Source organism: Emydura macquarii, unplaced genomic scaffold, assembly GCF_026122565.2.
Source record: "Emydura macquarii macquarii isolate MOO-44397 ecotype Brisbane River unplaced genomic scaffold, CSIRO-AGI_Emac_v2 contig_2473, whole genome shotgun sequence".
Lineage (NCBI taxonomy): Eukaryota > Metazoa > Chordata > Testudines > Chelidae > Emydura > Emydura macquarii.
In genome coordinates this window covers 9277208-9349296 of record NW_027132610.1, presented here as the reverse complement: position 1 = coordinate 9349296, position 72089 = coordinate 9277208, and the positions used below count along the sequence as shown (strand labels likewise).

The following is a 72089-nucleotide window of genomic DNA, read 5'->3' as shown; positions in this document are numbered from 1 at the left end:
AGAGGTTTGGTCAGACTCGTACCTGGGTCTCCCATACCCCATGTGAGTGCCCTAACCAACAGGCTAGTAGGAATTCTGGGGTAGGACTCTCAATCTTTTCTATTGGATCTGTTTCACTTTATGCCAATTAAATCTGAAAAATTTTCATGGGACAGGTAAGCTGTTTCCCACTCAGCTCTTATGTCCAAGGTATGTCAATTCAGACAGACAATCTGTGGAAGGGGCATAGAAGGGGGCATGTCACACTTACGGCCAAGCTATTTGCATACTTCTGTCAGAATAAAAGGTATCACATATACAACTCCTAACAGCAATAGTTTTCCACATTAGCTGAAAAACCACAACAGATAGCCTCAGACATTTAGTCAATAGAGAGCTCTCTGCATATGATTTTGTGTACCTTTCAACCCAAATCTAAATTAAATTTCCAGTTCAAGGGTATCATTGATTTTTGACCACCTTGGGGGACTTTTGGGGTCCATAAACCAATGAACTGATGTCATTCTTTTTAAAAAGTTCTGTTTTTACAGATATAGATATGTGAGAAATACTTTTAGTGTAATCCAAAAACAATCCATTACAAATTACAAATGAGGCCCTGATTCTCCTACCACTGGGCGTGATAACAGGAGAAGCTGAAAATATTTTCCATTGCATTTATTTTTAAATTTTTGAGTCCGCTACCATGAAAAAGCATTTATTCCTGGCTTTGCACACTTGCAATATTAAAACCATAAAAGGCTACATAAAATATAAATTCATAAGAACGGTCATACTGGGTCAGACCAATGGTCCATCCAGCCCAGTATCCTGTTTTCCAACAGTGGCCAACACCAGGTGCTTCAGAGGGAATGAATAGAACAGGTAATCATCAAGTGATCCATCCCATTGGCTATTCCCAGCATCTGGCAAAACAACAATCCCTGCCTATCCTGGTTAATAGCCATTGATGAACCTGTCCTTCATGAATTTATCTAGTTCTTTTCTGAACCTCGTTACAGTCTTGGCCTTCACACAGTCAACCTATGGAACTACTTGCCAGACGATTTGGTGTTGTGTGAAGAAATACTTCCTTTTGTTCATTTAAAACCCGCTGCCTATTAATTTCATTTGGTAACCCCTAAATTTAAATCAAATTAAACCAAAAATAGTGGTTTCACCCAAAAATATAATAGAAAAAAATAATTTGTATAACTAAAGTCCAAAAATATTTCCCTTACCCCTCTTTCCATAAAAACCCAAGACTACGGACAGGTTTTACACTAGGTTAGATGATATATGCTCAGATGCCATACTAACATACAGCTTGTAGTTATCAGGACATTGAATATAGAATCATAGTAATGCAAGGCTGGAGGAACATCAAGAGGTCATCTATCCATCCCCTTCACGTTGAGGTAGGATTATGTACCCTTGACCACCCCTGACAGATGTTTGTCTAACCTGTTCTTAAAAAACCTCACTGATGGGGATTCTACAACCTCTCTTGCTTAACTATCCTTTTACTTAGAAAGTTTTCTAATATCTAATATAAATCTCCCTTGCTGCCAATTAAGCTGATTACTTCTTGGTCTTCCCTTAGTGCATATGGAGAACAACTGATCACCAGCCTCTTCTTAACCTTCTACATATTTGAAGACTTATGTCCCCACACATTCTTCTCTTCTCTAGAAGAGCCATGCCCAATTATTTCAGCCTTTTCTCCTGGGTATTTTTTGTTCCTAAACCTCTTGTCATTTTTGTTGGTCTCCTCTGGACTTTCTCCAATTTCTCCACCTCTTTCTTAAAATCTACAACCCAAAACTGGACATATATCTTAATATGGACCTTAATGCTCCACCACTGTTATTTTTATTTAACTTTTCAGAACACTATCTAGGGAGAACAGAAATTGATTATATAAAATGTAAGACAGGATAATTATTTCTATTACAGTGTCTGTTACACGACTCAGTGTGTTGCGCATTTTAATTCACTAAGAAAAAATGGCCTTACAAATCTAAGGTTATGAAAACACACAAAGAGTGGAGGAAGAGGAATACAAACAGAACTAGGTATAAATTTTATATGAACTATATTAATTCCCTCAGTCATTTCACTGGTACAGTATCTTGTTTATTTCTTTATATATATATAGCTATCCAACTATGTGCAAACAAAAACTATTTATGTAACTTTAAGCACATCATAAAGGCAATACATTTTTGTCAGTGACTAATTCTTCTGTGTTTTACATCACACAGCTACTTTTCTGGAACAAAAATACTTGTCTTTCCTTTTTACCCTAAAAGTTATAAATATGGCTCTCCACTGGAGTTGTGTGTTATATAATAGAGGATTTTTAATATTTTCTTTATCTGGAAGGTAGAAATGACAGTTCAACAGGATTATATCAGCACAATCTAAATAACAATTTTGATAATGCAGTTGATTCCTTACAACATGGTGCCAGTTAAGAGATTTTATAAAGACTCACTAGGGTAATACTAAACTGGATGAGAAACCATGGGCCCTCATTATGATCTCAGTTATGTCAGAGCAAATCCAGAGTAATTTAATTGACGCCAGTGGTTCTAGATTTACACCACTGTAATGGAGATCAGACTCAGGCCCAATAACTTCCACTTGAAGACCGCCTTTCATTTTTTCTTGTAAAATTTCAGTATTATTCATATTAACAGTTATTAACTTTCTAAAATATATCAATTTATTTTATGATTTATTGCTTTTAAACCATCTATTAGACACTAAAGAGCCAAATAGTGTATTTTAAACTGCTAGGTATACAGCTAGCATACAGTTTGAAATGGTTTCCTCATTAAAAAAATTAAAATAATTCACTTAAAAAAATCCATTCACTGAGATGATTCATGCCACAAAAGAAAGGTTTTAACATGATCAATGTGCCAAGTCCTTGACCCCAGCATAAGCAAGGGCCAAGCATACAGATTAAGTGCTGGGTATCTCCATGGAGAACAGGGAATAATCCTTCCCAGAATATCACTTGATGACCTCTCCGTAGGAGATTTAGCCACTGGATTCATATAGAGCAGAACAAGGTAAGGAGAGGATGTGGCTATCTCAGCCCCTAACATCCCCTTTGTCCTTCTGCAAAGGGGCACTGCAAAGAATTGCTCCATGACCGCCGTAAGTGATGGACTGCGTACCAAACAGACTTTCACACCTGGCATACTGAAATCCCAGACGTTCTGTTGAATTTACCACCCCTCCACCACAAACACACAAAAGGAGTAGAGGATTTTATCCTGTGTTGCTAGAATTTTATTTAAATTTTAAAACTGAAAGAGACAAACTTCAAATTAAATGTGGCTGTGTAATAGGTGTTCAAGATGAAGCAGTCTGGATCTATTCTCATCCTGGGAGCTGTCGCAAGGTAGTTTCATAGCAGATGCACCCCACAGGAATAATGATCGTCCAAAAACAAGCAAGCCAGCAGGTCCTTACTTGTCAGCCTGCTTTCCATTCCTCTTCTCCCCTTCTTTCCTGCCTGGCAAGTAATATACCTGCCAACCCACTCTCTCTTCACACCTTCTGTGGGTTCCCCCCTTTCATTTTATTTCATTTTCATCTTCTTCCTAATATGACTGTGTGCACTGTTGTAGTAGCAGTGCTGGTCCCAGGCTATTAGACTCTCTCGGCAACCGATGTTGGTTCAATAAAAGACACTACTTCACCCATCTTGTCTCACTAATATGATTAGCGGTTAGATAATATATATTCATCTGCCAATTAGATAGGATATGCATCATTTGAAACCCCACACACAAACCCCTACCTCAAATTCTCCATCTCTTCAGCCAGCATGGGAATGGTTGGCAAAAGAGGAAGGAAAAAAAAGATGGCTTCAAGCCACCTTTGAACTCCCTGGATTCTCCGCCCAGTCTGTAAATTAGGGGAGTGTGATGGGGTCTAGAAGCCCCACACTGGTGAACTGAGGGTTGAAGAGCCACTCTGGGCCCAGAAGACCATGCACAGCCGCACCTGCATGCACACGTTGGAGGCTGGGCTCAAAAGGGAGCAGCTCAACTCAGTCTGGGCAGACAGAGCAGAGGAGCAGTTGCGCACTGCAAGCTACAGCAGAGGAGCCACCGGGGGCTCTATGCAGCCAAGATCAGCAGCCCCCCCCCCTCGCCGAGCCAACATAGGCCCTTCACTCCATGGAGGCAGTGAACAATGGGCTGTGGCTGACAGAGGAATACCTTCCCAAACGCAATCAGAGGGAACTTCAGAGGGTATACAGAAACTGATCAATGTGCACCATTCAGAGGAACTGAAGCCAGGGTAAGGAGTGGCCCAGGGTACAGGTGTAGGGTGGCCAACTTTCTAATTTGTGAAAACTGGACACTGAGCACTGGAACCTTCTTCCACCCCTCCCCCCCCCCCCCCGCTCCGCCTCCCTCCTCATCCTCCCCCGCCACCCCCATCACTCACTGCTCTCTCCACCTCCCTGCCCCCGCCAGCTGAGCAGGACTCTAAGGGTGGAGGGGTGACTGGGGCAGGATGGAGGGAGGGAGAGCCGAGCTTCAGGGGTGGAGGGCTGACTATGGCAGGATGGGGGGACTAGCACCCCAGGGGAAAGGCACACACACAAAAAAAAAAAAAAAGGCTGAGAAGGGGGTGTCGGCAGTGAGCCTGGCCACAGGCCCCACTCCTCAAACGCCGCATGCTTAACAATCCCTCCCTCCCGGATACCAGCACCTCTTGCCACTGGAGCCAGGAAGATCCTGAGTGCTCCTCCAGTAGCAGCTGCTCTTCCCAGTTCCTGCCCTCCCAGCAGTGAAACGAAAACGGAGGACGGTTACTCAGGCAACTGGACTTTTGGTGTCCTGTCAGTAGTTCTGACCGGACATGGTCAGGTTCCCTGCCAGCCCTAAAAAGGCGTGAGGGCACCCGTCCCTAGGCCATATATTCACACTATTATTCACAGGGACCTGGTCTGGAAGCTGGAGGAGTACATTTTGTACAAGCAGCAGCTCTTACATGGTCACACACTGCCGTGGCTTGCATTCTGAGGCTGGCAAACTATTGAGCCCACGTTTCAACTAACCAGCAAGTTCTTTAGATACACTCTGTAACTTTGGACTAAGCTTTCACTAAAGGAGAATCCTTTTATAAGAGGAGGGCATATGGGCAGCATACAACAAAATGAGATTCAGCAGGGAGAAATACAAGAGAATACATTTGGGTGGGGAGAATTATTATTATAAAACATAGCTCTGGGAATTTACTCCGCACTTTACAGACGAGAGGAGACATGTTCCCTGCCATGAAAAATCTTACCATCTAAATAAGAGCACAAATTCAAGATAAGAAATGTATAGCAGCTAGTCTAATGAAGGGTCTACAGGGCATTACGGCTTTGTCTACACTTGGAGCCAGGGACATGCAGAGTACGTACCCACACAGGTTTCTAATCAACATGGCTAGCCTGCAGTGGTGCTCAGCCCTGCCTCCACTACCCCAGCTACACTACACTACTATTTTTAGCATGTTATCTTGAGGAAAGCTAGAGCGAGTATTTCTATGCGAGCTGGGCATCACACTCTCAGTTCCAACCACAGACACAACTTAAATGGGAAGAAAAGGGAAGGAGAGATCTCCTGAAGAGGTGAATTTTAAAATGGAATTGGAAGGAAGAGAGAAAGCATGTTGATGAATGAAGACACGAAGACTGTTCCAGGTGTAAAAGGCACAAGGCCAGCAAAAGAGAAGATGATGAAATGGTGGGTAAGAGCGTAAAGAACTGGTGCATAAGGAACTTGTATCCCACAAAGGGAAGTGAGAACAACGATGTAGGAGAATGCTAAATTATACAGGCTTTGTAAACAATAGAAAATTAAACACGAGAAAAATTCAGTGGGAGGGAGCAAAGCTGGAAGACTTCACCGTAGCAATGAATTAAACATATGCTCATAATAAAATAGGACGGCAAAAATCCTATGTGAATTTGGGCTGCATATGAAGGGAAATCAGATTACAGAACAGAAAATGACCGCTCCTATCCATGTAGCACTGGTGGGACCTCTCAGAACAATACACCCAGTTCTGGAAACCTGGCCTGCATATCCTCTAACTGTCCTTATTCTGCAGGTGCAATACCTACATTAATATATGCAACAGTTTCCTAAAACCATCTCTTCTACAACTCCAGCTACATACACTGCCACACAGAAAAATGCTTTGGTTTTCGAACTGTTAAAGTGTGGTTCCTTCAGTACACTGCAGGAAACTGCCCATTTTGAGGTTAATAATTTAAAGCTTTTCAGAGGCAGAACATGAAATCTCAGCCCTATAGGAAACACACAAGGCACACATTTAACACAGATTCATTCTATGCACCCATGAGGCACTTAGTCATTTAACATAACTCAGCTGAGCAGTAGTTTCTTCATTCTCCACTTTCTATTTTTAACATAGAAGGGAAAATATTGGCTCATAACCAGCTAAAAAAGTCATGCAACAAATAAGCAAGTTTGTATTATTCATCTCCTCAGATGTTAACCCTGAGATCTAGAGTAACAGTGAGAGTTAAGTACACAGTTAGGCTGAACATGTTCATTGGTGAAAATTTGGTGAAATTACGTTTTTTCATTATGGCATTTCCATGCCCATTATAGGGTTTCCATGCTTCTGGATACCTAATAAGACACTACACTGTAACTTAATACCCAGCTTAGCAAATAATAAAATGGACAAACAAGAATAAACCAATAAACCACTCAACATTCCAGAAAGATACTCTGAATATTTAAAAATGTTTTGCTTCAGTTCCAAAGATACCAGAGGTGTACAATGGTATAGATTTGTGGGAAAAGAAGTCTAGCATCAGATATATTAATCATCATCTATTCCCTATCACTGATTTGTCATCATAGTAGCTGAGTTATGTTCACTGGGATGCACTGAAGAATAAGTGGCAGTGTACTAGCCTGTATCATCATAAAGCTTCTCTCTCCCATTGCTAAGTATTTCCCTACTGATTTTCCTCATTTAATGAAGTTCCTCTAATATAGTCTCACAAACACTTGTGCTAGTATTGGGAATGGGGCATGACAGAAACATGTCCATATTCGTGTCCTCTGGGATTTCAGAATTTATAGTAATCTATCAGTTCACACATTTCACATGACACAAGTTAATTAAATAGCACAACAGGACACTTCCAAAGCAAATGCTTAGTCTCACTGAAATGCAGCCAGCCATTTTAAGAATGTCGCTAAACCAGCCATATTTAACCACACAGAAAGAATATCTATTGTTACAATATTTGTGTTTATATAATATAATCTCAAATCAGATAAAAGAAAAAATAAGCAGTCGTTGAATTTCAGGGAATATTCTGGAGCCCACAACTATCCACATTCATGATAGAAATGCACTTTTTATCTCCCACCCAGAAAAAAAAAACAACCAGTTACTGAAAAACAAATGAATCAGATTATAATTTTACAATATTCTATTGTTTGCTTTCCTCAGCTGTACAGCAAACAGATGGAAAAATTATGGTACATACACAGTATTGCCTTAAAACATTATCTCCCAGTGTATGCAAAAGTTCTCTTTGCATCTAAACGTTTCTGGTCTTGAAACTTTAATCGCATTTGGTTGCATCTGCTAAAACATTTGGCTACTGGCGGATAACGTAGCTTAGCACGGATAATGGCTTTTGTCATTTGAAAATACTGCTGGGTTTGCACATTGTTCTTTATATTCAGAATGCTCGCAGTGAAGGACATGAAACATAAAAGATAATCACAAAGTGTTTATTTTGTAACTCCAGCATACAGTAGTCCTAATAATAGTGGAAGTTTAATATTGATATGGGAAAACCTCATACTTCGGGAGAGACAACATTTTTAGTACATTAAGAAAGTTGATGCTATAGCATTGGAGAGTTATTAGTGATTCATTTATTCAGCCATCATGGGAGCCATAGCACTGTGGGCAATGATTCTACTAACTAAGCCGAGTCTCCCTGACTGGAAAAGGTGTCTGTGGGCTGCACTTGTCTAGGGGACAGAACTGAATGAACAACCCACAGTGATGTTAGGAGCAGCTATGTTGTTGGAGTTGATCATCTTTTGGAGGAGGATTAAAACAAAAATCCTGAGCAGTTTCGCAAAGAGGGATCTCTACTGACCTCAAGTAGATGATACTAACTAGAACTGTGCAAATAATCATTTTTGGTTCATAGAAACATAGGACTGGAAGGGACCTCAAGAGGTCTTCTGGTCCAGTCCTCTGCACTCAAGGCAGGACTAAGCATTATCTAAGACCATCCCTGATTGGTGTTTATCTAACCTGCTCTTAAAAATCTCTAGGGATGGAGATTCCACAACCTCCCTAGGCAATTTATTCCAGTGCTTAACCAACATAAACCACCCGTGCTGAAATTTAAACCCAGTGCTTCTTGTCCTATCTTCAGAGGTTAACAGTTCAGTGTATCAACTGAAGGGGAAAAATTTTTGCTTCACATCAATCCAAAAATAATATGTTTTGACTGTCTCAGCAAAAAAAAAAAAAAAAAAAAACAATTAGTTTTGGGACAAATTAAAGATTTTGTTCAATCCTAAATCAAAGTGTTTTTATTTTGGGCTTTCACAAAACAGAGGAGGAACTGACAATGTGTCCTTCCCCTAAGAGCCTGCTGTAGACCCTAGTTCAAGTTACTGTTCCAAATGAGGCAGAGCAGGCATTTGAACAGTGTTAGAGGTGAGTGCTCTAACTACTGAGCTGTGTGGTATCCTGCAGAAGGGGGGGGGGGGTCTCTCAATCTCTCCTGCTGAAGCTGTTCCATTTTGTATAAGCAATTAAATAGTTATTACAGCAGGGACTGAAACCCAGGTGTCCCATATCCCTTTCAGGAGAATGCCCAAAACACCAGGCTAGAGAGTCTCTCTCACTCTTTCGCTGGCCCAAAGAATATTTAAATATTTCATGCGAAGTGGAACAGCCTCAAGGGGAGAGGTTGAGAGAGACCTCTGGCAATAACTGTGCCTACAAATTTATCTTATTTGTGAGTTCAACCACAAAAAAGTGGCTAGAAGTTCACAAAGTGCCACAATAAACTACAACACCACAAGCAGAAGAGAAAAGCTGGACTGAAAGAAGGGTTTTGCTAACACCGTTGACGCTTTGGCTCATATTCTATCTAAATTAATACAAGAGACCCACCACAGAATAGCCAATAGCCTGCTTATAAGGGCACTTACCTGGATGTGGGCGACATGGGTTCAAATCCTTGTTCAAACAAACACAGGAACTGGAATGCTGGTCTCTTACATCCCAGTTGAGTGCCTTAACCTCAGGGCTATTGGTCACAAAAGGGAGCAACACCACCACCCTCATAGGGTGAGTCACTTATTGCCTCTGCTCCCCATCTGTAAATGGAGAAAATAGTCCTTTCTCTTTCTCACAGAGGTATGTGAGGTGCTCTAAGGTGATGGGGGCAGATCAGTACCACTCAGAGGTCTTAAACCTCTGACAGGATTGTGATATTATAACACAACACTGTTTAATATAAATGAAAGAAAATCAAAAAGCTTTCCCAAAATTGAAAAAAAAAAAAACCAGCACTAGACCACACTTATACTAATTGTATCCTTAAATATTCACTTACTCATAGTTACTGCTTATCAAAACAGACTTCAAAACACCGAGCGGGAAAATGCTGCATGCACAAAGCATCCTCATTTCTTTTGACGTCCGCTGAGAGTCCACAAACAACAGACGATTGTGCTTTTGCAGCAAACTTCAGAAAATAAAACTTGGCTGCACTAGGGAGTAGTTGAAGTGCCTGTTATTGCATGCAGAGGAAATAACTTTGTCCAATCAGGGAAAATATGGGCATTTGTCTTCCTTATACAGTACCCATCACTTTAATAATTGAACACTTGTCAGCCATTATTTGAACATCTCAGTCTCAAGTCATCTTCTCAGGTCACTTCACCCCTCTGAATAACTACTCCAAAACAGATTTTTTATTAAGCATCCCAGAAAGGTTTTAAAATTTAAATTGTTCGGCCCTCTTTATGGTACTAAGCAAGCATATAAAGATCAAGAGGTATACAGGATTCCGCTGACATAAGAATCCAGCCTCCTGTTATACATTAGTCAGACTGCCACCAACTTTTGAACCAAACCAAGCAATCACTTTTGATTGTTCACTCTATGTTCTTTAGATTTTACAATCCATAGATGGAAAGGACCTTATTAAAATCATCTACTCCATCTCTTTGCCAGTGCATGCGGTTCTTCATTGTGCATTTACTAGCTATTTGTCTAACTTCATATGTATCTCTGGATAACTATTCAGAACTTCCAGCTTGTGGGCATGCCTCTGTGTGTGGGTAGAGGCAAAGTGTGCAATCGGACCATTTCAGGAGAAGCATGTTCATTTCTCCACCCTGGCCCTGAAGCATCAGCGACAACCATGCTTCCTCTCCATTGTACCTCACTGGCATTGTAGATATGTAGGTCATATGGCATAGTGCCAACGTGTTACTTTCTCATTTTGTCCCTCCTGTATAGATTGTATCTATCTATACTGACCTCACAATTCACAAGACACATTGCATCAGTTGTCAGTGACACTCACTGGATCTTAATATCCATCATTTAGTGTCATTTCTAGTTTAGCTCCCATACTCCTTGATTTGGATATACATTTTTGTACATTAAATAGGTCAGCTCTTCTGTTGCAGAACACCACTTGTCTTGCTTTGAATATTGGACATAACATCAGATTCTTTAAAAATCAGATAGATGGAATAAGAAGGAAGGTACCAGAAATCAGAGAAAAAGAGCATGTCTATTTTAACTTCTTTGGTTTTTCCTCAGTGATTGTGGCTGCTATTTGAACCCTTGCACCTTCTTCTCCAGAAAGAAAACCAACTTTCCCTTTATATGTATGTTAGCCCTTGTCTTAGTTCAGAGAGAGTGAGAGAGAGAGAGAGAGACAGACAACCTCCATGTTAGAACAACTGGGACACAGAATGGCAATGTGGTCTTTCTTCAAATACGCCTTTTGGTTTGTTGGAATCTGTCATGTCATGAATGACCTTATGGCTTACAACTTTTGCTGTTCACTCAAACCCAGTGATGCTCAGCCCTAACAATGCATCTGCCTTTTCTTTGAGTGCTTGCCACTCTAAGTACAGTATCTATAATTCCTCCAAAACATGACAGTAGTCTTTTCTGCTCCTGCTTAGTACTAACAACCTGGCACAACACCAAGACAAAAAGAATACACATCACATTTTTCAATGAGACTTTTTTCCCTTGTAAGGGCCCACTTAAAAGCCGTAAGACACACAATATTTGGTGCTGACATCCAGAAACAATACATGAAATAGCATCTGCAGTCCCAACAAGCCATTTCTTTATATTACTTTTAATTGTTAATCTTAAAAAAAAAACAAAAAACAAAGACCAAAATAAAACCAGGACTAGAGCTGAAGAAAGCTTAAAATTACAGTATCAAAGCAGTCCAAGCTTCTTCAACTCTCCATCTAAATGCAGCTCAAAATAGGTTTAATTTCCTTTACAGAATGAGGTCAAAAGAAGCTTGAAACACATTTATAACATGCAAAGCGAACATCTCTTGCTCAAGAAGCACATCCCTGCTGCACAACAAAGTTACATTTGTAAAGTGGCACATACCATCAACACTTTTCTTCTGGATTAAACTTCCTGAAGATTCAGTTTAATATATTTATCAAAGTGAAATTAGACATTCTCTCTTTTGGGCAGAAAATAGCTACTTGGTTGAAAGTCTGATTCCGCTAAAACCAATGGCAAAAAGCTTCCATTGACTTAAATTTCACCTCTTGTATTTAATTTAGAGAGCCGTACTGTGTGTTTACCCCTATATGAAAAATGCCATGACATGTTAAAAGAGGGAGATTTCTTTTGGATCTTTGCTTGCAAGTTGGTTGGAAAGTGGTTATGGTCCAGGTTCTGGCAGGTTTCATGCCATCGGTCAGAGAACCAAGCAATCCTTTGCCTTAGACTAAAAAGTATGTTTCTGTTTCACTGAACGATGTTCCTCTCTGGGCACTAGTTCTTTGTTGTATGTTTGCAGGGTGCCCTTTTATCACTGGTTCTGCATTGTGTAAAGTGATATTGATTTTCCCTCCCTCCACTACATGTACTTTAAGAAAATCAATGTTTCAGTAAACATAGGAGATAAGCTGTAGCACTGGGGAGCCAGTCCTATTCGCCAGTCCACCATTGGAGATCAGGCTTAAGTTAAAGTTTAAATATGAGACCATGGATACAGAAGAGAATGGAGGAAACAAGCAAACAGATGAGTAGGAAAGCAGTGAATTTTATTTAAAAATAGAGACATCAGGAAACAATTGTCATGGCTAAGACAAAAAAGTGAAGCATTCATAGATTCCAAAGCCAGAAGGGACCATTGTGATCATCTAGTCTGATATCCTGTACACCACAGGCCATAAAACTTATCCAAAATAATGCCTGGAGTGTATCTGGATTTTAAAATGGTCAGTGATTTAGAATCCACCATGACCCTTGGGAAGTTGTTCCAATGGTTAACTACTTTCAGTTAAAAATTTAAGCCTTATTTCCAGTTTGAATTTGTCTAGCTGCAATTTCCAGCCATCAGATCATGCTAGATTGATGACTCCATTTGTTCTTCATGTAGTTACTTGAAGACTAATCAAGACACCCCTAACCTTCTCTTTAACAAAAGAAATAGACTGAGCTCCTTGAGTCTATCACTCTAAGGCGTGTTTTCTAATCCTTTAATTGTTCCTGTGGCTCTTCTCTGAACCCTCGCGAGTTTATCAACATCCTTCCTGAATTGTTGACGTCAGAACTGGGCACAGTATACCAGCAGCTGCAAACAATGCCCAATACAGAGGTAAAATAACCTTTCTATTCTGACTCGAGGTTATGCCTCCAAGGATCTCATTAACCTTTTTGGCCACAGCATCACACTGGGAGCTCGTGTTGAGCTAATCATTCACCCTGACCCCCAAATCTTTTCCAAAGTCACAGCTTCCCAGGATACAGTCTCCCATCCTGCAAACATGGCCTACATTCTTTGTTTCTAGATGCATACATTTACAAATCCTGCATGTTGGCAGGGGACTAAACTAGATGACCCTTGCAGTCCCTCCTAACTCTATGATTTAGGCATATTAAAATGCATATTATTTGCTTCCACTCAATTTACCAAGTGATCCAGATTGCTCTGTGTTTGTGACCTGCCCGCTTCATTATTTACAACTCCCCCAATTTTTGGGTCTTCTGAAAACTTATAAAATCATCATTGATAGTTTTCTTCCAGCTTATTAATAAACATGTTAATGAAGATAGGACCACAAACCCTGTGGGACCATACTAGAAACACTCCCACCTGTTCAGTGATGATTCCCTGTTTACAATTACATTTTGAGACCTATCAGTTAGCCAGTTTTAATACATTTCATGTGTGCCATGTTTATTTTATAAATTTCTTTTTTTTTTTAAATCAAAATGCCATGTGGTACCTAGTCAAATAGCTTACAGAAATCTAAGTATATTAGATCAACACTATTACTTTTATCTACCAAATTTGTAATGTCACCAAAAAAGATATTAAGTTAGAGCCTGTCAAACTATTTTCCATAAACCCTGTTGATTGGCATTAACGATATTACTCTCCTTTAATTCTTTATTAATTGAGTCCCTTATCAGCTGCTCCATTATCTTGCCTGGTATCAATGTAAGACTGACAAGCCTATAATTTACCTGGATCTCCTCATTTATCCTTTTAAAATATTGGCACATTAGCTTTCTTCCAGTCTTCTGGAACTTCCCCAGTGTTCCAAGACTTATTGAAAAAAAATCAATGAGTCCAGCTAGCTCCTCAAGCCAGCACTTTTAATACATTTGAGTGCAATTTATCTGGATCTGCTGATTTTCAAATGGCTAACTTTAGTTAGTAGCTGCTGTTTAGGATGAAATCTGTAGAACAAGACTAAAACTCTTATGGAATTTGAGAAAGTGAAATGTAAACCAAAACAACTGAATAAAAAACCCAGGGTCATAAACAATTTAATATACAACAGCAGTTGATCTGAAAGGGACTAAAAGTACACACAATGGAAATGCCAGAGACACATAGCTCCATGTATATATTACATTATTCAGTTACGTGACTGGTTGTCTTTCAGAGCTTCAGAATGGAAGCTTTGACATTAAATATGACCAAGATATTAATAGAGTCATCTGTATTTCACCAACCATGTAACAGAAGTGTCACCCTATTATTGGATCTGGGGTGAATACATTTCATTTGAAACTCTAAACTATTCAATTAGCATTAAAAGGAGTTTTTTTTCCCTCCCACATAATTCATAACTTAATAACACAGCTAAGCACAGGGATTATTAGAGGGTGTAAGAAAGCCTGGTTGAGCCATAGCACCCCCTGCTGGTTGAGTGTGGCAGTACTGGCACTCCCTGCCTCAGTTCTTTTTCCTGGAGATGGGTCTGTTCTGGAGATGTGGCTTAGCCTTCCGGCCAAATCACAAACAAATTTAATCCTTTTGAGGTAGCAAATAAGTCCCAATGGAAAAAGAGATTCTTCTGCTCTTCATGGTTTCTCTACAGCCTGATGTGTGGGCCTTGTTCCCAGACATGTTTGAGCTACCTTTGAGAGTCTTTCTGGCTCTGGGATAGAGCACTTGGCACCCAGAGTGGTTCCCCTGGAGAAATTAATTTCCTGTAGGCACTGGCTCAGGGCCTTCCACAGGAATCTGCCCATTCTCTGTGGTTCTACTTCTCAGATGGCGGTCTCTCTGCCCTTTTATGAGGCTCCAGTGTCCATTAAGCTACTACCTCACCCTCCTCAGGCTGGGAAGCAACTAATTAATTATGGCACAGGTGTGGCTGGCCAGCCCCAACAAACCTTAAAGAAAGTAGCCATCCAGTGACAGGGAGTGACCTTTTAAAAAACAAACTTTGGTGGCTAGTAAGCATCCAGTTTTTTGTGGGGCCTGTGGTAACTCTCCTCACGGTATCTATTTTTAAAGCTAATCTGTGATGTTAGACTAGCAAAATAGACTGGGCTTTACTTTACTGTACTGATGCTGCTCTGCTCTATTTACTATTTATGTCAGTAATTAGTGTCACTACCTTATCCATAAATTGGGTTGCTTGAGGGATTAAGAACAATGATCTGTTTTCTGTCTCGTTCTACACTAAAGTGTGTATACACTATAATAAGTGTGTTTGTTAGTAGTATGTTGAGAATAACTGGAGACAGAAGCTGAATACATCTTGTACATTAAAGGGCATGTTCTACATGTGGTTTGTACATAGAACTTGAACTGATATGAATGAGAATTACATATGCAGAATATGCCCTTGGAAGTTAATATGACTGCAAGATCATCCGTAGCATCAGAGTCAGATTCTAATCTCCAGTGTGTGGCATGCAAACCTGCTACTATGCTCATGCACAAAAGAACAGGACAAAGTTTTTCAAGTTACAAGGCAATGTGCCTCCTATTAGAGATCAAAATCTGACCCTAGAAGCATGCTTAGTTCTGGGGCTCTTCTAAGGGGGAAAGAAAACGTTTTATTAGGAAATGTTTAAGCAAAAAACAAAAAAGCAACGGTAAGGGTTTACAAAGCACATTAATACAATATCCAGGGATGGTATGCAGTGGGGGTTGGGAGGTGATCGGGGATCAGGGTACTACTATAACCTTTTAAACTACTCTGCCTTCTCTTTATACACAATCCTCAGCATCCAAACATTTTGAGTGTTATAAACAACTGGGTAATTAGAGTGTGAAGGAACATCTAAAGAAAGTGTTAAAACTAGCAGCATAGTAAAGTGACTATGTATAGTGTTTCTATTCTGATCTGTGGAGTCACTTAAACAGCTTTATGATTTTGTTGTTTTAACAGTGATGGAATAAAATTAGCACTTTGCATCAGATTGGGTGAAGTATGTAGCACACAGCTGGGCCTCTTGATTTGAAGGGGAATTCTGACTCCCGAAGCTTAGGCCAGGGACATAAATTTTCTGCCTATTCTTAACAGGGAACTAGATGCAGTACAGAACATGGTGATGGCAGTGTCTTTAGCCAAAAGTAGACACACTGAAGCAGCTGTGGTGCTCTGCCAAATCTGTAACACCCTCCCGCAAGGTGAAGAATGCCCAAATAAAGTGTACAACAGCTGCTTGGGAGATGATGGAGGTAAGTACAGCCAGGAAGAAAGGGGAACTTCTCTCGCCAGTCTATGACTGCCTGAGGGTCTGTAAAAATGTAAAGGACCTGAGCCTGCTAGGAGAAGAACTGCTGTGCACCTTGACTCTGTATGTGGGGAATCAAAGGGCCACCCCAGAGAAGCTGAGGTTAAGAAACTGGAGTCCCCGAGCCCCAACCTCTGAGGAGTTGGGTCAGAGAAAGGAATTTCATCATGGGGAAAAATTGAAGATCTCCCTTGCCCCACCCCTCTGATGTTAAAAGCAGTACATGGTTATGAACTCTTTCACAAGGAGCCAGCCTTCCTTGCCTTGTTTCTCCCTTTGGACAAAGAGAATACCCATGGGTGGGGAATGGGGGACCCTAAAACCACTGCTAGGGTAAAGGAACATCACACACACTTCCTAGGAACTCGATGGAGGTGGCAGTGGGAGAACCAGGTCTCAAGTTCACAGCTAAAGGTCTTGGGTGAACAACAATAAGAAGAGGCATGCAAGAGCTCAGCCCATTGGTTCTACCAGGATAAATTATACAGGATAGTTGTTAAACACTTCTGTAGGGATTTTTGAAGGCTGTGGCATGCTAGTGGAATGTTTACTACAGTATATGCATAGCTGAAATATGAAATTCTGAAAGGTGCTGGCTTAAATGCTGTCCAGAAATAAACCAGTTGTTTCCCCTAGGATGCTGGTCAAGCCCCCTAGTTATACCCACTTCTTCAGGGGGGAGCTATGGCAGATATGGCAATTTCCTGTAATGTCCTTGAAAGACCTTATTGTATTAAGTTTATCTATTATCATGGACCAGGATTGAATGTAACCTCTCTAGGAGGGAGAGGTGACAGATGTGAGACTTGGGAGTTCAAAAGACTATACTGAAAATGTGCCAGACGAGTAGGGATTTTGGGGTCAAAAAGTGTGAAGTTGATTTCTCAGGGAATCCCTAGGGAGAAGATGCAAACACCCAACACTAATTACCTGTTACTGAAGGCCAAAATAAAAAATCTGAGCTGTATAAAGAAATGGCTGATCTGCCCATTTGGAGTTCTGGGTCTAAGATGGATGAATTTGTAACCAAAAGTAAAAACCAACTGTGGGTTTTGAAGGACTGAAACCTACCATGGACCAGGCTGGAATTCGGAGTGAACTCTGATAGACTTTCTAGCACACCGGTTCTTTGTTTTGCTGTTTGTTAATATTTTCTCTGTAATGCTTTTATCTTAAGAATAAATGTGCTTGTTTAGAAGGATCTGTGTGGTAATTTATAACTGCAGGCAGGCAATACTGATCATAGCCTCTGGAGAGAAAGCAAAGCACGCTTTGTCAGGGATGGCCTAGATAATACTTAGTCCTGCCTCAGTGAAGGGGACTGGACTAGATGATCTATTGAGAGACCTTCCAATCCTACGTTTCTACGATTCTAAGCTGGCCTTTTAGGCAGTCTGTCTTGCTGGGGATATCACAGCGTAATCCAAAGAGCTGTGTAGCCTTAAAACCCCCACTCAGTAGGGAATGAGATATGGATCTCTGCCCAAGAGAGGTGATGGCTGAGAGCCAGAAACCTTTCAGTGGATGTCCTTGAGGGACCAGAGAGTGTGTTGGGAAGGTTGCGGAGGCAGGCGGGATTACAGATGCAGTTACCCTGAAACTGTGACAGGCTCATTCATTTATCTGTTTCATTTGTAGTAAATGCCATCCATTTTTGATGTTGATGGAAAGGTTTCTCCCTTAATTGCCCATTTGGGAATTTTTACCTGGCAATTTAAATACATTTGCAGTTTATCTGTTCCATTTTATTTTTGAAAAACTGGGCCAAATTCACTGGTAGCACCTAGTGGCCCTGATCGTGCCACTGGTGCCACTGAGTACAAAGGAGCCGTACATGCTTCTGTCAGTAGTGACTCAGCACAAACAGTTGCAACATTCTGCTTTACTAGATGTGTCAAACAAAAACAAAAACAAAAACCCAACAAATCTGGGATTTACAGAGTCCTGTCAACTCTGCATAATGATTGGAAGAACGGAAGTATAAAATAAATTATCAAAACTAGAAAAAAAAAATGGTCTTCTCCTAGATTTGCAAAAATTAATCTGCAATTGCAAGGTATGCAGGCACAGTCAGAAACTATAATGATGGCATGAATAAAATCCTTCCTCACAAAGATAAGCAAGTGCCTCCTCTTCCCTTTCCCTTCAGAGGCCCTTTCCTCAGCATTTCACTGGCTCCTTTTATAACTTTGCTTTAATAAGACAGCTGAGTGTCACACACCCGCGTTTGGCAGCCCTGTTACATTTCCCCCGCCCCCCACTCCAATCTCAACTGGATTGACAGATCGCCAGCTGCACTGCAGTAAGGTTAGAAACATTGCGTATAGTTCTGCCTTCTGCCATGGCACCTGATGAACAGGCTGCCAGGAATCACCTCTTTTGCGGTGTCTCTGTTGGATCAGGGCCAGAAACAGACAGCTGGAAGGAGGTGAAGTGATTCATAGATTCCAAGGCCAGAAGGGACCATTGTGATTATCTAGTCTGACCTCCTGTAGAACACAGGCCCTAGAACTTCCCGCAAGTAATTGAGAAGGTGGTGCAGCAGGACAGCCTATCGCTACCCCTACCTCCACCAGGTGAAAGGCCCCCTACCAGTCCAGTCTCAGCAAACACATAGTCCTAAATGTCCTAGCACCCTCTACCCCCCCCCCCCCCAGGATCCTGTTGGCCCACATGAATCGAGCACCTCCTATATCACCAGCAACACCAACAGTAGTAATTGCCCACCAACTCAGTTACCCCTCCCCCAACCACAGCAACACCTTTTAGTAGCACCCAACAACCCCTGCCAGAACTGCCAGGTTTTCTGCAGCTTCATGTCCAATCCCCACCACTCTCATGACAGCCGGTAACAACCATAAGCATAAATTTATGGTAACCATTCAAATTATTTATTAATATGCAAATTCATTCGGAATAATTTGTATAAAATGTCACGTGAAGCGGAACAAAGTTTAGTGGGCTATACTTTAATCTCACTGTTAAAAATACATAGCAGTCCCCTCCTTAAGTGCTGAGAAAGGGATACCTAGCTATCTGTTTAACAAGGTATTGTACTTTTCATATTCAAAGTAGTGTTTCCTTTAGAAGGTATCTAAGGGACTTTAGACTGCAATATCTGAGAATATTTCCCTCACATGTTCATTTTATTACTTGTTCTCTGGCTCTTGAGAATGCATTCGCCTTACTAAAGATCTTGCTCTTTGTTCATTAGAGGCCTAGAAAATGATATCAATGACAAGAAATGGAAATTTCTTAGTTCAAATGGGTAGCTAGTAGTTTGTTTTGTAGCAGAGTAACTTCTATATCCCTGAAGCGGAATGCTAAAATGTATTATACTGTTCCACCACAAGGTGGCACAATGTGCAACATACCTTATTTAAGCTAACCTTTGCAAAACCTGTCAGTGCATTAAAGGATTTTATGATGAACACATCCGGTGTGTATCTTGCTCAGAAGTAATCTCTGTAGTCAGTCTGATACAGGAGCATGATATGGTGTCAGAAGTAAGTTAGTGCCAGAGGAAAACAGAAACAGAACAAAGAAAGAAAGAAAAGTTGCAGGATCTCATCAACATTCCACTGCCCCAGAGAACTTCAATTCTGACAAACCTTCACAGTGACAGACCGGAAGCAGTATTTTGCAAGATATCAAATTGCAAACAAGCTCCACAAAGAAACTGGAGATATTCAGGTATCTTCTTTAATGCATGCTGTGGGGAAGCAAGCAGAGCATATCTTTAAATCCCTTATTTTACTGAAGACAGTCACAAAGATGACTATGAAAGGGTTCTGGCTATGTTTGATGCATACTTTAGAGAAATGTGGTTTATGAAAGAGCATGCTTCCACCAGAGAATTCAAGAACCGGGGGAAATACTGAATGTTTTATAACAGTACTGCATACATTGGCTGAAAACTGATTTTGCAAAACATGAAAATGTCAGAAATAGATTGCTTATTGGATTAACAGATAAAAATCCTTCACAGCAGCTACAGTTGAAGACAGACTTAACCCTAGACACAGCTATTTAAATAACAAAGCAGTCTGAGCTGGTGAGACAGCAAAACTAAAAGCAACTTGCCAAACTTGAAAAACAAGAAACTAGTTTAGAAGCTGTAGAGAGACTCAGCATGACTGTTAAAAGCCATTTTCATAAGACCTCTGAGGCTAAGAGGTGCAAATTCCAGCCTATATTCACAAGGTGTGGAAAAAGTCATATCCCCAAGAGACGATATATGTCCAGCCTAAGGAAAAAGGTGTAAAAAATGCACAAAATATGGACATTTTGCAGCTGTTTGTCTGTAACATGTCAGCTTCCTGATGGCTTTGGTGCAGCAATCACTTGTGACAACACAATCTGCCTGTAAAGTGAAATTGAATATTCATGGCAAGACTATTGACTTTAAAGTTGCTCAGAAGCTGAAGTCACGATCATCTCAGAAGGCACTTATAGTCATCTTCAATCCCTCCCAGACCTGATGTCACTGGACACAGTTCTGACTAGCCCAGGAGGTATTCTGAACTGCATGGGTCAGTTCACTACAGAAACAACTTATAAAGACAAAAGCTTTGTTTCCAGAGTGGATGTCATCAAAGGATCAAAGAACAACAATTTTCTCAGCCATAGTGTGGGAGCCATAATGGGCCTAGTGAGAAAGGTGGAAGAATTTGAGGGAAGATTGAATGACACATCTAGTGACAGACAACAGACCACAATTAACTGCAGCAGAATATATTTCATTTGGAATTTCTTAAAATTTTAATCATATTTCTAGCAGACCACATTACCCACAAGTGAATGGAGAGGTTGAGAGAATTGTACGGACAGCCAACAAAATCCTACAGCTGGAAGATCCATTCCTTCCTCTTCTGAATTACAGATTGTAATGGAATGGCATGGCACCCACCTCATGAGTGCCCCTTCTGGTCAGGTGTGTCTGCAGTCTTTAACCAGTCCCAGCCCTGCCATCAGGCCATATCCCAAGGACTTCCTCCCTGGAGGCAATGGTTTCACCCTTGCTGGACCTTTCTGGCCCCAGCTCTCCAGCTGGGCCTCTTAACAGTTCAGATCTCCTTCCAGGAGTTTATCCATCTCCAATTGTATGCCACTTCCCCTGTGGTCTATAGGAGGAACCCAGGCCCACCCACTACTCTGGGTCCCAACCCAGGGACCCTAAGAATAGGGGCCATATGGCCTTAACAAAACTGCTTTCTGTTCCCTGGGCCACTTCCCCATGACCCAAGCCTTCACCAAAGCTTAATGCTTACCTCAGGCTCTTCTGTGTTCAGGACTAGCAGCCAAACAAGAGAGCTTTCTCACTCCTTCAGATCCTGCTAGCACTGAGCTGTCTGTAGTGCTGTAGTTTCCTTTGGCCAGCCAAAACTATCATCTGCACTCTTCTGAATCCAGCAAGGAACTGACTGTCTCTGGCACTGCAGCTCCTTTTTATATGGCTCTCCTGGGCCCTGATCTCTCTGCAGCCTCTCTGCAGCCTTTCTGATTGGCCAGCCATTTGCAGCTTCCCCCTGATTGGCTGCTTATTGTTCAGTCTCTCTAGGCTGCTTGGAAGACTTAGCTCCACTGCTCCCTTCCTGGGATGGGTGTGGCAGGATCCTGAGGCCTCCAGCAGGGGGCCTCTAGGCCTAGTCCACCCCATCACATATATCATAGTTTCTCAACCTCTGGCACGCGTACCCCTGGGGGTACACGAGACACAAGCAGGGGGTACGTGGCAAAAAACCCAGTGAAGGGAGGCAGGTGGAAGCTGCCGACTTCTGGGGAAGCCTGGTAGCAGCCGCCCACTTCCCGCCTGGTCCCAGTTCCCAGATGGGAGGCAGGTAGCAGCCGCTGACTTCCTGCCCAGTCCCACCTCCTAGCTGGGAGGTAGATGGCAGCCGCCCCAGTCCTGGGAAGCTGGGCAGCAGCTCAGGGCTTCTTGAGATGCCAAGCGGCAGCCGCTGGCTTGGGCAGCAGCCACTGACTTTTTGGGAAGTCAGGCAGCGGCCACCTGCATCTCACCCAGTCCCAGCTCCCAGGTGGGCCAGGCGGCAGCCTCCTGTGCCCTGTGAGCTGGACTCACAGCAGGGTGGCTGCCACCCGCGCCCTGGCTCTGAGCCGAGAGACAGCTCAACTTAGCTTGAAGATGGGCAGCAGCTGCCTTCCGCCTGCCCACATCCCCGGTCCCAGCCTGCACGGAAGCCTCCTCCACCCCAGCTCAAAGCAGGTGGTAGTCGCCCACCTCCCAGGCTAGCAGCCAGGTGGCAGCCGCCTGCAACTTGTCCAGGTGGCAGGTCCCCTTCCCGGCTCAAAGCCCAGTGCCCAGAAAGCCAGGCAGAGAGCCCAGTAGCTTGCCCAGGCCTGGAGCTGGGCTCTACACACAGGCTTACTAGCTAGAGCAGTGAAATTGACAACTAAGACAGCCCCAGATTTTCCCAGTATAAAAATCTTAAGAGGGGCCCACACTGTGAGATTTGCCCCAGACCTGCACCCCTCTAGGGATGGCCATGGGGAACACTGCTATACACTCTGGTGAGCCACTAGTGCCTGCTCATACCTCACAAGTTCCTGCCTGTGTGAGGAGAACACCACGTGACCCCGCCATCAGGCCATAGTAATTAGTAGGCGTTGACCTTTGCTCTTATATGGAGGAAGGGGAGGACGAAGGAGGGGAGAAACAGCAGGGGGTTTTGTGATCTGCCACAGCCACACAGCATTGCAGAACTCAGAACTCTCCTGCTTTACGAGAAATACAGTTGTGCAGCAGTAAAGGGGGAAAAGTTTGTATTTCTCAGAATGGAAAATTGAATGTTGGGGTACTTATTAAAATTTTCAGAAGTTAGGGGGTACTTGCTTCTTAAAAGGCTGAGAAACACTGCCATATATCAACATCAATAGCAACTGCTGGATATAGCCCAGCACAACTCCTAATGGGGAGACAGCTCAGAACTACTGACCTCACTTTGGAAAATGATCTCTCTCCAAAGTGGCCACACATGAAGAGAGTCGCCCAAGAGGATAGCAAAAAAAGTCAAAAGAGCTTATGAACCCTTTTACAACAGACATCACTCAGTTAGAGACCTTCCAGATCTAGAACCTGGTAGCATGTTCATGTCAAATTGGATGGAGAAAAAGGATAGACAGCACCAGCTGTTGTATAGAAAAAGAATTCAGCACCCAGATCATATGTGATCGAGACTGAAAGCAGAGAGTTCAACAGAAACTGTTGACATCCTCATAAAGAACAAGCAACAAAAACAAACTCTACCGATGGTGGGTGCAGAACAAGACGACGACAACTCAGATTCCAAACCGACCACAGCCAGTTGTTGCAACTAACAGACAAGTTGTTACACGTTCGGATCATGTAATTAGAAAACCACTACAATTCAGAGACACTTAACAAGCTGATACATACTGAACTTCAAACACAGAGGGACAGTGTAAATATAAATGTACTGTAAATGGAACTTAAAGGGGCAGATGTAAAGGAATGCTAAACTGTATTATATTGTTCAGGCACCAGGTGGCACTGTGTGTAACAGACCTTATTTAAGTTAACCTCAGCCATACATAGCAATGCATTAAAGGATCTTGAGATGAACACGTTGGTGTGTATCTTGCTCAGAAGTAAGCCCTGTAGTTAGTCTATACCTAATACAGGAGCAGGATAGTCCTAACAAATAATTTTCACATAAGCACCAACCTATGTATCTGAACTACCTTGCGAAGATTTTCCTTTAGCTCTAGCGGTTGAGTTTCTCCTTTCAATCCAACAGTCTGCGCTTCAAGTCCCCGGAGAAGAAGATTATTTATCACAAGGGCTCCAACACACAAAGTGGGCACAGGTGTGTGCAAACCTTGGCCCTTCTTAGTTTGTGCCTGCTGGGATGGGATAGATACTAAGTATTTGTGAGCTGAAAGCTTAGCATTTTCTTTCATGTAGTAACAGGTCTATACAAGGCAGTTTTGCCCTCTAGTGGTTAGAAGTCAGGATAAAAGCTTTCAGAGCTCAGGGTCTTGGGTTTTAAATCGCTATAGGATTCAGTCCCATGTTAAAACAACGAGAGTCCTGTTGCACTTTAAAGACTAACAAATTTAATTTCTGCAGGCATAAGCTGTAACCCACTTCATCAGATGTAAAGAACAGAAATCAGATAGGAGGTATATATATACATCCAAGGGTAAGAAACAACAATGGGGAAGGTAGGTATAAGCAAAGTCCATTCAGTTAGAGTAGCTAAGGCCTGTTCACGACCATTGATTAGAAGGTGAGAATGTGTGAACAGTGACAATTACTTCTTGTAATGACAGAACCATTCCAAGTCCCTATTCAGACTCAATCTGATTGTGTCAAGTTTCATATGAGTTCCAGCTCTGCAGTTTCTCTTTGAAGTCTGTTTTTGAAGTTTTTTGTAGAAGTATGGCAACTTTCAAGTCAGCTACAGAGTGTCCTGGGAGATTGAAGTGCTCTCCATCTGGTTTATGGATATTACCATTTTTTATGTCTGATTTGTGTCCATTTATTCTTTTACGTAGTGACAATCCAGTTTGGCCAATGTACATGGCAGAGGGGCATTGCTGGCACATGATGGCATATATTACATTAGTAGATGTAAAGGTGAATGAGCTCCTTATGGTGTAGCTAATGTGGTTAGGACATGTGATGGTGTCACTAGAGTCAATGTGTGGGCAGAGCTGGCAATGGGGTTTGCTGCAGGGATATGTTAAATTAAATTTGTTAGTCTTTAAAGTGCTACAGGACTCTCATTGTTTTTGCTGTATACAGACTAACACGGCTACTCCTCTGGAACTTTAGTCCCATGTTAGCTGCCCATTCCAAGGTTAGTATGGGTGTGCGCTTGGTGGAGAGAATGTAAAAGAATAGTACTTCCTTACCTCACCGGGGTGCAGTGAGGATATATCCATAAATATATGGGAGGTGCTCAGTATTAGGGTGATGCGTACCATATAAGTACCTAGATAGATAGAAACCAATACCATAAATGCTATATAAAAGCCCATGAGAAACCGAGATTATTTGGAGGTGGTAAATGGAAGACATTAAGAAAAATTAGATAGATTATACGGAAAATATTCTGAAAGTGCAGGATTCTTCCTGACAGTAAATTTTCTAGTTATTTATCCCATCTAATTTTTAGAATACCACAGTGATGTGACTTTCACTACTTCCCTTGGAAGTTTGTTCCCCAGCCTAATACTTCTCACTGTCAAGAAGTCATTTTTCTTATAATCAGCCTACATTTTCCCCCTCTTAATTTCATCCCATTATCCTTAGTTATATCTGCTTTTGCACTCAGTGACCAAGCTTTCCTAGACAATTAAAGTATGCCTGTGGGGAGGCAGGTGACTAAGGTGTCAGAGGTTTCAGGATTTTGAGTGTGGAATAGTAAAAACCTAAATAAGAACAAACTAATATATATTCTCTTCAAGAAAAGGATAAATTATAAAGCAGGGCTACCAAATAACTTGTCATAGGTTTTCTTAGGACACATTACAATATTTCATAATTAAATACAACTACTACATTAAAAAACCATTAAAACTGCAAACTGAGAAAAGTAAAAATCCAGAGTTAAGATTATTATTTCATTCTTAACTCCCTCTTCTGTGCTTTATTATTCCAACAGACACACTATAACCTAGTCACTTTTTTCTATGAACTTTCCTATAGCATCCTTCAGAGAACACCATACTTTCACCTGTAGAGTTCAATCATTTGTCCTTCCCTGTCCTAGAAGGGATAGTGAAGAAGCCAGTCTGCAGCCACATTCATTTTGGATTCTGATCAATGTCACCATTACACTCAGTGGTTAGGTAAGTTGTGCAATGGCTTTTGCTGCTACTTACATAAAGACAACTACCCAATCCTGTAAGGCCTGGTCTGCACTAGAAAGTTTTGTTGATGCAAATTACAGCAATGATCAAAAAGCGGTGTACTTACAGCACTTATGCCCTTCCACACAGTACTCATTGTGATGCCGACGCGCATCCACACGTGGTGCTCTAGCATCGACATCAAGAGCAGTGCATTGTGGGAAGCTATCCCACTGTGAAAATTGCCACCTTATGCCTCTAGGAGTTGTGGGAAGGCAGAGAGGATCGCAGTGCATCATGGGTGCAGGCTCAATGTCCCGTGATGCATTGATTTCCATTCCCTCATTCTGTGGGTTTCCAACTGTGTTTCACTGCATTTTTCAATGGCCCCAACAGAGTTTCCTGAACACCAGCTGTCTCTGTCCGAAAGGATGAATTCTCCATTTCACTGTTACCGTCAGTATTCTGAACATGACGGCTCATTATGCAGTATAGCATGAGCTTCCAAACAGAACAGGAATCCGAGGCGCCTGACCTGCTGTGTACCATGCAAACCCAAAATGCTGGATTACTGTTTGTATTCATGGAGCAACTGCATGCAGTGTACCGCCACTTTTGAGTGTGCGAAACAAGCACTGAGTGGTGGGATCGCATCATTATGCAGGTCTGGGATGACGAGCAGTGGCTGCAGAACTTTCAAATGCACAAAGCCACCTTCATGGAACTCTGTGCTGAGCTCACCCCTACCCTGCGGCACAAGGACACATAAATGAGAGCTGCCCTCTCGGTGGAGAAGCGCGTTGTGATCACTGTGTGGAAGCTGGCAACTCCAGACTGCCACCCATTGGTTGCTAATCAGTTTGAAGTTGGGAAGTCCACCGTTGGCAATGTATTATCACAAGTGTACAGGGTCATTAATCGCATTCTGCTATGAAGGACTGTGAGTCTGGGGAATATGCATGAAATAGTGGATGGCTTCACAGAGATGGGATTCCTTAACTGTGGCGGGGCGATAGATGGCACACATATCCCAATTTTGGCCCCAGACCCATCTTGCGATGAAGTACATCAATAGAAAGGGGTACTTCTGTATGGTACTGCAGGTGCTTATGGATCACCGTGAGCATTTCACTGACATTAACACAGGGTGACCAGGGAAGGTTCATGACACACGCATCTTCAGGAACACTGGCCTGTACAGAAAGCTGCAAGCAGGGACTTTCTTTCCAGACCAAAAGATTCCTATGGAGAACGTTGAAAATCCCACTGTGATCATAGGAGACCCAGCCTACCCCTTAATGCCATGGCTCATGAAGCCTTATACAGGCAACCTGGATAGCAGCAAAGAGCACTTCAATAACAGGCTGAGCAGGTGCCGTATGACAGTTGAATGTGCATTTGGCAGATTAAAAGCTTGCTGGTGATGCCTTTATGGCAGGTTAGACCTAAATGAGGACAATATTCCCATGGTGATAGCTACCTGATGTGTGCTCCATAATATATGTGAATGTAAGGGTGAAAAGTTACCCCCAGGATGGAGCACAGAGGTAGATCACCTTGCGTCTGGATATGAGCAATCAGATGGGGCTATTAGAGGGGCACAATGGGGGGGCCATTTGAACCAGGGAAGTCTTGAAGAATTTTTTTGACAATGAGCATCAATAAGGTGTCTGTGTAAACAGCACTGTGCCATGCTATGACTGCCATCCAGCTTGAGCTGTGTATCAATGAGAGGTGTAACCTCCGTTTGCAACAAACAAAAAAGGTTGCTTATTTTTCACACAACATGTCTTTATTGAATAAAAATGATTCATTACACACACAAAACACTGTGCTAGAGGGGAGAAAGCAGTGAGGGTCGGTGAGAGCTATGACAGTTGGGTGTATGTCCAGCTATCATTCTCATAGGTGTCTGAAGAGGTGGAGTGAAGGGGGGTACCGAGACAGTCCGGGAGTTTCGTAGGAATGTGTTGGAGGAGTTTGGGGAGGGCATGGAAAGAAGTTCAATATTGGCTGCAAGGGGGAGGCGAGCACACATGGACTCTTTCTGCAGTGTAATGATTGTCTTTAGCAGCTCTGTTTGCTCCTCTATGGCTTTGATCATGAGCTCATGACCTGCTAGTACTCAGTTGTGGTTTTCCCTTCTTTCCTACCTATCAATTTTCTGATTTTCAGACACAGCGTGCCTCCATGACCTTTCTTCTCTTTTTCCAGCCTCAGAGGCCTGGAGGAGTTCTTGGAATATCTCCTCTTTGCTTCTCCAAGGTCATTTTCTTATCAGCCACAGGTGCTCCGCAGGTGTGGGATGTTTTGGCAACAAGGGCACATCTGTAGAGGCACAATAAACAATGAACAGCAGCACGATTAAGAGTGCAGTAACAGCATTGATTCATTCTGTTACAATACACCTTTTGCTCACTGTCCAAAGGCAAGTGCACAGCTCGATGAACAACCAGGGCATGGTGAGTTGCGCCCGGGGAAGTGGAGCATGGGGTCCTAAAATTGGGGGAAAGGTGGATGGTTGTTTTGGATATCGATGCAAGTGGATAGGGACAAATTTTCAAACTGTGACAACATTTTCAACATAAGGGGGCCACAGAAGCCGATATCTCACTCCTGAGAGTAAGCAGGGATGCTAGGGTGCATCTCCTCCATGTGAGCAGCTTCAAACTGAGTCCCTATGCTGCTCGCCTGTGTGCCGCTTTGGTCCCTGCATAAGTTATTGCTGATTGGCACAGAAAACTGTCCTACAACGGGGGAAGAAACAATGCCACTCTGCCAAGGAATCTCAGGCAGAAGATTGCCAAGTACCTATAGAAAGATTCCTAGAGATTTCTTTGGAGGATTCTTGTGAAATCTCAGCGTGCATTAACACACTTCTCCACCACGCTGGGTAGCTGAACAGTGGACTGGAAAGCACATGCAAACACAGTTAGTCTTGTGCATCTCTATCCCTTCAACCACATCTATAAATTTAGAAAAGCAAAAAGACAGCTGTACCACCTGGAAACTAGCAGCATCAGCTCCAAAAAAAACACTTCCCAAAGCTGTAGGGCTGGGATTGGCTGGGACCCTCTGGGGTCAGGAAGAGATCCTGACTCCCCACATCACCAAACAACCCGGTCCCCAGGTCCACATCATCATCCAACTCCACTTCTTCATCCATGACTTCTTCATTGGCATTGAGTCCAGAGTCTGCTGCCTCTGAGCCCATGGAGGTAGCCATGGGTATCCTTGGTGGTAGAGGTGGGATCACCACTGAGGATGGCTTCCAGCTCCTTATAAAAGCAGCAGGTCTTTGGCTGTGCACCAGCACAACAGTTTGCCTCCCTAGCCTTCTGGTAGCCCTGCCGCAGCTCCTTGATTTTTGCTTGCCATTGCAGCATGTCCTGTTCATAGCCCTTCTTTACCATGGCACTAGAAATCTGGCCATAGGTATTGTAGTTCATTTGGCTAGAGCAGAGCTGGGATTGCATGGCCGACTCTCACCAAATGCCAATGAGATCTAGAAGCTTCAATGTGCTCCAAGTGGGAAAACGTTGGGTGTGTGAAGCTGCCATGGTCATCTGGGAAGATGAGATGTGAGCTCTCCACACTGACCAAGCAGGAAGTGGAAATTTAAAAATTCCAGGACTTTACAGGGGGAGGGGCGGATGGCTGCAGGGCAGCAGAGTTCAAACTGATGGTCAGAGCAGTCAGGAAGGGCATTGTGGGACCTTTCCTAATGGCCATTTACCATGACTTAACCAAACACAGTATCTACAATGACACTTTGTCTATATAAGTGGGTAAAAAATGCTCTTCGCCCCTCATTGAGGTGGTTTTATTTTGTTGAAAAATCAGGGCAGTTGTGTCAGCAGGGGATGATTGCTGTGTGTATACCATCACTGTTTTGTCAACCAAAGTCAGCTTTGGACAAAACTCTCTGGTGTAGACCAGGCGTAACTGATCAGCACACAAAACTCCACCTTAAATATGGGTTCTCTGCACATAGTGGCAGATCCTGTAACTTTCACATCCAAATGATACCATCTCCTCATTTTCACCTCCCTCTTTCAGTGCTGATCTCAGTCTGAAGACATCTGAAACTTTAAGGCTTTGGCATCCAAAGACAAAGTGTTACTTTGGTTCCATGCACACATTCATTCTTGTATTGGGGTAGTCCTTCTACAGAATCCATGTGTCTGGCAGTACAGAAAAAAGGACACAGCTGCAGAAGTTAACTGCATGAAAAAGAATCCTTGAATATTCACTAGCTTCTTTTTGATGTTCTATGTAGAATACATTGTGTTTACAGATTTCTGTGACTTTTGTATCCTTCTAAATATTCAGTGCTGCCTCATGTATCATTATTGGAACAGATGTGAATTCTGTCAGTGCATTATTAATCCAAACGATTTTATGATGAAAACTTAACAAGACTAATCAGGCAAACTCTTTCAAACCACTATAAATGGTTTCTCTTCAATAGTCTGTGTATTAATTTAAAATAATAATTCTACAGAATCCATTGCTCGAGGGATTAAACAGAACAAATAAACAATAACAGTATGGATAACTGTTGGCTGCTGAGGAATCACAGGAATGCAAGCAGTGATAAAAGGCAATCTGTAACTGCTAAAATATGAAGAAGAATGTAACGAAGTACTATACTCTGTCCTAAGTAAGTGTGTGTCTCAATGGTTACTACTTCCTTCTCACAGGTGGCTGTAATTAGCCCATATTTGAATGCTCTGATCCAGCCGGATTCCAGGAGCTGTCATTCTGCTAAAATATTCTTCAGCTGCAAATCCAGGAATTTATCACCTACCTCCTAATGCTAAATCCAAGTCAATCCTCTTTAAGACTAGAAGAGCCATTATTAGCATGTCAGCACTTTCATTTCCCTAAATGATTTCAGCTGATTTTTAGTAAGCATTGCTTCCAATTAACAAAGTATAACAAAATTAACTTACAGCAATGCTGACCAGCTTTCAGTCTCTTTAGGAAATGGACTAGAATGAGTTGTTTATTCTTTTATGTCTCCACAATTGATTTTTTTATGGTTAATTTAATTGCTTTGAAATGAAAAACCTTAATAGTGGATTAGAGTTTTATAGCTGTAACATTTCAAGTTGTTTCCCATATTTTAAAAAAATATATTATTATTAACAATACTCTTTGAACGCATACCACGTCGTGATCTGAACTCGCTAGCTCTTACAAGTTAGACAGCGTGACGTTAGATTGGTACTTGATCATGAGACCTATAGAACGGGCAGTACTTGACCCTCCACTGCCTTGCACCTGGTGTGGCTTTTTACACCTGGGTGTCAAATGCCACCATTCTGATCTGGTAGTGCTTTACATTCAGTTTTCTCAGTTGTAAGTGACTACCTAACATGCAGCTAATGGAGATCCAGGGCCCCCGAGAGCTGCCAGATAGTTACAGTGATTATGTAGGCAGTACTCCTCACTCTGAGTCAATAGTTTCGACCCAATACCTTAGCAGAGCATCTGGGTATACTAGGTGTCACCGTGTCTCAGTGGGTCTCAGCTGAGGATGCCCAATTCAGGACAGACCACTCAGAAACAGGGCAAGCTCACACCACAATGATGGTTATCCTATCATTAGATTATACCAAGCAAGTAATAAAAGTGAACTTCTGTATCACCACACTGATTAACCAGAAGTCAAAAATGCAGTCTCCTTAGGCATTCCAGCCCTTGACACTAGACTTTATGATGAGTGTTACTGAATACCAATTTAATCAAATACAGGGTCCTTCTAATGCCAAGAGATCAGCCACTTAGCCAGATCAATATATAACTCAGATCTTAGCCAGTAATCATACTGATGCCAATCCTTTAGTAACTAAAAACTAAAGGTTTAATAATAAAAGAAAAGAAGAAGCGAGTTAATAATGGTTAATAGATCATATATATACAGGTGATTTTTTCAGTATTCATAGATCAGAATCATAGCAGTGATGGAATAAACTGCTAGCTTGTAAAGTCTCTGGTAGTTTCAAAAGATTGACAGTTCCTCAGTCAATAGCTGAAAATGCTCCTTTTAGTTGTAAATCCACAGTCCAGAGAATCAGGGCAGGAAAGAGGCAGATATCTCAGGGGTCTTTTATATCCTTTGCCATGTGCATGGAATTTTACTGTCTCAAATAAAGCTTACAGCCTCTGTTTCTGGCAAGTTACTGGCCCCAAGATGGAGTCTATGATCACATGAGCATATCACATGCCCTTATATGGCTTGATGACTCATAGAGGGTGACCAATGGCCCTTTGGAGTCTGAGGCATCTACAGGAAGAGCTATGTGGGTGAAATGAGTTTCTTCTATGGCCCATTGTGAGAGCTAAGTGTCCTTGATGGACCATCAATACACAGCTGTCTGGCCTTAATGTAAATTTTACCTGGTAGGTGTTACCAAGGAATACAACACATGTGTATGATGCCAGTACATATTCATAACTTCATATTGTGATGTCGTGACTGCCTCACACCGGTAGAGCAGGGGTTAACAGAGCCCAGGGGAAGCTGTGTGGGAAGCAGCCAATAGAAGAGGTGCTACGAGCGACAGCCAATCAGGGCTCAGCAGGCCCATATAAGAAGAGCTTCAGGGCAGAGCAGATCAGATATGGCCTGGAGAGGGAAGTCTGTATCCCCCACAGGCTGAGAGACCTGTAGCACTTGAGACAGTGCTACTGCTGGAAGGGACTCGGGGAGCCAAAGGAGTTCCTGGCAGGCTGCTGAGAGCGGGTAGTGGCTGGCCCTGAGGGCAGGTGAAGAAGGTGCTAGGGCTGGGGAGAAGTAGCCCAGGGAGACAGCTGCAGGAAGAGGAACTTGGGGCACAGCAGAAGGTTGTGAACCACATGGTCCCTGGGCTGGGACCTGGAGTAGTGGGTGAGCCTGGGTCTCTCCCCCACTCGCCAATGGGCAGTGGCAGGATAAGTGACTGCAGGCACCACTGAAGAAGTGGTGGGATGAGATAGTGCAGTTACCACTGGGAAAATGTCCAGATTAACAAGGAGCCAAACCCTCCCCCAGAAGCAGGGAACACAGATTGTGACTCAACCAGAGCGCTGAGTCAGGAAGCGAATGCTGTGGTTCTGAACAGCTGCAGGAAGGGCTACAGGCCAACTGTGGTGGGAGAGTGACTGTCTGCAGATTGCAGATGTGGGCATTGGCCTGGAGCTAATCCCCAGATGGCTAGCAGGAGGCACCAGTCTGGCAGTGAGTAGAGTGCCCATTCCACATGCCCACATTCATAACTTCAGATATAAAGATGATACATGCATATAAAAAGGATAATCATACTTGGCAAATCATAATTTTTCCATTGACCTCTTACATGACATACTTCATACAAGATTTGTTGCAATTGTAGAACAGTGTTGATGTCCATTATATAAATGGTCATATTCAATCAGACTAGGTACCAGGTTTGGAACGAGGTACTGGCCACTTCCAGTCAAAGACGATTCCACAAGAGATGAGCTGTCCTAGCGCCCTCGCCCTATTTCAGTGTAGCTAGCGTCATACTGCCCAGCTAAGTGTCTTCCGCCATTTCAAATCAGGTATTTTTCACTTTCTGTCTAAGCTATTGTTATATATTTTCTGGGGTTCAGCCCAAAGGTGGCTCCATTTCTGTGGAAGAAGTGATCTCTTTGTACGGTTTGTAAAGCACTCTGATAACATTTAGGATGAAAGGCATTAAATAAATGTGAGAAATTATTTCCTTTTCATCTCACCCTAAACAAGCAAATCAGTAATATAATAATGTACTAAAACAGTGATTTTCAAGTTGGGATCCACAGACTATGCCTATGATTTCCAAAAGGGTCTGCACCTCCATTTGAAATTTTTTAGGAGTCTGCAAATGAAAAAGGTTGAAAACCACTGTACTAAAAAGAAAGATGCCTTATATATAGGACTTGACACAAAAAAAGTTTTGTAAGTAGTAAGACTCCACACAGACAATATGGGAAACATAGTAAATAAAAGGAAGAGGGGTTGAGGGGGAAGAGAGGGTTATTGGGTGTTTTTTGTTTGGTTAGTTTTTTGCTATAGGTTATGGTATTATGATTTTATTCAAGTTTGTATTCATGAAATCATGTTTACGTTAAAATGCTAAATGTGCAGACCGTGTCTATTGTGGTCTCATCTTTCTTACATTTATCATTGCATACGAAAAGTGGGATGATATTTCTGATTTTTAAAAAATTGTACTATCTTTCCAAGCAGAAAGCTATATAAATCCCTTTAACAGAAAAAAACATAACAGGGCTTTTCTGCTCTCTTTAAAGTATATATTTGGCTTTCCTGGTCTCTGTACTCTTTGCAACAGATCTTGCACTATTCTACAGACCTTCTAATGCTTCCCACAAGTTCCATTTTATGGATGAAATGTGAGCATCACACACAAACAGGCCAAACGGAGGGGGAGTGGAGGGAAGATACAGATCTGAAGAAGAGCCCAGTAGGGACTGCCAGATGTGATGACCCCCTGCAACACCACATCCCGGCACAAAGGGGTGCCTGTAGGAGACGGTGTGCACTTACAAGAGCCCAACTCTGCAGTGAGGTAGGGACAGAAACAGCCCCTATGCCTCCTCCCTGATTCTGAGTCTATTGTATCTCCTTTAACTAATGGCCTGATCCAAAGCCCATTGAAGTCAATGTCTAAGGCAGCGGTTCTCAACCTTTTTTTCCCCGAGTACCACTCCGGTCAGGTAGAGTCAGGTCGAGTACCGCTTCACCTGACTGTACCTGGCCAGAGTACTACTCGGAAAATGAGCGCAGTGAGCACTTTCAATCAATGCTCTCCACCGAAACCCTACAGCCATTTGCACATTTTCGACGGCAGCAAGGGGGCATGATTCGGCAGGGGGAGGCTTTTCTCAGCGGGCCAGAGGAGCAACGGTGGGAGGTTTTCTCGGCGGCGGGGGGGGGAATCGGCGGCGGGCAGGTTTCTCGGCCCTGGGGGGGGGGGAATCAGCAGCGGCCTTTGTCGGCGGGGGGATTGGCGGCAGCGTTTGTCGGCGGCTGCAGGGGGGGAATCGGCGGCAGCAGGGTTTCTCGGCGGCGGACCCCTGGTCTAAGGGGTTCCCCTGGCCAAGAGATTTATAGAGATGCCACAAGACAACTTGCATCCTGACACCCAACACAACCAGAATCCGAATCCACAGTATAGCAGATACAAAAAATCCTCTATGATCAGTTGAAACTGAGACCAGCATATACAGCAACAAGATCAAGAAAAGAAGGGAAAAGCTTACATTTATTTCTCCTTAAATGTATATCGCTGACATACGAACTCGAAGAAAACACTCCTAACAGGAAGGATTTACATCAAGTCCTAAGCACAGACACAGAGGGAGGGACTCAAATGGGTAGCTTCAGTGGAGGCGCTTTACAGGTGAAGCTCTTCTTCCATTTCTATCTAGACTGAATCGGAGGATGGTGAACAGGATTCTGTAGTGGCACAAATGGGTATACCACTTGGAAATCTGGCACTGGCATCTGCTTGTGTTTGGACTGATTTGGCTCTGTCTTCTTCGTCCCCGGTCTGTCTCTCGCAAAAAGACAGCTGCTCTCAGGTGCACGTGTTAGTCTACTCTAGTCATTCAAGTTAATTATGCTAGACATTTGTGTGCAATATAGAGTAATCCAAGATAGACAATGGATCCTTACTTTTAGCATCTTGATTTTATAAGCAATAACCACCAAACATGTTTTACTGTAAAGTCTCCTTTGAAACAAATACCTCTGATTTGCAGAGTTCAGGGAAACACCCAGTAATTAGTGTTTAGTGCATTGTAACCTGTATCCCTATTTTTATACAAGTAAAATTATTTCTACAATATTTCACAATGCCGTTGGTTGCTCAATATATTTTCTTAATTGTTAGTTTAGCTTTCCGCTGAGGGATGAATGGGTTACAGCAAACAAACAAAACCCCTCTCTTGAGCTAAGAGGAAAACAGGATCTAGAATCTCCATTTCTCAGTGGCATTAGGTAAATAGATTACTCATCTATAAGTAGTGATTGAAAAGCTGTAATGTGTGAATCTAATGTTCTACTGTCAAACATATATGAAAGAAAAAAGACAACCCAGTAGTTGTGGGATACACAGAGCCCACACAATGTTTGTTGGCACGGGGCTTAAAATCCTTTCCTCCATACTAGGCAACCAAGACAATACTTTAGAAGAGGTAAAGTTCGCAGAGGTGAAGAACAGATGGATTGATTGAAGTGACCTATTAGCAAGAGAGCTGCTGGGATCAATTAAGAGAAACCTAATAGAGAGTTTTCTCTTTCTATTTCCTGTTTCTCATGCTAGGTGATTTTGCTACACTCACTCCACCTTCCAGAGCTGGGCCCACTGTAGAACATGGTCTAGGTGGACGTTAAATGAGATGATTAAGCTTCCAATCATGAAAGGGACCTGCACATGCAAAAGGATCTGTTGGTGTGGTTCCCTCTGCAGGATTAGGTCCTAAGTACTCAGTCTGTTCTGAACTATGGATATCTCCTTTCTATGTGTGATTCTTTTATTGTGAAATACAATGGTCGCTATTAAAAGGTCAACATTCATAAATAATTACATACCAGTGGTATTAGAGAAACTGTAGTCACTGCCCCACATTTAGAATAGGAAATCACTGCAACATCTGAGGTACCACTGTGCATTAACCGTAAATATCACCTTTTTAAAGGCAGCCACAATGTGGACACTAACACCAACGTTTGTTTACCTCTCTCCCACCCCGTAGTCCTGTTTGACCCTGGCTGATCAGAGTAATAATAGAAAAATTAGTTGTACTTTGTAAGTTATGAGCAATTTCATAACAACCACATACATAAAAGAATTTTCATATTTGAACATTATTTCAGCTGTTTTAAATACGTTAGGACCCAAAGTTTCCATGGTAAAAGAAATCAGTGTTTCAGACTCTAAGTATTATGATGATTCACACAAAGAACATCTGCCCATTTCACTATTATTTCCTAAAAATAGTTACTATATGCCAATTTACACACAAATCCATCCCTAATAGAGGGGTTAATATGTCAGCAATATGCTTCACAACAGTCCTTTTTTAGATTTCTAATAGAATTTCTGCAGATAACCAATATTTTAACTTGTGTTTATACTACAGGACTTTCATTTTCCCTGTAGAGGGGGAGATGCCAAATTATGATAGAAACCCAGGAGGCCACAAAGTCTAAGTTATAAGTCCCCAGACACTGTATATTTAGTCCAGTAAGTAATTCTTTTTCCCTGCCAGAAGGAACATGGCTGAGTTGCTGCATCTGCAAAACCCAAAGCCCTTTGCTGATACAAATTATTTTCTATTTGGGTCCAAGCTTTATGGCAGTTTGCTTCCCACTCCCTGAAAATCCTAAATTATTCACAAGTCTCAGTATGTCCCATATGAATACATTAACTAGTCTCTTACCTTCAGAACTCATTAGCAACAGAAATGATTATTCTGATGCTATTTTATACATACTGCATTTGCTGAACCTGCTGTGCTACTCCAGATTATTATATTTCCTTTATCACTTTAGGTGATTTTTTTTGTTTTCAATATGGATAAAATATCCCACATTCTTGAAAAACAAGTTGACCTAATAAGCTAGAGGATATAATGAGCAATTTCTGCAAAATCTGCCTAGCCAGGGAGATTTACTGTTAAAATACTTTGTACCCATTTTTTCAGGATCTTTCTCCCTAAACCACCACAGACAGATTCAGTAAACAGAAAACTGTGGTTTTAATTTAACATTCAGCTAGTAAATGTTTACACCTAACTCTAACGATAACACATGTAGAATCCTAGGCTGGTTACAAAAAGAGTGAGGAGTCAGGTCATGTAACGGGCCAGATTCTCCGCTGGTGTAAACTGATGTAGTTCCACTGAAGTCAATGGAAATGATCATTTACACCAGGTAAGGATCTGCCACAAGAATTTTCTCTCAGTACTTTTACTCCATTTCTAACCCTGTGACTATCAGTCACTCTTGGATCTGAAAAAGTCTTAATAACTTTGCCCATGAATAGGAATAGAATGGAATCCTCACCCACATGAAGGGGAAGAGTCCTCGATGGCAATTGGGGCTTTCTTTGACCTCAGGGCCCAGTTATCTGTAAATGTTCTGTTGGGCTCATAGCAACCTTTGCCTTGCTGTGATCTCTCTTCCCTTTGCTGTGTTGCTTATCTCAGCTGTGTATTGCTTGGGAGGCTGAGAACAATGGCCCCATTTGAGTATTTGGTACCTGTGATGGGAAGCACACACTGTTTTATATCAGTAATGCCCCATTTTTTCTTCCACTTCTCTTGGTGAACTAGGGCAAACCCTCCTTTATCCCTGTAAAAGGTACAGGGACACTGACAAGTGCTTATGAGGGAGAGAGGAAGGATGATCCAGTGGCTAAGGCACTAGCCGGGTTCAGTTCCCTCCTCTGCTGCAGACAGGGCCAGATTAACACAGGGGCTTTAGGGGCTGCAAAAATAAACCCCCGCTCCTTCCACCCCCGTCCCTCTCCCACGTGACATGGGCCCAGTGCCCTAGCCAGGAGCCGTTCCCAGCCCCACGCAGCACCATGTGGCGGCCGCTCCCCCCCACCCACCTCCCCACCCAGCGCCGCTCCTTCCCCCCCACCCCTCTCCCACCTGACGTGGGCCCAGGGTGAGTGTGATTGCTGCTCAAAATCATCTCATGTGCCACATTTGGCACGCATATCATAGGTTGCTGACTCCTGTTCTACATGTTTAAGACTGACCACAGAACGGCTTTATGTTAATTAAAAGGCAAGTTTTGTATCGCATTAATAGCCTCGATGCCATAATCGTGATGATTTTGTTTTAAATTAGGAAAAAGACTTGTATACAGGGGCCCCACAAAATCTAATAGCCCAGGGCCCACAGGAGAGTTAATTCAGCCCTGGCTGCAGACTTGGTCAAATTTTTGTGCTTCAGTTGCCCATCTGTAAAATGGAGATAATGCACCTCATCTCACAGGAATGTTAAAAGGATAACTACACTACAGTACATGAAGCACTCAGATACTACACTAATCAGAGCCTTATAAGTAAGGCTGATACATAACCATCACTCCCAGGAACATAGGAAGATTTACAATAATTTTGACTCTTAGCAATCTAAGCTAGATCTTTGGGGTTCCTACATGTGGATTTCCTGAAAAGGATATAGGCAAATGGGAGATCTTCCCTCCACAGTGTATCTGGATTGGTGGCTGATCTGTGATTGTGAATTACTCATCAGGGAAGGAGACCTTCGCTATTTTAATAAAGTCAAGCAATTTAAATGAGAATTGTCTGGGTTATTTTAAATTGCTGCACTTCAGTCGTATCTTTAAGTTAGATCGAGGGTACCTCGCATGTATGGGCAGGCAGACTTGTTAGCATTTTTATCAGTCTAAATAAATAAACAAATACACACACGTGTTGGTGGCTGGACAGATCCCTTAGGTAAAAGTGATGCAGAGTACCTAAACAGCAGGCTTCAGGGCTTTGCTTTAGCTACATAAGCAGCCTACAGTGAGCCAAGAAAAAGAAATGAACAAAATGCAGCTTTATTACACCACCCAATAATGTGTGTGTATGAGGCTCTTGCCAAATACAAGTGTGATATATTTGCTAAAATTAGAAGATAGTTTAATTACTGTATGGCACAAAATCTCAAAATCCTCATATCGAACTGATAATGTTGTCATGGAAATAAGCTTAATTACTGCAGGGTGAGCAAAAACTTCTCAGGACAGCTATCTTTACAAGCAATTTCCACTCCTCAAAGTTTTAAGCTTTTTCCCACCCTCCTTCAATGGGACTAAACATCTCTGTTAATTTTAATGTAATTTCCAAGGACCAGCAACATTGACTATTCTGAGAATAAGCACGATTTTTACAGAGCTAATGGAAAGGAACAATGCCACTATTACAAAGAATTTTTAAAATGTAAATCAGTACGACGCATGAAACACCCCTGATAATGCTAATTAAATCAGTACATTTTAGGTCTGTATGTGCTTTTTTCTCTCTTTCTCCCACTGTGCTTTACCATCCTTGTGAAACTATGTGGATGACAGAAAAACTGGAAAACCCATGCATGCCTGCACAGAGAGTGCACTTCTTGCCCACGGAGCTAAATTTGCATCAATGTTTGGTGAATGGCTACTTTTGGAACATGTCTATATTTAGATGTGAACAAGGGCTTTCCTGAGTGAACAAATGTATTTACTATTCACTGGCTGTCATTCATTTAAATAGCATTAAGTTGCAGGAACCCAGTCAAGGAGCAGAACCAATATCATGTGACAAAGGTGACCCATCACACAACATGAGTACCAAACAGTGAATAGTCAGAGTGAACTTAGCAAACACCCAAAGGCTGAAAATATCTCAAAGTATTCCCAGAACTCAGAAGTAGTTTGCAAAATAGTCACTAACAGGAAAAGGGGGCAAATTTATTCAATAATTTATTCACAATGAATAATTCAAACAGCTCTAATAAAAAGCTAATAGCCAAAAAACATAGTGAACATAAATTATGAACCTCAAGAAGTTTCCAGACTTTTTATCTCCTATTCAGTGGGTTGGTTCTGAACTTGCTTTTATCAGACTTTACAACAGTATTATTCCATTAACTTCACCTGAATTATGCTCAATTTATACCAGTGTGAAAGGAGAATCAATCCTTTCATTCCCCCCCCCCCCCAAAAAAAATGTATTGTTCACTTCAGAAACATTAGATTTTAAATTCTGTTTTGCACCAATGTTAAAATTCCCACACTTTCCAAAATATATTTAAAAACACGAACATTTTTGCCATACATAAATGATCAAAAGTTAAATTTTATCCAATCTCAGAGCAATTCTAAAACAGAACAAAACCTCTGCAGCATAAAATTAACCCAGTACACCTTATACTTCGGTAATGTATTCCACACTGCAATTACATTTCCAATTGATTCAACCTTGAGAAACAGTGTTAATTCATCTGCTAACGTACTGATGAAGTTTTGCAATATACTTTTCTATATACAGTAAACCAATTAATAGAATTAGAGAATTTAAGGCTAGAATATCATTAGGTCATCTAGTCTGAACTCCAATATAATAGTCCGTTCAACTTCACCGTGCTGCTTCTATACTGAAACAAATAACCTGTGCTTGACTAAAGAATAATTTGTTTGGTTAAAGCAGTGGTCCCCAAACTTTTCCTGTGGCGCCCCCCCTCCCTTTCCCCTGTACACGCCCCCCCAGGGAACCAAGATGGTAGCAGGGCCATGGTCAGGGCCAAGGCTGGGACTGGAGCCAGGGCTGGGCCAGGAGCCAGGGGCCAAGGTCAAGGCCAGGGTCATGGCTGGGGGCAGGTCTGGAGCCTGGAGTGGGGGCAGAGCCATGGCTGGGACTGGGGGCGGGGCTGGGGGTGGGTCTGAGGCCAGGGGCAGAGCTGGAAGTGCAACGGGGGCCAAAGGCTGGGGGAGGGTCTGGGGCCACGGCTGGGCCTGGAGCAGAGCCGGAGCAAAGTGGGGCTGGGTGGTACTCCCACCCCAGCTCACCATGCCCCCCCCAAACGTTCCTCCATGCCCCCCTACTGGGGTGTTCCCCACAGTTTGGGGACCTCTGGGTTAAAGCGTAACTTTCAGAAAAGCATCCCGGCTTGTTCAAAGACCTCAAGAGATGGAGAATCCACCTTTGCCGTTTGTGCCAACGGTTAATCACCCTCACTGTTAAAAATCTGCATCTTATTTCCCACTGAAACTGGTCTGAGTCTGGTTTTTCAACATCCTTTTTAAAATGCGAACACCAAAATATTCCAGTATTGGTCTCAGCAATGCCATGTACAGAGGTACAATCATTTCCCAACTTCTACTCACTATTCCCATGTTTTTACATCCAAGGATTGCATTAGCCCTTTTTGCCATAGCATCGCACTGGGAGCTCATATTAAGTATTTTGTCCACTATGACCCCTAAATCCTTTCCAGAGTCACTGCTTCCCAGGATACAGTCCCCCATTCTGTAGGTCTGGCCTGCATTCCTATTACCGAGATGCATAACTTAGTATTTGTCTGTTTTAAAGCAGTTTGTTTGAATGGGCTCTGTTTACCAAGAAATACAGATCGCTCTGTATGACTGCCCTGTCCTCAAATTTACCACTCTGCTAATCTTTGTCTCAAATCTAAATAAACTCAGTATGTGTAAATATATACATAACCAGGACTTAAATTCAGCTGAAGCTGTCCAGAGCAGATCTCCAGGAAATATTTTCAAACTACTGCAGGGCTGCAAGCCAGTTTCCAGATGTCCATGGGGCTCAAGCCCCGGTGCCTCCTGCCTCCCCTGCGGGGCTCAAGCCCTATGCAGTGGTGGCGCCTCCTCCCTACCCCGTGGGACCCACAGCTGAAGCCCAGAGCTCTGAATGGCATGGGGGATGGCGCTTCAGGATATACTCTCTGAGAATTTAAGTACCTAACCTCTACATAACAGTAGACATTTTTGCTTTACACCAGCTATTTTGGAATATGCTGTTATGCAGATATGATATAAAGCTTGTTTATGCTACCAGATGAAACACTTCAATCTAATTCTGCTGGATGGCCTCACTGAAAACAAACAATGCGGCTTATTCTATCTAAACGTTCACAGAGGAAGGGTAATGTGTACTGATGCAGAAGAGAATTTCTGCTGAAATCTGAAATTAAATATCCCACATATATGCGTGATTCATGTGATACAAAGAAGCTAAACCTTTCTTCAAAAGAACTTTGTCAAGTAAAATGAGCAACACAATTGTGTCACTAACAGCAAAACCAATTTTTGCTTGAAAGTAAAGGACCTGATTGTACCCACAAGTACCTACGTGGAGGGGACTGTTCACGCAGATCTCTCTCTCATCCAGCACAGGAAACGGGGAGGCAGCATATTCATAGAATCATGGAAGATTAGAAATGGAAGGGACCTCAGGAGATCATCTAGTCCAACCCCCTACTCTCCATTTCCAGGTCCCCAAATCCAGGCAAAGAAAGGAAAGGGGTAGAGGTGCATCCTTTGATCCATAGCCGCAGTTGTGTTTTCCTGCAGCCTGCTCCCAAGTGGTGAGGATTTGGAACCTCCAATTAAGTAGGATCCTGGGGGGCAGCTGCCATCTGTGGAAGCCCTGTCGGCAGCTGGTACACCCTGCTGCTAAGGTCACAGAGCCTGTTAAGGTGGCTCTGGCCTCTAGTAGATTTCTGGGGAGCTGCAGTGTTTAGCAGCTGGCCAAGAGGCCTGTTCTATGGTAAAGCAAACCCCCACCCTATTGGCAGAACCACTGAGGAGAAAACTCCCCAAGGAAAGCCTTGCCCATTTCCTCCTTCTTTACCCTGGGGGAAGGGACAATCAAAACCCTCCCAGGGGGGTTCAATGATCACAAATTCTCTGTATGTTGGAACGAATTCGCCTTCTGTACAGTTTTTGAATAAATATTGAAATCATTCGGGTGGAGGGGGGAAACACTGGGGAGGGGACAAATCCTAGCCAACTCTTTCAGGCCTTTTGTATACATCATAAAAGAAACAAAAGGGCCTAAATACATTTTTTTCCATTAAAAGTTCCAGTTTTGTCTGCCCTCTTTGATCTGGACAGCTCTCAGAACTGGAAGGTGACTATGCTTTGTTTGGAAGCCGTGGCCAAATGCCAAGCCAGGAGCTGCAGAAAAGCTGGAGAAGAAGGAACTTCCCAGGAACTGTATTCAGAGCTCTGTGTGAAACAGGCTGTGACCGCTGGATATTACAGCTGGGTGCAGGTCTGTGTGGGACTTATGGGGGAGCAAAGCAGGAGTGGCTGGGCATAGAGCCAGCACAGAGAGGCACCAATGAAAGACATTAACTGAGCCTGGCTTGGAAACCCACAAACTCCTATTTGTTTGAATAGAGACAGGACTGGAGAAGGCAGGCAGGCAAAGATCTGCAGAGCCCTAACTCTCAACTGGACTGCCCCAGGGATCCAAACATTTAACTCTATTGTTCACTTTGAATGATAACTTTTTAAGCCTCTGTACCTCAGGTATTTGCAACCTTTTCCTTTTCTGCCAGCCCCAGTACCCAGTTGGGGAATAAAAGAGGTATTCAAATTGTAAGTGTCACTTATGGGAGAAAATTCCACCCAGCACTCTGCAGTGAAGTTGTGCGTTTAGAAGCTCCTGGCGGAGCTCTGAGGAGCAGCAGAGCCCCTGTAATTCCTGCTGGCAGGGGAAGTAGTATGCACAGAGGAATAAAATATTAAGTGCTTTTTTAAGAAAAGGCCAAAATTCCTTAACATGCATTTATATAATAGGTCTAAAATAGCTTCAGAGAGACAAGGTGGGTGAGGTCATCTTTTATTGGACCAACTTATGTTGATGAGAGAGCTAAGCTTATGAGTTTACACAAAGCTCTTCTTCAATAATTTGTTTTCAGCTGTCCCTTCCACCAGCCATTTTTGGCCATTCCTCCTTCAAATTTAAAAAAAAAGGAGAAAAAAACTCAAATACACAAAAATGAACAAGCCTGAAAACACAGGAGTTAAGATAGCGAAGGATATAAGTTCCTAGGTGATGCCACAGGATGCATTATATAAGACTGTTTACAAATCTCTGACAAAACCAAGCTTAGCCATGTAGATCATCATTCAGTAGGCCATTCTGAATTCCTGACGTTTGTCAGTTTAATCTAGACACAAGAAGATTTTTGTGTTGATTGCCCTCCCCTGTTTTCTTCTACTTGTTTTCATATACATACAAGATCTGAATGGTCTCCAGGAAAAAATACTGCAAATAGTGAACAAATAAAATATATTAAGAAGTGACAAAAACATTATATTAAGTCATCTTCTAAATAATATTCTTACTTAATGATGCATCTCAAAAATAAATGAATATAAATAAATTTTCTATTATAAAGGTAGAATTTCATCCACTCTAGTGACCCAAATCACTGAAATGGTCATCAGTAATCTATTGAGACACCAAGTGATCCATTATAGAATTCAGCTCTGACGTTCCTCTCCACAGCAATGAGTTCAGTTCATGTGACTCAATTAATCTATGTTTACTTATGTGTTTTCCCATCCATAACAGTGCCCAGTTTGTAAATCCCTTTGGGAATTAAACCTAAATAGTAAAGCCAGAACTTTCAATATGTGAGCTGACAGAATTCAGCAGTGACAGATGGACATTTATATTTCTCCATAGATATGAAAAGCAACAATATATTCAGCTCAGGTTACTATGACAAGTGTTTCTTTCATACATGGGCTGAACTCTGTAGAAAACACTGTAAATCTTGGTAATAAAATGGACTTAGTCATATAAGTAAAAGGCTTGTGGCTAACAAAATGAATGTCTTTATATTTACCAAAAAAAGTATTTTGAACACATCACACAGAATATAGAGCTGGTATAAAAGTCAGAGAACTTACTCAGAATTTTGTGTGTTACTGCTGTAACAGGGTGGCAGAATCTACAGCCTCACACAGGGATTCAGAATTCATCCACTGACCTAGCCTGTTAGCAAGTTACAAAGCTGTATGCAGCTGCTGAGTAAATCCTGCTGACTCACTGTGGCAAGTGAAGCTTGTTAACTTCAACCGGTTATAAAAAAGATGGTCATGACACACTTTACCATGAGGGAACTAGAAGTAGTAGTGTTCCTAATCCTGGTGCTATTTCCTTAAAGCCACTTCTCCTGGATTTATGTGATTAGGTGAGAACCTCTGCTTCCATTTAAAAAAAGAAGTTGCTAGTTCTCTTGGTCCTAGAGAAAATCTTGCAAATGTGAAGCAAGGGAACCCTAAAGTCTCAGCAGCCAGAAAGTAAATAAAACCCACAATGGTCTTTTGTTTGTTTATGGGTTTATTTGTTTTTTAACTCATGATTTTTGGAGCCTGATTTGTGACTTTTGCATGCTTGGTGTTGGCCATGCTACAGCAGGAAAGCACTGCAGAAAATCCAGGAACCTAAGAAGAAAGCTTAGGGGGAAGCTAGTGTCTGTTATTGAATTACCAATGAAGTCCAACCTAAGACAGTGAGTACAAAGTTGGAAAATCACCTGCTTGCAACTCCAAACTTGTGTCGCATGATCTTTTGTTTGCAGAGGGACAGACCTTGTGCCTCACAGAGGCATTCTTCATGGCCTAAAATGCTCGGAAGATGACAACCCCTGTATGGAGAATTTCACGCTACCCCTTCCGGTCAGTCAGATTCTCCCCTCCTCTGAAATCTCCTAATGGGTTAGTATGTTGTAGCATTGCAAACCCCAAATGTTCAAAAATAATCTGTCAGGTCCCAAGAAATCATGAGAATGTTTAAAAATCTCATTATTAAGCCAAAAACAAACTTATTTGGATTATATTTATTTATTTTATTTTAAAATCTTTAGGGTTCCTTTGGGTCATGTTTTCAACCTTTTTCCATAAATCAGAGCTAGAAATTTACTTTTTATTTTTGTTTAATTAAAACTGAGGTTTTTGGGTATTCACATGAGTCCAGGTGATGGGGGCTTTTTTAAGATAATCACCAAACAGTTCAGGACTCATGATAAAATTGGAAGAATAGACAACAGCACTATTGTTGTTCATTTTATTATTTGCCCATGAGAAACTAGACCACAATTCCTGGGCATCTACTGGAAAAAACTAGAATTCAACCAGCTGCTAAACAAATGATTTTCTTTTCTTTTTAAAGAAGAAGAGATTGTGTGAAATTTTATTTTTGAACTCATTTGCCTATATCCACATCTCAAACAATATCCTCTATGCAGAGCCCTATTACATGTTCCTATTTACAGATGTTTAAAGGTCCTAAAATATAGACACAAATTTAAAAGATTAATCAACCATTGCCATCAATTTAACATTAAAACAATTCAATCTCAGTAGTGGCTCTTAAAGGGTGAAGGAAATACAGTCAGTTGAACCATTTTTTTTAGATTATATCTATATAAGAAAACTTTATTTGTTTCTGATGTTTGCCATTCCAATGAAATACACTGAAATGTTGTAAGACATTAGTTCACAATTTTTTTGGTCAGAAGAGGAGACACATTTTTAGACCAAATATTTTATTCTGCTTATAGATATGGCTAGTGTATATTCACAGTATTAACTGTATATTCACAGTAAATTTGTTAAACAAATGTCATTGGAATTTTCAACAGGAATTTCAGCTTCATTTACATAAACAAACAGTAATAATTCCAAAGTTTAAAATGTTGGGGAGCCACAAATTAAGAAGCTTTTAACTATAGTTATGGCAGATCATAAGAGATGTGAAAAGGTGACCTATTTAGTCTAAAATCTGAAGGCTAAAACCCTATGAATATGCTTCTATTTCCTAAAGTTTTCTTAACAACTGTTAGCTGAAATATTCTTCTGTGTATTCTGTTCTACTCCATGCTAAGGCCTTAACTGGAGTTTTGCGTCCAGTTCTAGGTGCCCCATTTCAGGAAAGACATAGACAAATGGGAGAAAGTCCAAAGAAGAGCAACAAAAATGATTAAAGGTCTAGAAAATGACCTACGAGGAAAGATGGAAAAAATTGGGTTTGTTTTGTCTGGAGAAGAGAAGACTGAGGGGGGGACATGATAACAGTTTTTAAGTACATAAAAGGTTGTTACAAGGATGAGGGAGAAAAATTGTTCTAGTTAACCTCTGAGGATAGGACAAGAAGCAATGGGCTTAAATTGCAGCAAGGGAGGTTTATGTTGGACATTAGGAAAAACTTCCTAACTGTCAAGGTAATAAAGCACTGGAACAAATTGTCTAGGGAGGTTGTGGAATCTCAATCACTGGCAGTTTTTAAGAACAGACTGGACAAACATCCATCAGGATGGTCTAGTTATTACGTAGTCCTATCCTAAGTGCAGCAACAACAATTTCAACAGCTGTTACAGCGGTGGGTGATGCAACAACAGCTTCAGACTGCCCAGCAGAAGCAGCTATTATGCAAGCTGGCTACTCAGATCAACAACAGCTACTAGTACAGCAGCTAATGGCAGGATTACTGCCAGTTGGGGCAGCTGGAGGCTTAGCAGCAGGGAGCATGGACTCAGGATTTGCAGTTCTACCAGTTCTTGTGAAACTTACAAAGATGAGGCCAGACGATGACATGGAGACATTCTTTACCACCTGTGAACAGGTGGCAACTGCCACACAGAGGCCACTGGAAAATTGGGCCCTTGGCTTGTCCACCTGGGAATATTTTCCTGCCTGGAAGCAACAGCCATATGTTTCCACACTGATATCCAAAAAATGTAGGCGAGCTATCTTAACCAGTGAATAATCTGATGCAGCCACAGGGCCAGATCCTCAGTAGGTGGCCTGTGCTGGGCAAATCAAGTAGTGTAGCCTACTGTGATGATGCTGGCTTATGTTATATGGAAATGTGTTGAAACATAAGTAGGTCTGAAAATGTATTGCCTAAAAATGGCTTGACAATAGTCTAGCAAAGCCTGGTAAATTATGAGCAAAGTGAAACGAGACAATTCAGAGGCAAGTTAAAGATAAGTTAGGGCATGGTCAGGGCAGGTCATGTTGTAAACATGTTTTAGTTCTAACTAGTTTTTACAAGTGTTTTTAAATAAAATGTTAGTATTTTTTAAAGAATGCTATTTATATTGATAGTTATTGGTATGACATTCATGCAGATGTTAATTAAGATGATGCTTAATATTAAATGGCCAATGAAAATGTAGAAAATATTTAATGATGGTAGTGGAAGTATAGACATGGTGAAAGGCAAGCTTACTACTGGCTGAGGGATGAGAGTGGATGTTAAGACACTAGCAGGGACATTGTTGGAAATGGTACAGTTCATGGAGAACTTCATGGCCACTGAAGAGCCTATATGGATGGGAGGAAGGATGTACCCAGGGACTAAGAAATTGACCTGAATTGAATTAAGGCCTGGTTGGGGGGGGTTGCCCTCTACAGGTCAGGGATAGGTATCCAACAACACTGCCCTCCCACCCCATACTCAAGCCAACTACTCCAATTTCCACTAGGCCCCATCAGGGAGGTGCCAGAACTGGTTGAATGGTCTCAGGGCATGCCTATTCAATCCTGAGGTCTGTCAGGGACTCTCTACTTAATGAGGCAACAGGCTTGGGCAGTAACTCGGTGACCTGCTTCTCGTGTGGACTATTGGGCCTACAAAATATACCCTTATTGTGTGCTCAAATGTAAAAAGTATGTGGAAGTTCACAAGATATTAAAATAACCATGAAAAATAGGTCAAGTGGTTTATGACAATGAATGTTGTAATTAGTGCAAGAAAACCAGACAAAGAAGCTGGATTAGTTTAAATCAAAAAGGCTATGTTGATATAATCCAAGGACTGTTGAAATTTTGCTTGGTAAAAACACAAGTTAAGAACTAGAAGTTAAATAGATCAGAATTGGTGTGATGGATCTTAGGCCTAATTGGCGGGCAAAATAACGAGCAGAATGAATTATGCCACCCACTTTTTCCTTTTGGGATTTTTTAAGAGACTTTGAAAAAACATTATAAATTCAGCTCTCTCTCTCTTTCTCTCATCCGCTGTCCCACCTTGCATCCTAACTTTTCTCGTCTCATCTTCCCCTAGCTCATCCCGACTTGCCAGCATTGCAATTCATCTCGACTCAGCTAAAGAACTTCCTTCTTGCTCTTATTTAAAGAACTTTGTTTTCATCTCTGAGTGCTGAAAGTCAACACATGACATCCAGTCCTCAGCCCCCCAGTGGGGATAGATAATTATCAGCACTGCAAAGGCATGTAAGATCCTGTATTGTATTCCCTTCTCTAGTTTGTATTATTTTCTGTTCCTCTGTTTTTTTTTTTTCTTCCTATCTTACTCATTCTCTTGGCTTCTCATTGAATCCTGAAGTCAGTCATCTTGCATCCATCCAAACCTACCTTGTCTAAGGAGAAAGGATCCAACGAGATGACGGCCCTGACCAGTTTGTAACTAAATTTAACAAAAGCCATATTTTACTCATCTTTTCTATTGTCTCTCTCCTCCACCTTGTGTCGGTCTGTCTGTCAAGAACAGGTTAAGTGAATGCCTTTCATAGCAGGACAGAGTAAAATTAATCTTCTCCTTTTCATCAAAGAAAGGCTTATCTGAAAATAAGACACTGATATCTTGACTCCAGAAGGAGAAACATTTTAATAAGGTCTGACTATGTTCATTTTGCACAATCACTCAACCACAGTTTCAATATAAATGTCTGTTTTAATTTCTTGTTCATTCTTGTATTTAAATCAATAAACTTTCAATTTGTATGAAAAATGCTTTTGGGTCTTTGCGATGTAACCAAGTAAAACCAAAGGCTCTTTTAAAAATAATCCCAACCCTATCTATCACATTTTAATGTTGGACAGCGAGAGAATTTAAAAACACTTTTAACTCTTTGGGCCTTTGTTACAAATATCCCTACAACAGGACAACGAGGTCACCTCTGATCGGAAAGCCCTTTAATGGAGTGTGGGTATGTCCAGGTATGGATAGCTGAGGACCACGTCCATAAAGGAAGGCCTGCCAAACTAACGGTCCCCATGTGGATCAATGAGACAAGGTCCCAGGGCTATTGGACTTGGGGTGCAGCCAGACATTGGTGCCAACTCATCTGTTGGACCAAGGATGTCCCAGGAGAAACAATTTTCCTTCAATGTATCCATATGTATGTGAAGGCACACCTAAGTATATGGGTGCAAATAAACGTCAGGCCACACACTGAGGTGCTCTTGACAGGACTGTCCCCACCGTGGCCTATCCTGTTATTATTGGGGATACTTTCAGGAGATGATACAGGAAATGGGGAAACAAAGTAACAGGACAAATGACAGTGGTCCTTTATTGGAGGTGGTCCCAGAACTAGTCTAACTGTGTTAGGGGAACCAAAAGACTCTGGGGAAGGAGGCTTGAAAGTCACAGTTCCCCTAACAGCATCCCACAGGAAGGAGGTGACTGAAGAGTTGGTGCTACCTGATCTAGAAGCACTGGCTCTTGACACAGGTTTCATCCAGAAACAGAAGGAGGCCAGACGCTGAGCTGGGCCTATGAGCGAATGGCCTCTGTAAATGGACAGGTAGTGGAACCCCAGTGGGTCAAGAAGTGGCCACACTTTGTGCTCCATGATGAATGCTTCTATTGTATCAAACAAGATATGCTAACAGGTGAGGTGAGAATCCAACTACTGATACCTCACTTGTACCTCTGGATGGTCCAGTGCTTGGCGCATGACACTCCTTGTGTTATGCACTTGGGCTGAGAGAAAACATTCACCTGGGTATTAGCTCACTTTTATTGGCCTGGGGTCCACCAAGAAGTCAGAGATAACTATGCATCACATTCAGACTGCCAGTTGGTTGCCCCAAAGGGGATTCTGAATGCACCCTTGATCCCACTTTTGACAGGATAGGGATGGACCGGATGAGCCCCCTGGAAAGGAGTGCTGCAGGTCACCAAAACTTCCTCCTCATCATATATTATGCTATGTGCTATCTAGAGGCCATCCCACTGCACTCTCAAAAAGTCACAACGGTTGTCTCAGAACTCACTAAACTCTCTTCCTGTGTAGGGATACTTTGGGAAATATTAATGGGTCAAGGGACCAATTTTATGGCCTGACTAATGCAAGAATTATGAGCCCTATTAAAAATCAAGTTCCTAAAGATGTTTATGTACCACCCACAAATGGACATCCATGTTGACCGGTTCAGTCAAACCCTCCAGGAGATGCTGAAGCAGTTCATGGCCTCCAACCCCAAACACTGGGGCCAACTCCTTCCTCTCCTGCTTTTTGTCATAAGGGAAGCACTACAAGTCGCACCGGGTTCTCCACCTTTGAATTTCTATATGGACAACAGCCCCAAGGAATTTTAGACCACTTCCTAGAAGGCTGGGAGGAGCAAGGCCTGAAGGCAATTCTGTGTCCAACACATACTCTAGCTCTGGGAACATCTCAAGAATGGTCTCAGCAAACCCAGCCACAAACCTAGCACTAGGGAGCCAGCCTGCAGACCTTCAAACCAGGTGACAGGGTGCTATCATTACTCCCCTGCACTGAGTCTAAATTAGCCAAATGGTGGGGGCCATGGACGATCAGATTCACCTGCCAGGAAGGTGAAAAGAAACTCAGCTGCACCACATAAATCTGCTAAAACCCTGGAAGACCAGGGAATGGATGTTGATCAAACCATGACCTGCCTGAGCCCAAGGTAGGCCCTCAAGCCCTGATACCCCAAGTCCCAGAACAGGTACAAATGGGTACTGATCTCTCTCGCAAGCAGAGGGCTTAGGCATTCAAGGTGTTGAGTCTTTTCAACTGTATTTTGATGGGCACACTTAATATTCCACCACATTGAAACTACCTTGAACAATGAGTTAGAGAGACATCTCGACACCTACTCCAAAGATGTGGCATGTGGTCAGGAAGGCATTACAAGCCAGATTAGAGATGGGAGTGGTTGAAGAGTCTCAGAGTGATTGATGTTGCTCTGTCATTCTCATCCCCAAGCCAGATGGCTCAACATGTTTTTGTAAAGCTTTCCAGAAGGTGAACGCAATATAAAAATTTAATGCATATCTTATGCCATAAGTAAACAAATTGCTGGATCACTGAGGCCCTGCCAAATATATCAGCACCCTAGACTTGACAAAAGGTTATTGGACGATCCAATTGTCAGACAAATCCCAGAAAAAACAGCACTCTTGACATCCTTTGGATTCTTCCAGTTTTGTACAATAGCCTTTGGCCTGCATGGATCGATGGCAATGTTCTGGAGATTAAAGGATTTAGTTCTCAGACTACACCACTGTTATACCTCTGCATACTTAGATGACCCAGTAAACTACAGTGACGATTGAGATCACTTTGTGAGATCGGGCAGTCCCTAGCAGAAGCCAGCCTTATGGCCAATCTAGCCAAGTGTAAATTCGTTGATCATGAATTCATCTACCTTAGCTACACAGGGGTGGAGGTAGACTCAGACCATTAGTCAATAAGGTACAAGATTTATCATCCGGTGCTGTCCCTCATGCAAAGAAACTGATGAGGAGATTCCTCGGGTGGCCAGAAGTATTGATGATTTGTGCCTGACTTCATCACTATCATAGTCCCCTTACAGATCTAAAAAAAGACAGGAGACCCCAAAAAATTCAGTGGCCCAAAGCCTATGAGAAGGCCTTTCAAGAGTTAAAGAACTGGTTATGCCATGAGTATTTCCTCTTTAAATCAAGACTTTTAGTCCATTTATCCAGAGCTTAATTTGCGCTGGGGCTTGCTGGGGCTTATCCCTGGAAACTCTCTTCATATTCGGGCGAAGTCCTGGCACCTCTTCTGGCAGTGGCATTAGTAAGACATGCAATTCTACACTTGCGTGCAAGGCATGACATTACACATACAGTGCATGCAAAGTCACACTGTGCGGAGGATGCCCTTTTATTTTGCTTGAGTCCCGGAATCTTTTTTTTTTTTTTTAAACAAACTAAGCATCGCATTTATCCTGCAAATGGATGCTTCAGATGTAGCTCTGGGGGCAGTCCTGTCACAAGGCTACGTCTGAATAATGAACCTCCTGTCCTCAATCACAGTCATGTTCCCCAGAGAGAGAGCCAATATGGTGCTTGAAAAAAGCAGCTCTCACTCTCAAATGGGTGATAGATGCCTTCAAGTATGACTTGCTGGGTAATCCTTTTTTTCCTCATTACCAATCACACCCCACTGAAGTGGCTGAATTCTATGAAGGCGTTGAACCCCTGAATTATGCATTAGTGCCTATTCCTCTAACCTTGTAGTTTTCAAGTCCAGCACTGCACAGGAAATGCACACAACAATGAAGACTTCTTCTCTCAAGAAGTGGATAAGCCAGGCTCAGCGGGTAAGTCCCTGTCTTAGGGGGGTGTGGTATGTGGGAGGGCAGATGCCCTCTCTCCACAAGCCAGGCAACGGTTAAGGAACTCCTGTGCTCGCAATCAGCCCCATTGCACCTGTCAGGCTCGTCAGGCCTGGAGGAGGGCCCTTAAAAGGGAGGAACTCAGTGCAGTGGAGGCGGCACTCAGAAGTAAGCAGAACCAGGGTTCACAGCCCCCAAACTGGGGATCCTGTGGCACCAACTGACTAACTTGCAAATGCCACCTGCCCAAGCCCTCCTGAGGAAGTCATCAGGCCAGGCTGGTTTTCTTGTTGAAATTCCCCCCCAATGATTAAGCTCAATCTTTACTCACACTCAGCAGAGGAACTAAGCCTGCCTGCAGGGCCTGAGAGACTGCTTCCCTCTCCCTAGCACAAGGAATGGGGTTGGGGGAGTATTTTCCTTTTGGACTGCTTTATATCCCCCAAAGGGGATGAAACACTGAAAGGTGCAGCTGGAAGACTGTACCCTGTACCCCAGAACCAGACCATAGGGTTGCAACTGCTTGGAGAATGACATATGAGGTATTTGAGGTGCCTGCTCTCAGCCCCAGGGGGTGACCTCAAGACATTAACCTTTGACACTATGTAATAATAATATACTAGCACTTATATAGCACTTTTCATCAGTAGATCTCAGTCCATAAATGCAACTGGATGAAACTTGAAGACACCTTGAACACTGACTTGACTAAGATGGCTAAATACTGTAGTCAGTGGCATTTACAACCAAGTGTGACCAAGATAGTTTTGAGTGTGTTCCATCTTTACAATGCCAGAGCAGAACAAGAACTCAATATCTTTCTCAATGGGCATTGCCTGACATTGAATTCCCATCCTGTCTACCTCAGACTAAACCTAGATGGATCTCTCATATATCTTAACCACTTGAAGAAAACAGTGGCTAAGGTGAGGATGCATAACAATATTCTAAGCAAACTGACCATCACTTCCTGAGGAGCGAACACACTCCAATCATCCAGTTTAGCCCTCTGTTATTCTGCAGCAGAATACTGTGCTCCATTCTGGCTCTATTCATCTCATGTCAAGTTGGTTGACACACAACTACACATAACCATGCACAATACAACTAGGATGATTCGACCCACACCTGTAGCATGGCTTCCCGTGTTAAGCAACATCACTCCTTCACAAAACCATCTGATGCTATAGTCAGAATGGTTGAGAAGACCAGGGCAAACCAAAGCCTACCACTATACACAGACCTCTTTGACCATCCAAGAGAACAAATCATGGCTTCAAGACTTCAAGTTACAGATAATTCACCATGTATGCTAGTTTAAACCTGCAAATGACCCGTGCCCCATGCTTCAGAGGAAGGCAAAAAAAAAAAAACAGGGTTTTTTGCCAATCTGATGGAGGAGGGAAAATTCCTTCCTGACCCCAAATACGGCAATCACTTAGACTCTGAGCACGTGGGTAAGACTCACCAGGCAGACACTTGGGAAAGAATTCTCTGTAGTAACTCAGAGCCCTCCCCATCTAGTGTCCTGTCTCTGGCCGTTGGGGAATTTTGCTACTGGCAGTTACCAATGGGCCCCATGCCACTGTAGGCAGTCCCATCATACCATCCCCTCCATAAACTTATCAAGCTCAGTCTTTAAGCCAGTTAGATTTTTTGCTCCCACTGCTCCCCTTGGAAGGCTGTTCCAGAACTTCACTCCTCTGATGGTTAGAAACCTTCATCTAATTTCGAGCCTTAGCTTGTTGATGGCCAGTTTATATCCATTTGCTCTTGTGTCCACATTGGTGCTTAACTTAAAGAACTCCTCTCCCTCCCTGGTATTTATCCCTCTGATGTATTTATAGAGAGCCATCATATCTCCCCTCAGCCTTCTTTTGCTTAGGCTAAACAAGCCAAGCTCTTTGAATGTCCTCTCATAAGGTAGGTTTTCCATTCCTCAGCTCATCCTCGTAGGCCTTCTCTGCGCCTGTTCCAGTTTGAATTCATCTTTCTTTAACATGGGAGACCAGAACTGCACACAGTATTCTAGATGAGGTCTCACCAGTGCCTTGTATAATGGCATTAACATTTCCCTGTCTCTACTGGAAATACTTTGCCTGATGCCTCCTATGTATCACACTGATGAATCATAGTCATCCTGTGATCAAACAATACATCCAGGTCTTTCTCCTCCTCTGCCACTTCCAACTGATAAATCCCCAACTTTTAGCAAAAATTCTTGTTGTTGTTACTGCCTCAATGCATGACCATGCATTTTGCACTATTAAATTTCATCCCATTTCTATTACTGAAGTGTACTAGGTCATCCAGATCTTCTTGTATGATATTCCAGTCCTCCTTGCTGGCAATACCTCCCAACTTTGTGTCATCCCCAAACTTTATTAGCACACTCCCACTTTTTGTGCCAAGGTCTTCAATAAAAATGTTAAATAAGACTGGTCCCAAGATTGATCCCTGAGGAACTCCACTAGTAACCTCCTTCTCAGCCTTACAGTTCACCTTTCAGTGTGACCCATTGCAGTCTTCCCTGTAACCAGTTCCTTATCCACTTTTCCATTCTCATCTTAATCCCATCTTTTCCAATTTAACTAATAATTTCCCATGTGGAACTGTATCAAAAGCCTTACTGAAATCCAGGTAGATTAGATCTACTACATTTTCTTTGTCTAAAAAATCAGTTATCTTCTCAAAGAAGGAGATCCGGTTGGTCTGGCACAATCTGTCTTTTCTAAAACCATGTTGTATTTTAGCCCAGTTACCGTTCACATCTATGTCCTTAACTACTCTCTCTTTCAAAATTTGTTCCAAGGCTTTGCCTACAATTCAGGTCAAACTAACAGGCCTGTAGTTTCCTGGATCACACATCACTGACGACAGCCCTTTGACCAGATTTGGTTGTCTGAGAGATCTCTATTTTTGCTGATGAGGCTGCCACAAATTGACTTGGCAAGCTCCACACCGATAAGAAGAAGGAGAAGAAGATAAATGCTGCAATATCTGGGATCAGTAGAACTGGGCATCAGCCTTAAAGTTTCTGTTGTTTTGGTTTTTCACTGAACTTAGTGATTAAGAAAGATGTCAAGCTGACAACCTCCATTTAATTCTAGGTCCATCAGTGAAGCTTGGAAGGTTGCCCCTGTGTGGATCTGCCCCATCTCACAGGGAGAGAAGGGGGAATCTGCTCCTGTGCTGATCACTCCCATTCCACGCTGAGGAATACGCAACGGGAAGATGAATCCATCACTTCTGAGGCACTAATCTTCCCCCAGCTCCCACGTTGTGGAACCCAAAAAAGCCCTTCATAGGGTACAAGCCCCATAGTCTCAGGGTACATACATATTTCTGTGTCCCCTTCACCCAGGCAGAAATCCCAGGCACAGCCATTGGCTGAAGATTCCCTGAGGCCAAAGTAGGGACCAGGAAATCTGAACTGGAGCAGGGCCTCCATACAGATCCTGTTTAGGTTCTGGGGGGTGGGGGGGCAAGAATGCTGCTAGTTTTGCATGGGGGAAGCACACACCCCTCCCTGCACACACACACTCTGAATGATTAACAGAAAACTGAGGAGTCCTCATGGGGTTTTCCATCCCCCAAAACCCCTCCTGTGGATGGGGTCATGGGAGCCTCAGAAAACAGGTGCAGTTGCACAAGCAGCACTTGGTTGAGCTCTGTAGTATACACCACAGACTTCACCATCCGCTCCTGTCAGTTTGCCTCAACTATTGTTCTCGAAGAGGAGGTTAAAAAGCAAGTCTGACCAAAAGGGCACTCTTATCTTTGACTTGTGGGTTTCTAGCAAAACCTTAACTTTGCTTCAATGAAGAGAGGTGGTTTTGCCCACATCACTTTACCATACACACATGCACACAAAAACCCCACCACAATTAGCTACATCAGTTTCCTAATTCAAGAACTTTTTAAACACCGTACCAGAGCTCTATGTTCAATAGCCTGGGCAAGCTGCCTTCAAAATGCAGACAGCCATCAAAACATGATGCTGTTGAAAACCCTTTTACTAAACAATATAAAATTTGGAGGGAGAGACAGAACTCCACAAGACTCATGGTTCAAAAAAAGTGGCAACAATAAAAACACCTTAAGAAATTGTGCAAAGAATTAATTTTATGCGTTTTAAACAATTTCTCTTAGCAGTCCCTATGATACTTAATACAGCCTCCTTTTAAATAAGATACAGTAGCTGCTGTGATAATCTACTGCCTTGATATAAGCTCACAAGAAAAAGTCAATAAGATAAACCTTGACATTTATTTCATGCAACATCTAAAATAAACTAGCCTTTATGACATTATAGTTATTTCGTATTGTGTACTAAAGAAAAACAAATATTTTAAATGCAACGTTGGAGAGCTGAGATGATTTTTTTTTTTTTTTTTGGCCATGAAGCAAAATGTCATTAATGCCATTAAGGAACAATATCCTAATCATAAAAGGATACATGCAAGAACAAGACACACAGGTCTGCCCTTTGTTCACACCATGCACATACTGTACTTCTATGAGGTTGGATGCTTACCAGCTTTTATCAAGACAGACAACAGTTCTTCTTCAACAGTGAGTCCCCACACAGAGAAGCATGTTATTTTGCAGCAGTGGTGGGTCAGCCTGGGTTACATTTAACAGTGCTTTCATCAAATAATAATAGTAGTAAGAAGGGAGGCAATGCAGCTAACACTGAGCATCACCAATTTCATTGACCCCATTTGTTTAATAGAAACAAAATGCAGTGGACACATGTGTCCCAGGCTGTCAGAAAACATCTCCTTGCTAATTAGCATCAGAGCCACCTACCTGGGGAGGCACTGCACTGATCATGAAAAATTAATCACCGTCAATTGAAACAGAAGCACTTGCTCTCTGTGTCAAGCCTGGCACCATAAAATCAGACGAAAGATTCAACAGCATAAAGTGAACCTGGGAAAAAATGAAAGGCAGCTATTCATGAACCACAGCTTACTAGGAGTTTTGAACCGGTGAGGAGTCAAATGTTTTGTTCGCAGATTCTGTTTGCGGGAAGCGTTTTTAGTTCATTCAGCAAAGAAATCACAAGAGAATAGCAATTACGAAGAACTGCAACAGCTGAGCTTTTCAGACCATCACTCTAGTACATCCTCCTTCCCCAGCAGAATGTTCCTATAGGGAAAACCTGATATTTGCTCCACATTACTGTTCTTTCCAGTGTGGTTCAATCAACTGGATGTTTCAGAGTGGAACAATAAGATACGATAGAGAAATATTTCATTCTTACAAGGATGAGACATTACCTTACAGAAACCAACAGCTGCAGTAGATTTATTGCATATTATTCCATTGTGGTTATTTTTTCTGCAAGTTTTAATTTTGTAGCACATAGTGGTTCCTTGCTATTAGAATAATTTGCATAATCAAGTATAGACTAATTTTCAAACACACTTACAATGGAATCAAAATGCCATGCGGTAAAGCTCTAAGGGGTTTGGAATGGTATGTCAGGTTTCAGTCTTGCTATTAAATCTTAATGCTTCCTGGGGGTTGTGTAATCTTAATTCTACCCACCGTTTTTATCACAACACTAAGTATAGTGTCATTTCACTCAGAGCCAAATTTTAAAAAATGCACAGATTATTCTGATTTGCATGTCTACCAAGGTTTCTGAATCCTGTTTTCTCTGGAAATCTAGAAGCAAAATATAAGCCACTGTATGAGACAAAAGATAAAACACATCACAATGTTGTTACAAAAAGTGAAACATTAAGGAAATAGATCGACTAAAACTCTTAATTTCATTCAAAGACTCAGGATCCAGGGCTCTTGGCAGCTAGCCCAGAGATTTCAGTTTGCTTCCTGCGGGTCCATAAAAATGTTCTGGTTTTTTTTTTCTTTTTTCTTTTTCTTTTTTATTGCACTGCAGAAATAAGTTAGAAAACCATTGAATGCTTCATGGTTTTAGATAGGATTTTAAGGAGAGCATTCTTTGTAAGAGAACACGCTGTCCCACATTTATCATACTTTATAGCAGAAAATAGGTTATATATTCTCATTTCATTTTAGTCTACAATTCCAGCACCAAATACTGTAGTTGAAATATCAAGCAAACACTCAGTGTGGATATTGCACATTTTAAAATGCTACACTTGCATGCTATAACTGTGGATATGGTACATGTATGCCTTTGTTTATATTTGAGTCCACACTAAGGACTGAATACCATCCTGCATGTGGTACTACCATCATGGTCATGAATGCCATGCTTTCTTCTTTTTTTTTTTTAGTTAGTGTTGGAATGATCAATCAGCTTAGAAAAGAAAATGATCATAGTTGAGTGCAGAATACTTCAATTAATACTGTATGATGCAGGACAATTTAAAAGGTACAATTCCAAGCAGTGGTGTACCACGGGTCTCCGGCGCCCGGGGCCCAATACTTGTATTTGTGCCCCCCTAATCGGCAGCAGCAGCAGCGCCCTGGAGGGGGAGGGGGATCTTCAGGTCTGTTTCCCGCTTTCCGCCAATCCCACCCACCCCCTGCTGTGGGGGTGGCAGGTATGGCAGGGAGTGGGAGTGACAGGGGCAGATGCCCCCAGGCTGCCCGGCGGTGGGTCAGGGCCAGGGTCTCAGCAGCTCCCTCGTTGGACCGAGCAGAGGGGCTGGGAGGATGCTTGCTCCCCCTGCAGTGGGAGCCCTCGGCCACCAGCAGGCCAGGATGTCAGCGGGGGACGGCTTCTCCAAGGAGGGCCCAGTCGGCGCCCTCCACAGGCCAGTGCCCAGGGACATGGCTCCCTCCGACCTCCTGCTCTCTCGGTATGCTACTGATTCCCAGTGCCAAAGGACAATAGGAAGCTGATCATGTACCAGCTGAAGTCCATGGCAAAAAATCCCACTGACTTCAGTTTGAGCAGGATTGGGCCCTTAAGGTTCTAATGAATTTATAAATGAAAGAAGACCTGTTATTCTTTAATAATGTTAGACCTGAAGCTAAAACAATTAGGAGTCTTTTAAGAGTAACAAGTTATATACAATGTGCTCAATAGATTTCATGGTTTTAGTTTTACTTTAAAAAAAAAAAAAGCAACCTGAATTTCTCACAATGAATTCGTAAAACAGTTTTTTTCAAATTTGTACATGATTAAAACCACAAAAAATTGCCCGTTTCTCCTACCCCTCCCACTTGTCCTATAATGGAAACCTCTAAAATGGAGAGCAGTAGAGAGAACATGGCTAGAGGAATAACATATAGGGTTGGGAGGGGAGGGGCAGAGAACTGCTGAGTTTTAAAACTGACTCAGCTATTGATTTACTGTGTGGCTCTGAGTAAATCATTCAGGATCTGATTCAGCTCCAATGAAGTCCATGGAAGCTGGATAAGGCCCTTAATTTCTCTTCACCTTAGGCCTGGTTAACACCTAAAACTTAGGTCAACCTAGCTACACTGCTCACGGCTGTGAAAAATTTAACAACTTGTGCGATGTAAATAGGTTGACCTAATCCCTAGACGCAGCTAAGTCAATGGAAGGATTCTTCTCTCAACCTAGCTACCGCCTCTTGAGGGGGAGGATTTACTACAGCAACAGAAAAACCCCTTCCGTCGCTGTAGTAAGTGGCTACTCTACAGCATTGCAGCAATGTAGCTGTTATGTAGACATATCCCTAGTTTCTCCATTCGGAAGATGGCAATGTCAAGGTTTACTTTAATATGTGTAGAGCTCACAGAAGACAAAGGTACATTGTAAATGCTTATGATATCACCTACCTAGCATGAAAGAAACCAATAGCCCTGTCAATTACTGCCACCATAGCCCCTTCTGTCACCTCAGCCTGGATGCATGGGAATCCTTACTTCTGTCTTGCAGTCTGAACATTTCTTCCTTTTTTGAAACGGCCTTCAGCCCAAGAGGAGAGAAGCGAAGAGAGAGGGAGGGGAAAAGGACACTCAGAAAAAGGAAGAGGGTGACATGGTGGCAGAGATGCACTTTCAACCCCTTCGAGTCTCTCTCGAGTGCACCCATCTGGTGACCAGCCTCACAAGCTTCACCCCACTCTGGGTGGTACCACACAGTCCAACCTCTCTTAGATGGAGTCTCTGGGCTACAGCTCCCTTGCTTACCAATCAAGCTAACGTGACAGGACGAACTGAGTTTGGCACCTGTAAGACCTTTTCCTCTGGGGACCTGTGACCAACAGCTAATTAAAATGACACCAGAACATCTTCAAACCAAACATTATTCACTCATCTAAAAGGACACAGGGCACACAGAGAAATGGGATAGAACAAACATCCTATACACCTATTTCCCTTTACCTAAAACTTAATCTCTCTTTATAAGCTTTCCCTACAACCCAGTAATCTCCATGTCTGGGTTCGGAGAGACAACTTGTTTGCTGCAATTTCTGTCTCTTTCTCAGAGAGTCTTTGTCAACATCTCCATCTTGGGCAGCTGCTGACAACCCGCTCAACACCCCGTCCCCCTTCTTCCCTAAGACAGCATTCTTAAGATTTTGGAGGCTCCTTTCTTTCTAGCCTCAGATCTGGGAAAAATCAAATTTGCCAGCCAAAATGGAGCCAAGCCAGGGATACTCCCCAATTAATATCTTCCCCGTTGTTTCTCCAAGCACCCCTGGTTTTCTCTATACAGTACCTTATCTTTGCTATTGTTTTGTTTACTATGAGTTTCCCCTCTCATGGTGGCCTTTGATTTAACTCTATTCAGCTAGGCGCATTAATACCACACAGGTAAATTGAGATGTACATGATATTTATAAAAATAATACAAATAATTCCCTCATTCACCACAAAAGATCAAAGAACATTAATCTTCATGGCAACTGTGTGAGATAAGTGTTGTGAATATTATCATGAGCTATTTTATGGGAATGGGGGAACAAACACAGAGAGGGTCACAATACAGCAGGGAGGTGAGACATTGGCATTACCCCCATTTTACAGATGGGGAACTGAGGCACAGAGAGATTAAGGTCAAAAGTAACCACTAATTTTGGGTCCTCAATTTGTGACATCTGGACCTGATATTTCAGAACACTTAGCATTATAAAGTGCTATATAAGGTCAAACTGCAGCTCCCATGAACTTCAACTGCAGCTGTGAGTGCACAGCACTTCTGTTAATCAAACCTCAGGATCTCAGATTGGGCACGCAGAAAATGAGGAACACACAATTAATGACCACCTGTGAAATGTTTGGTTTAAGTGACTTGTTAAGCATCACATGGGAATTCTGTGGCAAAGGCCGAGATAGAATCCATTTCTCCAGGGCTGCATTTAACTGCTTTAACCATGAGACCATCTTTTCTCTTCCTGCAACCCATGGCCTCATTCACAACACAACTTCTAACCCTGGCCCTCCAGAACTCACCAGCGGGCACCTGTCCCCAATACACCACCTGAGTAGGTGAATGACATCCAGCCAGTCCGTCTCTGAACCACACCCAGAGAACATCTGTACACACTCGTGCTTCACACCATCCACTTTCTTGCCCTCGTGTCCCATCCCGACAGCAAGTGCTCTGAAATATCAGGTCCTAAGTGTCACAAGATGGCACAGAGGGGTATAGCTTGTTCAGGAAGGACAGGCAGGGCCAAGAGGGAGGAGGTGTTGCATTAGAAACCAGGACTATATATGCTTGTTCTGAGATCCAGAAGGAAGTGGGAGGCAGACCACCTGACAGTCCCTGGGTAAAGATAAAAGGGGTAAAATATAGGGGTAACATCATGGTAGGGATCTACTATACACCACCAAATCAGGAGCCTTTGGTGAGGGATCTTGTCAAAGGCTTTCTGAAAATCTAAGTACACTATATCCATTGGATCACCCTGGTCCACATGCTTGTTGACCTCCTCAAAGAATTCTAGTAGATTGGTGAGGCATGATTTCTCTTTACAAAAACCATGTTGACTCTTCCCCAAAAAAATCATATTCATCTCTGTGTCTGATAATTCTGTTCTTTATTATAGTTTCAACCAATTTGCCTAGTACTGAAGGTAGGCTTACCAGCCTGTAATTGCCAGGATTGCCTCTGGAGCCTTTTTTAAAAATTGGCGTCACATTAGTTCCCAGCTTCCAGTCATCTGGTACAGAAGCTGATTTAAATGATAGGTTACATACCACAATATTAGTTCTGTAATTTCACATTTGAGTTACTTCAGAACTCTTGGATGGATACAATCTGGTCCTGGTGACTTAGTACTGTTTAATTTATCAATTTGCTCCAAAACCTCCTCTAATGCCACCTCAATCTGGGACAGTTCCTCAGATTTGTCACCTAAAAAGAATGGCTCAGGTTTGGGAATCTCTCTCACATCCTCAGCCATGAATACTGCTGCAAAGAATTTATTTAGTTTCTCTGCAATAGCCTTATTTTCCTTGAGTGCTCCTTTAGCATCTCGATTGTCTAGTGGCCCCACTGATTGTTTAGCAGGTTTCCTGCTTCTGACGTACTTAAATTTTTTACTGTTACTTTTTGAGTCTTTGACTAGCTGTTCTTCAAATTCTTTTTTGGCCTTCCTAATTATATTTTTTACACTTCATCATGGGCGCCAGGTAGTATAGGCTGGGGAAGGCTTAACTTTCCCAAACAGCAAGGCTTGGCCCCGGTCCCTCCTGCTGCGTCACCGGCACTGCACCAGGCAGCAGCTTCCCGCCCTCAGACTCCCCCAAACGCGGTGGGGATAAAGGGCGGTGAGACAGCAATTGGTCTGGGCCACCTGTTTGGACCGCCCAACTAGTGCTCCGGGGGCAGCCAGGTCCATGCAGCCTGTGCTCTGGGGTAGCCGGAGCTGTGTGACAGGGAATTGAGACAGCTGGAGCTGCTGGGTGCTGGGGCTGCCTGGTGGGGACTCTGCCCAGCACTGCGGCCGCCCGGCTGTTGTTCTGGGGTAGCCGGGGCCACGCATGGCTCAAGCCACCTGGTCCAGGGCCACGCACAACTCAGCTGGTGCTCCAGGGCAGCCAGGGCTACACACAGCTTCAGCCGCCCAGCTGGGGCTGCTCACCAGGAGTTGGGGTAGCTTGGGCCACCTGGCACTGAGGCCGCCCTGTCAGGACTTGGGGCAGCCTGGGCCCAGCTCTGGCTCTGGAGTGGGGTGGGGCTCCTTCAGAGGGGCAGCTCCGGGGGACAGCGAGGGAGAGGGATGTGGCCTCTGGCGGAAGAGGAGGAGCCATAGGCTGGCCTCCCCTAATGGGCAGTTCACCCGGCACCCATGCACTTCACCTGTCAGGGTTTATGCTGCTTTCTATTTTCCTCAGTAGGATTTAACTTCCACTTTTTAAAGGATGCCTTTTTGCCTCTAACTGCTTCTTTTACTTTGTTGTTTAGCCACAATAGCACTTTGTTGGTCCTCTTACTATGTTTTTTAATTTGGGGTATACATTTAAATTGAGCCTCTACTGTGGTGTCTTTAAAAAAGTTTCCATGCAGCTTGCAGGGATTTCACTTTTGGCATCATACCTTTTAACTTCTCTTTAACTAATCATGAAATGATCACTTTAATAATTCTAAGAAAAGGAAGGAATGAGAGCAGCACAATAAGAATAATGGACTTAAAAATGAGATTTTAACAAATTCAGAGAACTGTTAGGTAAGGTCCCAGGGGAAGAAAATCAAAGGGAAAAAAGATTTCAGGATAGCTGGCAGTTTCTCAAGAAGAAAATATTAAAGGCACAACTGCAAACTATCCCAATGCAAAGGAAAGATAAGAATAGTAAGAGGCTAATATGACTCCATCAGGAGCTCTTTAATGACCTGAAAATCAAAAAGGAAACCTACAAAAAGTGGAAACATGGACAAATTACTAAGGAGCACAAAAGAATAGTACACGCATGTAGGAACAAACCCAGAAAGGCTAAGGCACCTAGCAAGAGAAATGAAAGGCAGTAAGAAGAGTTTCTTTAAATACATTAGGAGCAAGAAAAAGAAGAAGGAAAGTAGAGGTCCTCTACTTAATGGGGAAGGAGCTGAGGTGTTTTGCTTCAGTCTTCACTAAAAAAGATTAATGGTAACCAGATACTCAACACAATTAAATATTAACAGCAAAGGGGAAGGAATGCAAGCCAAAACAGAGAAAGAACAGTTTAAAGAATATTTAAATAAGTTAGACATATTCAGGTTCGCAAGGCCTGATGAAATTCATCCTAGAATAGTGGTTTTCAACCTTTCCAGACTACTATACGCCTTTCAGGAGTCTGATTTGTCTTGTGTACTCCCAAGTTTCACTTCACATAAAAACTATTAACTTACAAAATCAGACACAAAAAATGCGAATGTGTCACAGCACACTATTATGGAAAAATTTCTTACTTTCTCATTTTTACCATATAATTATAAAATAAATCAATTGGAATATAAATATTGTATTTACATTTCAGTGTAAAGTATAAACAAGTCATTGCCTGTATGAAATTTTAGTTTGTACTGACTTTGCTAGTGCTTTTTATGTAGCCTGTTATAAAACAAGGCAAATATTTAGATGAGTTGATGTATCCCCTGGAACATCTCTACATACCCGCAAGGGTACTTGAACCCCTGATTGAGAACCACCGTCTTAGAGTACTTAAGGAACTAGCTGAAACAATCTCAAAACTGTTAGCAATTATCTTTGAGAACTCTTGGAGGACTGGTGAGGCCCAAGAGGACTGGAGAAGGGCAAACACAGTACCTATCTTTTCAAAGGGGAATGAAGAGGACCTGAGGAATTATAGACCATTCAGCCTAACTTCAATACCTGGAAAGAGACTGGAACAAATTATTAAAACAGTCAATATGTCATCACCTGGAAGATAATAGTCAGCAATCCCTCGGAATTCAAGGATGATCGTCTTCCATGAAACGATAGCTGGTTGTCACTGGTGGATCCGCAGATGATTGCAGATCTTATCACAATTGAGGCAGATGTTTCCCAATGGAAGGGGTGGATCTGAATTGTTGAGTCAGGCTGCAGCATGTTCTTCCCTCCTTTCCTGTTTCTCTGTTTCCTGTTGTCTTCATTGGGTCTTGAAATGCTGGGATCCTTGCCATAAGGTCCTTCTCCATTTTAATTGGTCGAAGATCCGGGTTTCCCATAATTTTATGTCGATGTTGCACATCTTCAAGGGTGTCCCAACTCTAAATTTCTATGATTCTGTGACTTGCTGCCACCCGAGGAGGGCCAGGAACATTAATGGACCAGCTTGTATTCCACTCTGGTTTCATGGCCCATTGGGGATATTAGTTGGCAGTTCCTCCATGGAGCCATAAGCACAGGCACATATCAGGAGCAGTTCATGAACTCCCCTGACACCTGCTCCTTTTGCATTGAGAGGGAGACCCTGGTGCACGTCTACGTAGAGTGAGTCAGGCTGAAGCCCTTCTTCTGGCTCCTCTAGAACCTCTTACTGAGGTTCTGGCTGCACTTTTCGCCTCAGTTGTTTACCCTAGAACACCCACAAAGTTGCAATGCCTCCTCATCAGCCTCCTCCCGGCACTGGCCAAGATGACCATCCATCATACAAGGAGGAGGAAACTGTCCAATCCCGTCTCCAGTCAGGGAAGTGCTCACTGACTCTTTAGACACCTTTACGAAGCAGCAGATGCCATTGGGGGTACTCTGATCAGTGTCCCCCTCTGGATCCCTGACTTTTAACCTTTAACCTTCACTCCCATCGCTGTTTTTCATTTGTTGTCCCCGGTATTTATTTGTGGCCTGGGTTGAATGACTCCTCCCTGTCAGTTGAAGGGCAACATTTAGCTTTGGGCAGGCCCATCATCTTCCAGCAACCACAACAGGTATACATCTTCCAACTTCTGCAACAAATGAAGCAGGGGACAACAGTTTCCTTCACTACACAGTCTTGATTCATCCCTAGAGCAGGTTAATCCTGTCCACTGAATGAGACGGGATCATGTGGAAAAAATACAATGTGATCATGTAATTAAAGACTGTTATAATGCATACACACAAAGGGGCTGAATGAAGGTTGCACAAACAACCTTGATTCTGGCATTTCTCATCTTTTGAGTGATTGATTTTGCAAACATAATAATGTTTTTTTAACAGTTTTTGCTGTGTAATTTCCTAGGTTAAAAAAACAAAAACAAATTAAAAAAACAGAAATTCCATCATATGGCATCATACTGACACCGACATGATACATTAGCAGGGTTAGAACCTTTAAATCATCTGCACAGACCTCTGCCACTTGAGCTAATGGAATAACTAATAGCAGTCGTAGATGGTCATCCTCTGTGTGGGCCAGTGCTAAAGGGGGATGAGATACCTTGACAGTGGATTTCACAGATATTTGCTGACAGCAGAGGAATGGGGAGGCTCAGGATTAATGGATTCTATTCTAGGATCTGGAGAGGAGTGTGTACCATTCTGTCCATTCCTCCATTCCTAGATCCCTTCTGCTCTGTTCCCTCCAACCTGTCCCTGTCCCAGAACTGTCTCTTCCCCCCCCCACCCTCCCGCTCCTTGTCCTAGTCCCATTCTCCTCACTTAGCCAGTCCTATTCTCCACCCCTCCAGAATCCCAGTCCTCCCAGCTCCTTATCCAATCTGTCTCTCTCCCTTGCTCTGGCTTCCAGTCACCCCACAACCACCATATTCCCCTGTACGCAAGGGCTCCCAGTCCCAATCTCTCTCCCCAGCCTTCACATGCAAACTCAATGTCCCTCCCCCCAAATCTCCAACTCTCTGACTCCCAGTCCCAGTCAGGCTCCACCACCCCCAAACTCACAGTCCCAGTTCCCCTCCCCCCGATTTAACAATGGCTTATAATTTGGCCAAATTTGTGCAGATTTTTATGGGAACAACAAAAGGTAGATCCCTGACACAAAGGCCACTGGTTAAAGTTTGATAATGTTATAAGCAACTGAAAACAGGGTTTCATAATAGGAAGTTTCAGGCAACCTTAATAGTAAATAGGGCTACAGCCCCACTTTTATAGTACTTAAAGGATTCTGCCAGCTACCTAAGATCTTGGCCAGAGCTGACAACAGCAGAATAAAACCTGGAACAATCCTGGCAAAAATGGACCAGTTGTCAAGTATATATTAACTCCACCTACTGTCAGTTACAAATACACTGAGCTGTTGACTCCCCCAGACAAACAGAATTTTGTAAGAGATCAACCATGCAGGATTTGAACTCTCCTTTCTAAACACAGTGGGAGGCTACAGGCGACTTCCATTAAGCTGCAGACTCTTGGGTAATAGCTTTTCATGTGGGAGTTTGCGTCTGTTAACTAGCTGTCAGGAAGAGCTCATATTGCTCCATGAATGTAATGTCATAGAAACAGAAAAAAATAATGTATTAGCGCTACAGAGTTCAAACAAAATGCCCACCTGAAGTCAAGGAAGTTCCCAACCGCAAAATTAGGCCCACTATGTGGTCTTTCATCCAGACCTAAGATCTACGAAGAATGCAAAATGTTCTAAGTCAGAAACAACAGAAGCTACAATGGAAATGAATATGAAGAGGAAATGGAAAAGAAGAAGGTGGAGTTTCCAACTTGTTTGATATATATCCCATTACTGAAACATTTTGTTAAAAGAAGTGGGTCTGTGTGAGCAAAGAATAAAGTTACATGCTTAATATTGTCACGACAGTAACATAGCTTCCCCAAAATTTGCATATTATATATGCTGTTGATGCTCATAGGGGTGGGGAGAAGGAGGAAAAAACAAACACACATATGCAGTACCATTCTGAAACTAGAGATACTCCCCAGATTCCTAGTAACATTTGAACCTGCTCCATGAGATACGGCAACACATTGCTGTGCATAATATAAAAAAATCGCAATGTCTGAAAGATCAAATTGCAAGTTACAGATTAGAGTTAGAACAGCAGAAATTTATTTTTTCAGCAATTTTATTCCTTTTGGGCTAAATTCCTGTGATCTTTACTCAGTTTACTCCTGCTAAAGTAAATCAGACCTTGCCTCGGTAAAAACTGGGTAAGGACCACAGGAATTGGTCCTTTAACAGGCCTTTTAGAAAGCTCATAATACAGATTATTATTTTCTCAGGTCTATTGCTTTTCATCTTTTGGGGCATAACAGTTCTAACTCTTTTATCCGCAGTTTAAGTTGTAACATAATTTTTTACTCACTCATAGGAAACATTTCAATTTTATTATTTGTATTAAGAGAGGCACTATGCAAACCCATTTGTAAGAGACAGACCTGGTTCCAAACAGCTTACAGTCTAAACAGAGAAGACAAACAAAGGATGGAAGTGGTGAAGAAGGGTGAAGTGACTTCCCCAAGGTCACAGAGAAAGTAAGTAGCAGAGATGGGAATAAAACCCAGGTCTCCTGACTTCCAATCTAGGACTCTATTCACTAAACCATGCTGCCTCCCCTATTGCTCTTCTTCCTTCTTAATCTCTTTCAAAAACTTATCACGTGTAGCTGGAAAAGATAATATATTTGCTGTATATTTGCTTTAAGGTGGGGTCTGGACCCTCAAAAACAAATCATGTTCTAGAAGCGCAAATCCAAAGTGCATCTACACAAATCAGTGCTTTTTGCAAGCCATATTCTGAAACTACATAGCACATGTCAAGTTTCAACTGAGAAAATTCAGAATCAACCTTACAGGGGACATTATTGTAATTTATGAGTTGCTTATCCTACCGATCCAGCAAAGACAGAAAGCATATATATAACTGTTAATCCCTGAAGGCATATAAAATGTTTGATGAAGCAGTCACAGTGAAGTGTATTGATCAGCAAGATTAATTTTGAAATCAAACCCTATAGTATCCTCTCTCTTTATGCTTACCCAGCTTATTTAAGTAAGAGCATCCAATCCAATAAATGCTTTAATCACCTCAGTTCTATACAGTAGACTGTTCTCTTTTCCTTTTGTACTTCTCCCCCACCCCCTTTATTTTTTCTTTGCAATGAAAGTCATTTGTAGCATCAATATGCTTACACCTATACTGTGCTTAGGCCTTTTCCCCAGTGTAAAACAGTGTGTACTATTTGGGAGGCTGCTAAGAAATTTTTTTTACATGCTTCAATAAATAAAAAGTCTTTTTCCACCACTCCCTTCAAAAAAAAAAAAGTATATGTTTGTGTAGAATTTTCACTATCAAATCAAAATGTCCAACTCTTAAGAAAAACAAAATTAATGTGCTAAACTAATGTGCATTATTTTAAGGAGAATTCAGAGTTTAAAAGAGGGCCAAAGTCCTCTGGTCATCCACAGAATAGGTAGCAGATATACCAGCTTTCCCATCACTACCTTACAACGTGTCAGAACCCTGACATGGAGGGTACAAGTTGGTGACGGATGGTTGGTCGGTCTCCATGGCTTCTCTGCTAAGACTGTGAATTAAGATGCCAAAAAGCAGTGGTTTTGGTCATGTGAAATCCTGGGCACCAGGTACTGAATTCAGATCCAACTGCTATTAGACCCAGTCTTAATGCTGGCCTCTGGATACTAATTCAATACAAATAAATAATAAGTCCCAGAAGATGACAAATGGTTGACTTTGTATCTATTTGCCAATCTCCAAAATATAATCCATTCTACAGCCAGTATGTGAACATGCATGTGTAGCTGTTCTATGTTTTTCAGATTTCCAGTGCACAAAGAACTACTAAGTAATTATGTCCCTGAATATTGTAAACAGGAAATACAATTCAAATTTTGTTCTGATTTATACCAGGACCTAGAAACATATCCAGGAAGAGGAGAACTGCAGCTGAAATTAATTCAGGAGGAGAGCTAGCCTCTCTGATCCAAGCCTTCAGAGACTGATTTCCTCTGTGGTGACCTTGCAAAGGAAAGTACTGGCTGGACAAGACCAGAGTAGGTCCTTAAATCAAAACTATATCCAATTGGGGCGAAGATCTCCCTTGCAGTCTGAGTCATTGGTGGCTCCTTGTCTTCCCCATCCCAGCTCTCCCTCCTATTCCCCCATAGGTTCTTTGTTGTATCTATGCTCCACTCATATGGCCACTTTCCCAGATCGCACCCACTCCCCATAGAAGGAGGAATGGAGCATAGGGACGAGCAGTAATATGGAAGAGGTAGGT

General features: G+C 42.4%; 1 long non-coding RNA gene across 1 annotated transcript; it reads left to right on the top strand.

Annotated features, from left to right (window-relative positions):
* The first annotated feature begins 50582 nt into the window (after positions 1–50582).
* LOC137162820 (uncharacterized) lies at positions 50583–52560 on the top strand. Its single transcript, XR_010922509.1, has 2 exons — positions 50583–50653; positions 51572–52560. It is a non-coding gene; the product is annotated as an uncharacterized lncRNA (long non-coding RNA).
* Positions 52561–72089: the final 19529 nt, after the last annotated feature.